The sequence below is a fragment of the Pezoporus wallicus genome, unplaced genomic scaffold (genome assembly GCF_028554395.1).
Source record: "Pezoporus wallicus isolate ANWC-B61680 ecotype Strahan unplaced genomic scaffold, APGP_CSIRO_Pwel_v1 contig_14248, whole genome shotgun sequence".
In the NCBI taxonomy this organism is placed as follows: domain Eukaryota; kingdom Metazoa; phylum Chordata; class Aves; order Psittaciformes; family Psittacidae; genus Pezoporus; species Pezoporus wallicus.
Genome location: NW_026635346.1, coordinates 70,002 through 134,767, shown reverse-complemented (window position 1 = coordinate 134,767; position 64,766 = coordinate 70,002). Strand labels below are relative to the sequence as shown.

The following is a 64,766-nucleotide window of genomic DNA, read 5'->3' as shown; positions in this document are numbered from 1 at the left end:
TGTCCTCATCGAACATCTTGCCCTGGTAGCGGTGCTCGTAGTAGTCGTGGATCTTCTGTCGGAAGTCGGCGGGGAGCTTGTGGAAGGACATGTACTGCTCCACCTGCTTGTACTGTAGGGAGAGGCGGCCTCAGCACCCAGCCAGGCTGGGGATCCCTCACCCATTTCCCCCTCCATAGGGCTGCTCTGTCTCCATCGCCCCATGGGATGCTATGGACACAGAGCCCTTGCCCTGTGGCTCCAGGAGGGGATGCGCTGGCCGGGCACAGGGCAGGAGCCGTGGTCCCCATCCAGCCCGGTCCTACCTTCTCCTGGTACTGGCGCCGGGAGGAGTCGAGGGACTGGATGAGGGCGGTGGCGTGGCCGATGAACATGGCGTAGCACGTGGCGCCCACGATCATGCTCAGCATCGTCAGCCAGATGTCCGTCATGCTCTCGGGGGCCTGCTTCCCGTAGCCGATGCACAGCATGTGGCTCATGGACTTGAAGAGGGCGAAGGAGTAGAGCTCGCTCCAGGAGTCGTTCTGCAGCGACAGGGGTGCCTCAGCTCCTCCTTGCGCCGTAGGCACAACCAGGGGCTGATCCAGATTGTGGACCTTCCATCTCCAGGGCTCAGCACCAGGATTTGTTTGCTTGTGACAGCCCCACCTCGCAGGTGAGATCCAAACAGCCCCAACGCCCGGCTCCCTTTACATCATTCTATGCTATGGATTTCTTCCTGAGCTGATGCACAAAAGCTCAGTGAAGCCCCTGTGTTATAAATGCTGTGATGGGAACAAGCTCCAGGTTTGTGGAAGCCCTGGAGTTACTGCAGCGATCAGGAGCTTGCCGGGGCCACCTGGGGCAGGAATTCCCCATCCCAGCCTCCCGCACAAAGCCCAGAGTTCCATAGAATCATGGAGTGGGTTGGAAGGGACCTTGAAGCTCCTCCAGTTCCAACCCCACAAGGGACAATTTCCCCCAGGAGCAAAGCAGCCGGGGAAGGAGAAGTGCGAGACGCTGGGGAGAGGAAGAGGAGGAAGCCCAAAAGGGGGAATGGAGCGGAGATGGAAACGCTGGCAGAGCAGGAAGAGAGGGATGGAGGGAGAAAAGCCCTTCGTAGCAGGGCTGAGAGGGAGCAATTAGAAACAGGGCCCGTTATTTATTCATAGCAGCTTTGTCACTAATGAGCAGCAGAAGGCAGCAGGGGATGGGGCAAAGATTCCCTGTCGGCATCTTCCACCCGCCCGCATCGATCTGCTTGCACCCGGTCAGTGGGGAGAGGCCAGAGGCCACGGGGATGGAGCCGGCACTCACCACCATGCCGTTGATGGAGACCCAGCAGTTCTGGGGGAAGTCCTGCAGCATGGGCACCAGGAACTGGAGGCAGCCATCCCAGTGGCACAGCAGAAGCATCATGCCGATGAGGTTGATGATCCGCATCACGGCGCTGGCCAGGTCGTACGTCATGTGGAAGATCTAGGGGTGGGGGGGACAGGATGAGCGCAGGGACCAGCTTGGGACACAGACCCACATGGTCTGAGCTGGAGCAAGGCGCTGGGAGTGGGTCCCTGAGCTCCCTATTTATATCCAGTGGCTGCCGCCGCCTGGAAGCGCTAATGGCTGTGAGCATGGATGCGGATAAGGCAGCACCAGGAGATGCTCAGGGAGAGCCAAGTGCTGGGAATGGATGGGGCAGCCCCGGGGTGGTTCTGGTAAAGAGGGCCCAGCCCTGGGCATGTCCCTTCCCCACTGTGGCTGATGGCAATGGGCCCCCCGTGGCAACGTGGGGTTGTGGTGGTTCCAAGGCGATCAGAACTTGGCTGGAGCAGCTCTGCTCTGGAGCCAGGCTGAGAGAGCTGGGCTGGAGAAGAGAAGGCTCCTGAAGGGGGGACCTTAGAGCAGCTCCAGTGCCTGAAGGGGCTGCAGGAAACCTGGAGAGGGGCTTGGGACAAGGGCCTGTAGGGACAGGCCAAGGGGAATGGCTTGAACCTGCCAGAGGGGAGACTGAGATGAGCTCTTAGGCAGAAGCTCTTCCCTGTGAGGGTGCTGAGGCGCTGGCACAGGGTGCCCAGAGAAGCTGTGGCTGCCCCATCCCTGGCAGTGTTCAAGGGCAGGTTGGACACAGGGGCTTGGAGCAAGCTGCTCCAGTGGAAGGGGTCCCTGTCCATGCCCTCGCTGCCTTCGTCCCTGGAGCTCTCCCTGCTAAATCCCATCTAAAAGTGGCAAGGGTGCAGAGCCAGGAGCCCGGCAGCGGATGCAGCCACATCCTACACAAAGGCAGGTCCCGTCGCAGCCCCAAACCCCATCCCACCCATTGGCACCATGGGCAGCCCGCAGACGCTCACAGCTCCCACTCTCTCCATGCAGTCCTGCCGCTGCCGGAGGAGGATGGACCCCTGCAGGGCTGCATCCCATGGGATCCTCACCTCCTCCCACTGGTGGATGTAGCGGATGAGGCGGGAGAGGCGCAGGAGCCGCAGGAGGCTGAGGATCTTGGTGAAGCGCACGATGCGGAGCGCACGGGCGGTCTTGTACACCTCCGAGTCAATGCCCTTCTCCACAATGAGGAAGACGTAATCCACGGGGATGGAGGAGACAAAGTCCACCACAAACCAGGTCTTGAGGTACTTCTTCTTGATCCTCTCGGGGTCCAGGATGATTTCCGTGTTGTCCTCAATGACAATCCCTGTCCGGAAGTTCAGCACCAGATCCATCAGGAAGAAGGTGTCAGAAACCACGTTGAACACGATCCAGGGCGCCGTGGTCTCCTCCTTGAAGAAGGTGATGCCCACGGGGATGATGATCAGGTTGCCCACCATGAAGAGCAGCATCGTGAAGTCCCAGTAAAACCTGGGTGGGGGGGAACAGGGAGGAGGGCGTCAGGGCAGCCCCATCCCGTACCAGCTGCCGGGTGCTGTCCCTATGATGCCACCTCTCCCAAGGGACCACATCCTGCTCTACCACTGCCCCGGGCCTGGTCCTGCCGCCGAGTACGGCTGCGGTACCATAGGGCAGTGGGTGCAGGATGATGCCGGGAGCTCTTCCTGCTGGAATGGTGTGGCCGGAGTCAGCCCTGAGCGCCCAAACCCAGGCAGGTCCTGGGACAAGGGGAGAACGATGCCACCAACACCAGTGGGGGACAGACCCTCCCTTGTGCCTCAAACACCGGCACCGCTCGAGGGGCTGGAGGCAGGAGGCGCCAGGAGCAGGGACCCGAGGATTGGGGACAGAGACCCCAGTGACAGCCGGGTTTCCCCCCCGAGCGCGGCTCCCCCATGGCGGGGGCTGCAGGTGGGACCCCGGCAGCGCGGCCGCAGCCGCCGCAGCTCCCGGTGCAGCGCATCACGTAGAGCTGCAGCTGAAGCGCCCGCGGCCCCGGGCAGCCGCTGCCTGCTCCTCGGCTCCTCTCCTGCCTCACCCCCGTCCTTCCTCCTCGGCCACCGATGCCCTTTCTGAGCATCTGCAAGGTCACGGCAGCCCCATCCCGGTGGGATCATGCGGAGGGGACCCCGGCCGCCGCCTCCGGCATCGGCCTAGGGGAGGGCAGAGAGGGGGGGATGCTCCTCAGCACCACGCACGCAGGACCCTTGCCCGTGTGTCTGTGCTGCCGCAGGCAGGAGCCCCGGGAGCTGCAGGGTAACGGGCAGGGGCTGCCCTGGCCGGGGAGGGGGGGGGGGACGATGGGGCCGCATCCCGCACACAGGAAGGGCGGATGGATCCCTCCCCCCGTGCAGACTAGCGCAGGACCAGAAGGAGCATCCCCGCTCCTGACCTTTCTCCAATGACACCTTCGCCATGTGAGCCGTTGCCGTGGCAACCGCGAGTGATGTCACCGCTGCACAACGATGACTTCACAGCCGGGGCCGTCTCCAGGGTACCCTCAAACCGCTGCCCCCCGTGACCCCCAGCATCACCCCCAGGCTTCCCCACAACCCCAGCGAGTGCCAGGGGCAAAGCTCAAACCACAGCAGCCCCGGCTCCAACCCCTTTGCAACCTGGCTCAGCCAGGGCAGGATTTGGGCCGCTCCTGATCCCCCCCCCACCCCGACACACGCAATGGACACTGCGCGGTCGCTTTAGGGACCTGGGTGCGATGCCAACGCTTTCCTCCTTGGAGGGCAGCGTGAGCACAGCAAAACGGATCCAATCCAGGCTACTAAAAATAGCTGCAAACAAATTAACGAGGATCCTCAGCACCCTCTCGCTTGCTTCTGACCCAGTTGAGTGACGGCGATGATGGCAGAAGATGCCCAAAGCCTCTGAGCACCGGGGCTGCTCCATCACTCCCCTTCCCAGTGATCCCATTGAGCTGCCCAAGAGCCTGCTCTGCAGGAGGTGCCCCCCAAGGGCTGAGCCCCTTGGGCTGCCCGGCGGGATAGGTGTGGGATCGGTGCGGGATCCGTGTGGGATCGGTGCAGGATCAGCACTTCACAAACTCACACTGAACGCTCAGATTCAGAAACGAGGTCGTTCTTAGAAGTGGGTTAAGAAGCCAACAAACAGCCAAAGTTTGCCGGAGCCAGGCGAGCATCCCAGTACAACCAACGGTGCTGAGCGACTGGTGCTGGAAAAGCCTTTTACCTTGTGGGGTCCCTTAGGAAGGGCAGGAAGGAAAAAGCCTTTGGGAACTGCTCAAGGGCCAGAACCTTCCCAATCCCAGTCACAGCCTTCCTCCCTGCTGAGCATCCCCTGGGTCTGACTGCCCCACACTGATGCCACAGAGGGGTAGAACGACCCCTCAGCACTTGCTAACACTGGGACCAGCAGCAGCCACAGGGAACCACAGCCCCCCGGTCCTGCTGCTCAGGAGCCCCAGCATGGCATCATCGGATCGGTGGCACCATCCTGGCAGTGGCAAAGCCCCAGAAACCAGTTTAACACCAGATGAGGGAGGCTCTGGCCAAGCAGCACCGGAGACACATGCTCCGGATGCTGCTTCACCCCCAATTCAAGTGTGGGACCCACTCTTGTGAGCATGGGAAGGGATTGACCATGGATGTGCCCCCCCCCAGCTCCCGATCCCACGCCAACAGAAGCGATGAAGAAGTCAGTGCTAAGCTGGGCATTGACAAAGACCAGAAGCAGCAAAGACAGAGATGATGACCCAAGAGGAAGCAGCACCATTTACCAAGGCTCTTTTATCAGATTTGTGCCTCAGGATCCCCACCAGCTGCCCCAAGCTGCTTCCCAATAATCCCAGATTCATGTAAATAGCAACTTGGGTTCCTGGAGCCAGCCTGCCCCTGAACTGTGCAGGAATGATGGCAGTGCCGTGTCCAGGAGGAGACAGGATCTCTAAATGAGACCGATTATGAAATGATGTCACATATGCAGATGGGCAATGATTTCCTCTTGATGGCAAAATGGATTTTGCCAGGCTGGGTTCCTGCTCCGTTATCGTTGGGAGATAAAGAGGGGATTATTTGTGTAAGGCAGGACAATGACGGACGCACGTCCCCAACGCAGCTTCCCCAGCACCAGGCATGAGCATGGAGCCGACCCTGTCCCTGTGCACGTTACTGGAGCCAGGCGATGCCGATGCCGGGGCTCTGCCCGCAGCTCCTCCCCGCTGGGCAGGGAACTCTCCTACGCCACTTGCAGCATCAAAACACGGGCAGCGGCTCTTCCCCAATGGGTTTCAAGTCTTGGCAGCGCCTCGGGGAGGGATGGAGGCAGCGCGGGGCAGGCGGACACGGTGACTCCCCAAGGTCACCCCGGCGGGGAGCGGAGCTGCGGGAGCCTCCGAGGCCTCGCTCCCACCACGGGCTCGCCGCAGGGAGGCCCCGCTCTCAGCAGCCCCACGGGCTCCGCCGCCGAAGCAGGGCAGGCTCTGGCCCCGGTGCTGTCACCGCGCTCCCGGCCTCCTGCCCAGAGGGGCAGCATCCCCCGGCTCAGCAGCCCCTGCCTGGCACCGCCACGTCTGCTCGGTCACCGCGGCACCGAGCTGCTCCTCAGCCCGGCTCTGCAGCAGAACCCGGTGCCCAGAGCCAAGGAGGAGGCTCCGAGGGGTACCCACAGCGGGTTCCCTATGGGGAGGCCTCCGGCTGCTCCTGTGGAGGATCAGCCCAGGAGCCGCACGTGAGGGTGGGAGCAGGAGGTGCTGGTCCTTGCTCTGAGCCTGCTTGGCCAATGGAGACCCCACCACCTGCACCGGGGACCCCTGCGCTGGTGGGGACCTGAACAGATCCCGGGGTCTGGCTCAGCAGCATCCCCACAGCGACACCCAGCAACCCCTCCTCGAGCCTCCCCAAGCTAGGCACCAAACCAGCAGCAGATCGACCCAGAGCGGAGCCCCTCATCCTCCCTCAGCCACTGCCTAAAGACCCTCCAGGCCCTTTGAGGTCACAGGGCCAGTGGCCCCCGGTAGCTGGTCACCAGCGATGCCAGCAGGGTCTTGGCCACCCATCCCGCAAGGTGCTGTGCCATAGGCCACAGCCGGCCGAGCCACTCATCCTTCCCAGCAGCTTTGGTGGGATTCGGGAAGCGTTTGCCCCTGCTGAGCTCCCCCAGGGCTCAGGGAAGGAGATGGAGCTGCAGAGTCCTCCTCCCCGGCTTTGCCATTCCTCAGCTGGAAACCTGGAGGACTCCGCTCGTCTTGGGAGCGAGCTCAATCCCTCCCGAACTCCCTGAATCCTAAGGACAGGATCAGGCCTCCCTGGTTTGGGGTGTGTGTGTGTGTGTGGGGAGCTTCCGCAAAGCCCTGCCTCGGCAGCAGGGACCGGGGCTGAGCCAAAGCCCGGTGGGGCTCTGCAGGGTCCGTGCTGGGCCCGGGGGACGCCGAGGGGGTGCGCGGGAGGCACCCCCTGATCCAAGGAGAGGGCTCCGGGTATCCCGGTCCCCCCGGGGAGGGGGTGCCCGGCCGCCAGCCCCTCCCCGCACGCACCAGCATCCAGCGCTGCCGCCCAGCACAGCTCAAGGTGCCCTCGCCCGGAGCCCCCCCCTCCCCTAACCCCGTTCCCGTCCCGGTCGCACCTGAAGTCGCTGTAGGGGTGGATGATCCAGGCCCCCGCGGACTTAACGCGCTCCTGCTCCCGCTCCACCGCCTTCTGCGAGCCGAACATCCGCAGCGAGAACTTGTTGACGCCGGGCTGGAGCATGGCCCCGAACTGCCGCTGCATGAAGCTGGCCTGGCTCCCGCGGGCCTCCTCGCCCGCATCCTCGCCCGCTCCCTCCTCGGCAGCCTTGGCCCCGCCGGGGGACCCGCTGCCGCCGCCGCCGCCGCAGGAGAAGGAGACCTTGGGCTCCCGAGGCGGCTCCGGGCCGGGGCTCCGCGGCGCTTCCCCTCGCCGGCACTCGCCGTTCGGGGACCCCTTCCCTCCGCGGCCCCGCGCCCGCCCTCCCGCCGCTCCCCCGCCGCGCTTGGCCGCATCGGCCGCATCCTCCTCGGCCGCCGCCGCCGCCTCCCCGCGGCCCGCCCGCATCCTTGCCGCTGCCGAGGCCACCGGCGGCCGAGTGGCGCCCGCCGCCGCGGCGGGGGCGGGCCGGGGCGGGCCGGAGGCGGGCGGCGGGGCCGGGCTGCGGAACGGGCGGCTCCGCAGCTCCCCCCGCCGGCGCGGTCCTCGCCGGTGGCACCGGCAGCCCCGCTGGAAGCCCACCCGTGTCCGTGCGCCGGCCCCGGGGGAGGGCTCAGAGCGGCCCGAGAGCACCCCTGGGCTGAGGACGGAAGCCCCAAGGACCCCATGGTTGCCCCCATCCCTCTCCCCTTGTCCTGAGCCTCCTGCACCGAGCCGGCCGCCGGGGTGGGCACAGGGGATGGAGGCTCCGGGCTGGCAGCGCAGCACAGGGCGGCTCTCACATACCCGGGTGCAGCAGCAGCGGGACGGACACCTCCGCCAGACACAGCGGGTGCGATGCTCGGTGTCAGCGGGACCAGCCCCACCTGGCTCCCGCCGAGGAACGAGCAATTCCCGCTACCGGCATCCCCGAGCACCGTCGAGCACACGGGGCCCCGCTCGGCTTCACGGTGCCTCACGGAGAACGCGGCCGGTGGCACCATCTGCTGCCCACGGCGCGGAAGCGCAACCGGACCTTGCGTGAGTCCCGCTCCCGCACCAGCCCCGCTCCGTGCTCGGGATAGGGGGAGCAGCTGCGGGCCCTCCACCGAGCCCCACGGGAGAAGACGCCCCAAAAGGGGTGCTCCAGGCTCGCTCCGCACTAAGTCACCCCCTGCAAGGGGAGAGCCCGTTCCTCCCAAGCCCACGGAGAAGCCCCCGATGACCCAGCACTGAACGGAGCCGGAGGCTGGAGCCCCCAGGAGCGAGGTGGCAGCTCAGGGCTCACCCCCAGGCATCAAGAGGCTGAGCAGGAGCCCCACATGCACTAGGGACACCCGCGCTCTCCCATTGATGGAGATCTTGTTCACCTCATCCCTGGCAGTGCCGCAGGAGAGCAGCACGATGCTGCTGCCCCATCCCTCCCCAGGCTGGCTGTCCCCCTCCTTGCCAACCAAGAGGCACAAGCAGTGCTTTGTGCTGCAGCAGAGCCAGGGCAGGCAGGACCCATCATCCTCATCAAGGAAATGAAGCCCTGCATTGATTTCTCACCAGGATGGCACCCGCCAGCACGGAAAGCTTTGCATAACCCACTTACACAGCACAGAGCCCGAGCTGCTGCAGCAGGAACAGGCAGGAGGGACCCAGCACCACGGCTGCTGCCACCTCACCACAGCCACGCTCCCAAATTACCCCTTCGCAGGCAGGGAGAGGCTTTAAGGCCATGGCCCAAGGGCATGCAGTGACTCCTCAGCAGCCCACAGCCATCCCTGCTCCACTCCAAGGGCTGGAGCTCTAATAGCAAAGGGACCCCCCCTTTGCACATCCTCCATTCGCTCCACAGGCACCACATTGTGCACAAAGGCCTCAAACCTTTCCCCCAGCAAAAAGAACTGCTTGGAGCACATCCTGCAAAGGCTCCATAACCCCATGGCCACACGATGCTGAATGACCATGCAGCAGGGCAAAGGGACTGCCCCCAGCACCCCTCCAGGTGCCGCAGAGCAGCGCACATCCCCTTGGCATTGGGCTGAAAGCCTCAAGCTGCACGTACAGGGTGATGAGAGCACAGCACACGAGAGCTGGCACCAAGCTGAGACACGGCCCCGTGCTCCACGGCCAGGAATGAGCCAGGGGATCAGGCTCCAACCCCCAGGGAAGAGAGCAGAGGCCAGGCAGGGATGGAAAAAAAACCCAGAGAGAGGAATCGTCTTTATTTGTGTGTTAACAGAGGGAACAGTTCGCTGCTACCCGGCACTACAGGCATTAAGACTGCACGAAGCACTCAGCTGCTCACTCTCCTACCTCCCAAACCCCAACAGCTCAAGCACAAGAACACACGCGGTTAAACTGCCCCCAGCCCCGCTGCAGCAAGGGGAGAAGAGATCCAAGCCCACTCCCTATGTTCACAGCCATGGTACCCATCCATATCCAGCTCTAACGCTGCTTCAGGGTTGTTGAAGAGCATTTCAGGAAGCTCTGGAGATGCTGCTTGGAATCAGCACTTCCACATGAGGGAAAGGGGCAGCCTTGCTGCTGGTGATGCTCAGGTCAGCACCAGAGCAGCACAAGAGGAGCTGCACCTTCAGGTCTTACCCCAGCTCCAAAGCACAACAGTGGGGCCAGGAGGGCGTCCCTGCTCTTCCAATAGGTGAGGAAATGATGCTCTCCCAACCCAACCCGTGGACCAATAGCAAGAAACCTAAACAGAGACAGGCAGAGACTACCAGAAACAAGGGATTTACATTTACAGGTAGAAAAACCCTCCCATAACTCTTTAAAAAAAAAAAAGAAAAAGTGTATTTTAGGTTCTACAACTGCAATCTCTTTAGGAAGTGAAGGATCTGCGCTGTGAGGATGCTCGGGGGTATCTCCTGCTGCTATTTTACCCCCCCTGCCCCGACAAGAGGATTAGAAGAAAACAAAAGTTATCCAGATGAGCTCTTCAGCTGCACATCACCTGCAGGGAGAGAAGGCAAAGCCAGTGAGAACACAGTGGGAGCAGTCAGGCTGTGCTAGGGGAGGGTGATGGAGCGGTGCAGGATGAAGGCTGTGGGCAGGAGTTATCCCACAGTCCTCACTTTCCCATCCTTTAGGAGCCCAACGCTGCCTTCTCCCTTTCCCCTTGGCACATGCAGATGGCTCCAGGGGTCCAGGTAGCTTACAGCCCAGCCCAGCCCCTCTCAGCTGCAATTCCCCCTGGGAATGGCACTCACCTGGCCCCTGCTCTCAGTTCGCGTTTCTCTGGCGGACGTTCTTGTCCTTGTGGTTTGTGGCATTGCTTTTCCTGGGAAGAGAAAAGGGGCAGTGAGGAGGAAGCCCCATTGATGGGCACAAGCTCCAGAGGAGCAGCAAAGAGCCAGCAGGACACTGTGGAGCATCCCCAGCAGAGACAGGGATGCCACTGTCCCAACTCAGGCAGCAAGCGGAGCACTGGGGTCGGGTTTGGGCTCCACTAACACAAAACAAGCTGTGGCCAGGCTGGAGGGGCTCCAGAAGGGCCACAAAGGTGACCCAAGGACTCAGCAGCATGTGAGGAAAGGCAGCTCAGGGGAGAGCTCATCCCCATGTTCCAGTGTTTGAAGATTCCCTTTTACAAGGAGTCAAATGGCAAGGACTCACGGATGTAATTCAGGTCCTAAAGATGGCCAAGAGGAGATGAGGGACCAGAAGAGAGCCAGTTTTGAGGCACGGGTGCCATCTCCAGTTCTGTGTGGTTTATACACAGACCCCATTCAATGAACCTAAGGGGGGGGGGGAAGCCTCCCAAGCCAGCAGAGTTATCCCCGTTATCCCCACACCAGCCAGAGCACATTCCCTGGATGAGATCTGCCAGGACAGATCTGGCTGAGCAGGAAAAGAGGTACTTACAGTGGTGCAGAGCCTCCATCATCATCTTCACGTTCCACACAGCATGGAAGGAAGAAAGAACAAACATCAGGGAAGATGCAATCTCTGCCACCTCTTAAGCCCCTGGGGGCTGCATTCCAGGGAGGTCATGGGATTCATCGGATGCCACTGCCCCAACAGGGCTGAACCCAAAGGGCAGCTCACCCCCAGGGCAGAGCAGGGGGCTACTGCCCCCCCCAAGCTGCTTCTTGTCTCGGCTTAGGCAAGGCACAGACTTAGACATAAGCTGCTGTTATGCAGTGGCTTCTCTTGGCACAGGGCTGAGGTTGGGCTCAGGGGATAATGAAGTCCCCATCACCCCCTGCTCCCGAGCACAGCTCAGGTTTGGTGCCTCATCAACCCCAAGGCATGAGGCAGACCTGGGAAGCATCCAGAGAGGCTCGATGGCATCCATTTGGCATTGCCAGCCTGTGCATCCCCAGGCAGCTCTTCCCATCCCCAGTCCTTACAAGTGGGAAAGGAACAGATGCACTGGGAGAGGCTGCCATGGAGCTACCCACTGCTGCCCCTCAGATGGCTCCCAAAGCTCAGGCTTCAACAGCCAGAGGGGATTCCACAGAGGGTGTTCCAGGAGTGAGGTTTTCAGCAGCGTTTGGGGGGGATCAGGAGGAACACACTCACACCACAGCCCTGCTACACTGAGAACCACAGCTAAGAGAACACCTCTACCACGTGCCGAGCCCTTCACCAGCTCCTTGCAATGTGCCACCCCCCAACAGAAGGTTCCCCATCATCTCCTGCCCAGTCCTCAAACAGCACTGAAGCATCAGGACCGCCTTGGGCACCACGACCTGCAGGCAGCTGGTGAGAGGATAGAGGCAGAAACAGGGCTGGAACTAGCTCCTTACCGTGCGAGGTGGCACCCAGCAGCAGAGAAGGGAAGAGTGGAAAGATAACACCAGCAAGGATATCATACCGTACCCCAAGGGCTTCTCCCTACCCCAGGTAACAGGGAGCAGGCAATTCACAACCACACCCCCCCAGGAACAGCCTTTGTCTGAGCTCTCCAGAGGGGCAAAGCTACAAAAGCCCTTTGAGGAAGAGCAGCACTTTACAGCAGGGAGGCGTGCTTGAGTGCTCTGCCCAAGGACACTTCAATATACACACCCCCTGTCTTTGTGTCCAAGCATCTGCTACAGTGGGTCAGCACTGGACATGGTGTGGACCAGGCTGATGCCATCAGAAGCCGGATCACTCACCACACACAGGCTATAGATGGGGAAGATGCAGCTACAACATCCTTAAGGCATCTGCTTCCCACCCAAGAGCTTCGGAGGGACAAAGCATCTGCTTGTAAAAACCACCTCGAGTGGAATTCCTCAACCCCTGTGGGCAGGGCAGGGCTATTTGGGAATTTCAGTCCCTCCCCTGCACCTCACAGCCCAGGTCTGTGTCCCCGCCCCCCCCGGCAGGCAGGAAGGATACCAACCCTTTACACCTCATTGTTAACTGGATCAGATAAGGCAGGAGCAGCTGGGCTCACACAATGCAGATCCTTACTGATAAGGAAAGGGAGGAGCCGGTATTTCCAGAACAGATTCAAGATAGCACCGGGCTCCTCCAGGCAGGATGTGTGGATCTAAAGGTCCAAACCCAGAGCCTTGAGCTCAGCCTTCACTCCCACAGTCCCTGACTTCTGCAGCACCAGGAAAACCTCTCCTCCTCCTTCAGAAACCAGCTCCTCCAGCACAGGAACAACCCAGTCCTGCTCCAGCGCCTGCAGAACGCAGGGGCACCGAGAGACACTGGGTCAGGCTGACCCCCATGCAGCCAGACCCAAAGCAGAGCTTGCTGCAGGCCTCTCCAACAGGGCCATTGGTTGCAACTTCACACCTCGAGTAGTCTGATGGAGACCACCCCGTGGCACATTTCACCTGCACCCTCCAAGTTCCTTCATCTCCCCATAAAGATTTAACCACCCCCCCACCTCTTACCATCAAGAACCTCATCCGGCTTCCTCCTCTTCTCATAGATGAAGATGATGGTAACGAGAACAAGGACTTCTGCCACGATGCCCAGGAAGGGCCAGAGCGCTGCGAGGCGGCTGCGGACGCGCAGGCTCACCGTGGCGCTGCCCTGCCCGTAGGCATTGGTTGCATTGCAGTGGTAATCACCCGAGTCCTCCTCAATGTTCAGCTTCAGGATGCGTAACTCCGTCTTGTTGCCACTGGACTTGATGATGTAGCGCCCAGACCCATTGATGATGGGCTGGAGGGGAGGAAGACACAGCTCTCATGGCGGTGCTGATGCACAAGGGGAGATGCTCGCTCCCTGTGCGTGGGTCCTACCGCTGCCACGGCACTGAGCAGCCTGCTCTGAAGGAGCTGCTGCTGATGGGAGCGAGGTCCTCTGCCCCTTTGCTGGGCAGGAGGAGAATGGGAGAAGGAGCATCAAAGCACAGCACTTACATCTTGGCCATGCTTGTACCAGACCCACGAGGTGACAGGAGGGAACGAGCTGCACTTGCAGACCAGCACTCCCGTGTCCCCCTCGTTGCCGTGCTCGGACTTCTTGTACGCCGTCACTTGGGGTGGAACTATGGCAAGAGAAAGGGAAATCAAGACACTTCCTTGAAGGAAACACCTGGGTTTGTATTCCCTGGGCACAAACAGGTCACCAGAAAGCTTAGGTTTGGTTAGGGGGTTTGGTCCCCTCACTTGCCCATAGAAACCCTGATAAAACCGAGCTGCTTCTGGTAGCATCCTTTATGAGGAAGGGCTAAAACAAGCTTTATAAAGCGTGGAGGAGGTCACAGCTTCCCCACTCGGGCCCGGAAGCAACTGGAATTACCTGAGATATTCAGATGTCCTTTTATCACTGGGTTTGTTTTGTAGATGCACTCATAGACACCAGAGTGCTCTTCCATCTTCCCCTCGATCCTACCAAAAACCAGGAGAGCGCATGAGCATCTGGCACAAGTGCCACGAAGAGACCCCAAAGCCCAGCCCCACGCATACAGACACCAAACAGCACCAGCACTCTGCTCCATAGGCGATTTGTCCCATTGAGACCTCGCCATGAACCTCCAGCCTCCTCTCTTCACCAAGTCCAACACGGGTCTGTTAAATCAGTGACCACCGAGACCTCGTGGGCTTGTGGCCTGGTTCCTGCAGAGCAGCAGCTTTCTCTCCCTACCCCAACGCCACAGGGCCTCTACTTCCATGCTCTTCCCTCTTCCATACAGACCCCAGGCTGAGCAAAGCCAATAGGATCTGAATGCAGCCCAAGGGCTCCCATTACGCTGCACACCTCGTGGCAGGCATCACCCCAGCCTCTAAAGGGCCAGGCAAGGAGCTTTGGACCACAGATCCCAAGGGAGGCTTTTCTTCCCATGGAGAAGGCCACTGAAACACATGGCAAAGTAGGGGCGGGGGGGGGAGGAAAAAGCCACCCAGGCTGGGTTATTCCAGCCAGATCCCAGCTCAGCACTAAATCTCCTGTTTTCCTTCTGTAAAGCTGCTGCAATGAGCTTGAGTGGATTACGCTGCACCGCAACAACCACCTCATTCCACAGCCTGGGACCGGGCGCTCCAGGGAAGGGGCAGCGAAGTCGGAGCCCCAAAGCTGGCCTGGGACAAGGGGCTCTTTGTTCCCTGGGCCGTGCGTGACGCTTCCCACTTCCCAAACCCACTGAGCTGAGGAATCGAGGTCACGCGAGGGAGGCTGGGTTATAAATACTTTAATCCTTGTTCAGCTCCCTGTTGCTATGGGGAGCCGGGCACGTCGGCACCGCCACACAAAGGGATGCGATGCCTCTCCAGCTGCTGGGTCAGAGCCAGCCAGGCCTCACTGTAATGGGAAGGGAAAGCTTGCTGCACTGCTACAATGAGTCTGGTATTCCCATTACATCCCCCCCAACCAAAGCAGCTCCTCGATGCTGACCCCAACTGCAGGCAGCATCTTGGCTTGTTCCCATTGGAATGGGCTTTGGGAAGGTGCAAACCACCCCCAGGGCAGGGACAATGGTCCAGCTCTGGCCCACTGGTGTCAGCCCCAGCCGTGCTGCACATAAAGCAGCAGAGCTTCTGGCTAAGAGATCTGGTGTATCATTTCCCCTTCATCCTCCTCCTTTTTGCCCCTCTTTTCCCCACGAAGGGGAAAACATTGGGGTTGCCCAACATTAAAGGTCCCTTCCAACCTCCGGAGTTGATCCTATGATTCCCAAATCTAGTTCTACTTTGACCTTACGTTTAAACCCTTCCATCTGCAGCAAGACTGCAAGCATTCAGTCAGTTGACAGGAACCATTAACTGTAAAGAAATCCCTGTGCCCACGTTCAGATCCTTATCTGACCTTGCTCCCGACACTCACGTGTAGCTGGTGAAAGCGCTGGCGTCTGCATCCGTTTGGAGGACCTTGTCCCCGTGCGTCCACTCGTGGCCCTGGATGGGAAGATACTGCCCAGTCATGTTGCAGGCCAGGACCAGCTTCCCAGAAACACCGGTGACTTGAGCTCTGATGTCCGGACCTGCATGCGGAGACAATTCCATTGGAGTCAGCACACGGCATTCCAGGGGTGATGCGCCAAGACCCTGGGATGCAAACTCCCCCCCAGCTCCTTCTCCTTGTCTCTATCCCAGCTTCCACTTACCTCTGTCAACAGTTTCCTACCAGAGCTGACAATACCAGCAGTGGAGACTCAATATCCAGGCACCGTGGGCCTGATGCACCTCGGGATAACCCATGGGAATCCCATAGCCTCTCCCACCCCGAGCAGGATCACTGCCTTGTGTCCTGGGGGATTCTGAGCCCCCACTGCCCCTACAACGGGTGCAGCTCCAGCAGAGCTCAATAAGCAATGGGAAAGGTGGTATTGGGAAGGGCAGGGTATGGCTCTGCTCTTCTGAGCCACCGCAGCACCCACCGCCCAGGACCTGAGCAGGTTTAGACCCCCTCCCTCCAGGTAACATAACCAAGGAGCCCGTATGCAAACACCACGAGCATCATCTGATGCAGCCCAAGAGGTCACAGTTAGGACACACAGAACCATGACTCCAAAAGGGCCCGGGCCTCCACGTGCCAAGCAGCAGTAAATGACACATGAGATGAGTCAGGCTTGGGGGTGGCAGTCCAAGAGCAGAGCTGCCACAGCAGCACCTCTCCCATAGCCCTGCTGCACTCCGGCTCCTGCTCTTCCTCCTCCCCAAACTCCCTCGCAGGAAGGTTCTGCTGGAGTTATGCATTGCCTGCCTGAACAGCCTGCTCTAACTCGAGCAGTCCCAATAGGACCTTAAAGGCACATCCAAATCATTCCCAGGTTCCTCTAGCTCCAAGCAGCCACCCATCCATCAGCTCGGAGCAGAAGGAACGCGGTCGCTCCCACAGGACAAGCAACTCCCCCCTCTCCCACCCACCCCAACCCCAGGCAGCGGCGCACACAGACACGGCCGTTCAAAAACGGTTGCACCTCAGGACACCCCAAAAAAGAAGGCAGGATTTGCTCCCCACTGCTTGTCTGGAGCAGCAAGGAAGCGAGCGGGAAGCACGGCGGGAGCAGCAGCTCTACGAGCCGGAGGGAAGGATTCTCAGTGGTGGTGGAAAAGGGCAGAGCCTCCCATAGAACGGAGACTCTCAACTCTACAACCAAGGCAGCACCAGCACTCGGAGGCACTCGGGAATAAGCGGTGGGGTTCCAGGTCTTTGGCTCCTCGGGATGGCCGCCGGGCGTTTTGGTTGGGAAGCCACAACCCTTTTTGAGCAGGGCCATTTCGGGTCACGTCACAGCGGTGAGGGAGACGACAGAGGGTGGGAGCCTCTCGGTTCTACAGCGGGAGGGTGAGAAGGGGAAGCTTTCGGGAGCCACAGGACACGGGTGCAGGGGTGAGCATGGCAGGAGACTCAAGACACCGGTGTCCCAACAAGTGCCAAGGCCTCGGGGGGGCCACTCACGTTCGATGACAAACACGTTCGCCTGCGAACGGATCCACTTGACTTTGGGGCTCTTGGACAAGTGGTTGCGGTCGGGGTCGTTGCTGGCCCGGCACTCGTACGTGCCCGAGTCGTCGCCGGTGAGGTTGGCGATGGAGATGGTGCTGGTGGAGTGCAGGTTGTAGGTGGCGTTGATCCTGACCCGGTCCTGCCGTGCTCCGTCCCAGAGCTGAGCATAGGTCTCATTGGGCTCGTTGCCCTCAAACCACCACTGGATCTCGGGGATGGGGGTGCCAATGGCCTCGCAGTACAGCTCCACGCTGTCCTGAGTCAGTCTCTTTTGAGACAGCGGTGACTTTATAAAGCCAGCTATGAGTTGAAGAGGTATTAGTGCAAAGTGTTAGTGCAAAAGCAAGAACCCACCCGCTACAAGCAACACGCATGGCTGCGACTCTTCCCTCCCTGCTGAGCTCTGCCCAGCTCAGATAGGGTTTAAGTGTTGCATCTCAGGCTGCAAACCCAGGGCGTACAAACCAGGACGTGGAATTTGCCACCATCCAGATGAGGACATCCCCCCCCCAGTCACACAAGGGGTCACACTGCAGTGTATGGGGAAGGGTGAAACATTCCCCGTCATACAAACAGTGAAGCCATAGAATGGGTTGGGACCTTAAAGCTCATCCAGTTCCAACCCCTGCCACTGGAGCAGCTTGCTCCAAGCTCCATCCAACCTTGAACACTGCCAGGGATGGGGCAGCCACAGCTTCTCTGGGCACCCTGTGCCAGTGCCTCAGCACCCTCACAGGGAAGAACCTGTGCCTCACAGCACATCTAATCCCACCTTTTATCCCAGGCAAGGCAGCTCTGGGGAGCGGGATCAGCAATAATGAGATCAGAGGCGTGAGGAGCATCCGCAGGCTTCAGGACTGCAGCACTTTGCTCCCGCAGCCAAGAGGCCCGGGGGGGGGGGCGGAGGATCCAAAGGTAGGTGTGGGCCTGCACAAGGCCAAGCTGCTGAGTTCTTTGGGCTCCCAGCGCTGTGGTCACCAGGAGCAACCTGCTCCAACCGTGACACGGGGCTGGGAGAAGGGCAGGACCCAGGGGAGCCGGTCCCAGGCAGGCGGAAGGGAGGCTCAGGCACCAGCACTGCAGGAAAGAACAGCATCCGTGGGTCAAGGCCACGGACGTGAGGAGCTCAGGGGTAAGAGGAACTCGGTGAGGTTGTGACATGGGCGCTGCCTACGCTTCAGATGTGCCCACACGGGTTTATGGGGCATCCCACACACGAACATCGCTTCCTGGGGATACCCAGCCCTGTGGTGTCCAGGCACAAAGGAGCTGGGTTTGGGAGTGAACTGGGGGCGTTGCGAATGCCTGAAGAGGTTTCCATGAGAAATCGGGATTTCGACCCCAAGTTTGCTCAAACTCCAGGAAAATACAGGTTAGTCTGCAAGGCACATTCCAGAGCCCTCAGCAACTCAGTGCCGCAGCTCTCAGGGGAACAAATTAGCTTTACATAGCAAAGAACTGGAAGAATAAGCACACCTGGATGAGGAAGGAGAGACCTAACCCCATCTGCCACCGAGGCACTGAGAGGGATCTCAAAGGGGAGGTGATGGAGCTCCAGAAGTCCTATGGGGGTATCAGCGTTTCTCATCTCCAAGCTGCAAATCCAGAAGCAGGGCCCTGTGCCCAGGCAGGCTGTTTTACAGCCCAGGTCTGTGATTAAACCCCCTCATTTTGAGTACTCAAAGAACCTTGTAATGCCCCGTCCTGGTTACAAACAGGCTCTGGTAAAGATCAAGGCTTCGGGGTGGTTCTGTGCAGCTACAAGGTGATTATTGTTTGCTGACAAAATGAGCCGCTGCAAGGTTATTTGCTCCCAGTTAGAGGGCACTTAGTGCAGTTCAGACAAGCTCAAAAGCCTGGGCAAGCAGGAACAACAGCAAGTCCCGTTTGCATTCCCTTGGGATTAACATCCCCTTTGCTCCCAGCACAAAGCCGAGCGGGAACGGCAGGCTGGGAAAGGCAACCGCCTCCGGGCGCAGCCCACTATCGACCTGCTGGAATCGATCAGAGCTGCTCCATCCTTTCCCAAAGGGGGACGGGGATGGAATCAGCTCCCAAACCCCGGGCGTTCCACAAGGAGCCCCCTTGCTGCTGGGCGCTGCGCGGTGTCGGAGGAGCCGGACGGGACACAGGAGCAGATAACGCTGTCCCCAGTCACCTTCAGCCTAAAAACAACCTCTCCCCCCCCGGAGCAGAGGGAGGAGCCCCGCTGGTGTTCAGTGTCTCTGAGCCCTGCCCCAGGGTTCACTCTCTTGCCGGGCCTGACCTTTGCTTCTTGGCCTCAGAAGGGGACATTTGAGGCCCCGAAGCTTTTTCCCATTGCCGCTAATAGCTGTAAACCCCACTCTGGCACCAGCGGCGGTCCCAGCCCCAGCACAGGTCAGAGGCGAGCGCTTGCAGCCAGGGTTCCTCCTTCTGAGGGCAGGGAGTTCAATCCCAGCCTGGGTTGGGTAGGAAAGGACCTTATCCAGCTCCAATCCCTGCCACGGGCAGGGACACCTTCCATTAGACCAGGTTGCTCCAAGCCCCTGTATCCAACCTGGCCTTGAGCACTTCCTTATATCCAACCTAAATCTCCCCTTCCCCACACTTCCCTGCATGATGAGCTACCAACAGAGCAGCAATGCTGCATTTCAAAAGGACCCCGTGGAATCCGCTCCGTAAATCCAAACCGAAATCCCTCACTTCCCAGCCCCGCACACCGCTTTACTTGTGCCATCAGCATCATCGCACCCAAAAGCCCCGCAGCCAGGGCAGGACCCACGTTACACAACCAACGGGGCTGCAGGGCAGCAATTCCTTCCGAGGCTTTGCGAAGCAAGGATAGAAACACCTTTCCCATGGCAGCCCATTGGAGAAGGGGATGCTCCGGGCGGGGAGCAGCCGGAATGCACCGTTTTCGGTTGGTTTACCCCCAAAACGCGATGTTTAGGAGGAGGCAGCCCCCACCCTCCCGTTCTGCATCAACTTTGCCGCAAGGAAACCTTGGGGACGGGTACTTCTGTAGCTCGGGATCTTTCACCTCCAGCCTTTTTGAGGCTTGGCACCGAGACCACAAACAGGCTGCGCATTCCTTAGCGAGCAGGAAAGGAGCCACACGGAGCAGGCAGGACCAGCCCACAACGCGCAGTAAAAACCACCTCCGCACCGGCCCCTCCTGCACCGAGCCTGAATCAGCGGCCGCGGAGCCCTCGGGGCTCTGCGTGCCCAGGCGGCCGCTGGCCCTCGGCTCCTTTGAGGCGAGCGGCGGGGAAGCCAAGCGCCAGGGCAGCGCACGGAGCATCCCGGCTCGCGTTGGGATCAGAGGGACCCAACGAGGAGCTCCCCGCACCGCACAGCGGGCCCCGCGGGGATTAGCGACTTACGGACCACGGGGCCAGCGTTAGGGCTTTAGGGCCCGGAAAGCCGCTACCGCTCCGTAAGCCCCGGAAACGGGAGAAACGGCTGCGAGGAGGAAATCCCCCCCCTTTTCCCTCCGGGAAAGCACCGGGGCTGCCTCCATCGCCCTTCCGCTCAGGGGACCCAACCCTTGCGCATTGCGCGACTCGGGCCGCCCGCACGGAACCGGCCCCACCGGAGTCTGGAGACCTCCGATAGCGGAGGCAAAGAGGACACCGAGCCCGGGGGGGTGCCGGTGCCGCCGCCGCAGCCCCGCCCGCCGTGCGACGTGCCGGCCCGCAGGGCTCCTCCGCCGCCGCTCCGCCCCCCCCCCGCCGCAACACCACCACCCCCCCGGTCCCGGCCCGTACTTGTCCCCGCGACGCCGGTGGCCAGCGCGGCCAGGAGGAAGAGGAGGAGCAGAGCCCGGAGGCCGCATGGTCCCGCTGCCGCCGCCGCCATCACTGCCCGCCCGCTTCGCGCCGCCCGCCGCCCGCTATAAGCCCCGCGCCGGGTCACGGAGGAAGGGGCGGGCCTTTGGGCGGGCCCGGCAGCCAATCGAAAGTCAACTCGGCCAGCAGCCCCGCCCACCCGGCGCGGAGAGGCCAATCAGAGGAAAGATCTGGTAAAAGCGCTCTCCTCCTCAAGCCAGTCCGCGCGTGGCCACGCCCACCAGGGGGGAGCGTAGCCAATGGGGAGGCGCGGCGGGGGGGACGGACGGTGGGCGGTGGGGGCCAAGCGGCGGCAGCGTGCGAGGAACCGGAATGGCGGGGGGGGGGGCGCTCCGGTAAACGGAGCGGGGCAGCGCCTCCGGCCCCGGTTGTTCCCAGGAGCCGGCGCTGGGAGCCCGCGGGGAGCTCGCAGCCAAGGCAGGAAAGCCCCAAACAATGGGGCCGGCCTCGGCGCCAGCCCCCGCCGCGCTCCCCGCGGGGACCTCCCGGCTCTTGTGAGCTCCGGAACTCCCCTGGAGCGCTCCCTCCCACCGGGGGCCATGTCCGGCCTTGCCCCCCTCCTTCCATCGCCCTGCGGCACAAGTGCGAGGGGCAGGGGCTCCATGGACACAGCGCCCATGGAGGAGGAGGAGGCGGCTTTGGCCGCTGCTCCGTGCCAGCCCCGCTGACCTTGGAAGCCCGCACTCGAAGGCCAATAATCCCCTTCACCTTCCAGCCCCGTTCCCTAAGGCAACAAAGCACATGCATGGGCCACGTGCGGTTCCCAGCTCCCATTGACACGGCTCCAGGAAGGGGCGAGTTTCCATCATTACCCCATCCAAGGAGCCTCAAAGAGCCCCAGGAGGGGAGGTTTCCCGGTGTCCATCCCTATGGAACGCCCTTAGGTGCCCCGCGGCTGGAAGGTGGTGGCTGGAGCTCACCCATCCCAACTCTGGCTTGGGCACCCATCAGTGCAGGAGGGAAAACACCTTCCCTATGGAGTGCTCAGGGTTGGGGGCGGCTCAGCAGAGCCCACAGCCCCAGGGCAGAGGCACAACACTGCTAAGAAGGGCAAGAGATGCTTCCCCAGGCAGCCCTGTGGGGTTGGGGAGGCAGGGAAGGGACCCCAGTCCCTAGGAATACTTTATTAAATAGTCTCCAAAAAAAAAACAGAAGCAGAAAGAGCCAGAACTGCCCCATCCCTCCCAGCAGGTTAAAAACCACTCACACCCTGCAGTGCTCCGTGTCCCGGCCATTCCTGAGCTTCCCGTCATTCCCACTGCACTCTGGCACCACTGGAAGTGGCACCAGGAGGGTCCCTCCGGGATCCAACCATGCTCCAACCCCTCAAAGGCTGCACAAAGCCACCACTCACCGGCCCCACAGCACCCCCCCCCCCCCCAACCCTTCCTCCTACGTGGGGCTGAAGAGCCCAATGTGCCCCAAACAGCAGGCAGGCAACAGCAGGTTTTGCCATCACGCCTCAAACCAGTCCTGTGGCTTCAGGAAGGCCCCAAAGCCGCTTCCCCCTTCCCCATCCACCCCCTAACCAAGCACATTTATAAAATAGGGTTTGTTCCTTGCTTTTTCTACCAAGCCAGCACTGGGAGCTCCTTGGCCGCAGCAGAACAGTCTCCCTGTGAGGTAGAGAGTCAATTCCAGGGCTGACAGAGCCTAAATTCAAACCCGTTTGTCCTAAGTTGAGGTAAAACGCAGTAGTTTATAGGAAGGGTTGCAATGCCAGAGGGCCCATCAAGATTCCTCATTGCCAGAGTCATCCTCATCCCCGTAACAGCTCTCTGCCTCTTCCTCCATCTCATCATCCTCGTAATAGTCATCATAGAAGAGGTCAGAGCCCTCATCAGGCGCTGGAGTCTTGGTCTTCACGCAGTACTCAGCCAGCGTGGTGGGGACCTTCACACCATCCCGCTCAGCATCCACCTTTGTGCCCAAGACTTGCTTCCTGGAGGTGAGAAGCAGGAGGTAAGGACGGAGCCCTGCGTGTGGCACCATGTCAAGGCTGCCCAGCCTGCAGCACCTTGTGTGCCAGGCCCATGCTGCCAAAGCCACGCTGGCACCGTGGCTGCTTTGAGCCCAGATCCTCAGCTCTGGAGCCAAAAAGGAGCAGGACTTAGCCCGAGAGCAAAGCTGAGCACAGAACCTAACAAGCTCCTCTTTAAAAGCCCCGCTCTGAGCCAGAATCCTTCCCTCCTACCAGCACGCAGACAGGACTCAAGAGGGGAGGTCAGAATTGTAGCACCAAAGGATGGTCTGGGTTGGAAGAGACCTTAAAGCTCCTCCAGCTCCAACCCCTGCCACGGGCAGGGACCCCTTCCACTGGAGCAGCTTGCTCCAAGCCCCTGTGTCCAACCTGGCCTTGAGCACTGCCAGGGATGGGGCAGCCACAGCTTCTCTGGGCACCTTGGGACAGTGCCTCAGCACCCTCACAGGGAAGAGCTTCTGCCTAAGAGCTCATCTCAGTCTCCCCTTGGGCGGGTTCAAGCCATCCCCCTTGGCCTGTCCCTACAGGCCCTTGTCCCAAACCCCTCTCCAGGTTTTCTGTGGCCCCTTCAGGCACTGGAGCTGCTCTAAATTCTCCCCAGAGCCTTCTCCAGGCTGTTCCCTTAGGATCCTGTGTCCTGCTCAAGCGTTTCCTGGTGCCACAGCACTGCCAGGCCTCGCTCAGCCCATCACTCACCTGATGATGTCCGTGTACTCCCGGTCCTTCCCTTTGCTCTCCTTCCACTTGCGGTACATCACGGAGGCGTCCACGTTGGCTGGAGAGAACGTGTTGGGTTCATTCAGCAGCGAGATCACGCTCAGCAGAATGGTCCTGGCCATCGATAAGAGCAGGTAAGAGCCAAGGCAGTCATTCCAGCAGCCTCCAAGCCCCATGGAGCAGGGCAGAGCATCCCAGAGAAGCCAAGCCCAGGCTGCCAGGCTCAAGCTCTCACTGTTCTTCAGTGCATCACACATCCCAAGTGCCTTTCAATGACCCCAACGCACCTCCTGCAGGCTCTGGGAGCAGAAGTAGCCCCCATGGCCCCACATTCCCAACCCTGGGATGAGGCTCAGCCTTTACCTCACGTTCTGTGTGGGGTTCCACCGCTCCGACGGCAGCTCCCCGCTCTGTGGGTCGTCCACCGGTGGGTGCAGGATGGAGATACAGACGTCACCGGTCTGAAAGCACAATGGAACAGGACCAGAGAATGGGTTGGGTTGGAAGGGACCTTAAAGCTCCTCCAGCTCCAACCCCTGCCATTGGGACCCCTTCCACTAGAGCAGCTTGCTCCAAGCCCCTGTGTCCAACCTGGCCTTGAGCACTGCCAGGGATGGGGCAGCACAAGAGGTGGTCCCACTACCTCAGGCTTTGGCTAAGCCCCCCACAGTCCCAGTGAGGCCCCAGGGCCACGTACTCAGTGTCCTCACAGCCTTCAAGCCTGGCTGACCTGGAAGCAGGACAGGAGAGCGGCTGGCGTCAGCTCATTAACTGCCTTTCCAGTGCCAAAGGCACCGAGTTCCAATGCCAAAGGCTGGTGTTGTCATCCACAATACCATGGGCATGTGCCCCCCCCCCCCCCCCGCCTTACACCCATCTAACAGGCTCTGCACTGTCCCAGGGACCTACCTCATAGATATTGGGGTGCCACATTTTGGTTAAGAACCTAAAGGCAGGAGGAGAATAGGGGTAGTCGATGGGAAACCGGAGGCGAGCCTGCAAGGAAACAATAAGGAGAAGTGAGGAGGGAGGGAAGGAAACCACAGAGAAAGGAACCTTTGCCAAGTCCTGCTGTGCTCCTGCAGGATGAGGGATCCCCATCCTGCTGTCAGGGAATGGGTTGGTTGAGAAGGGACCTTAAAGCTCCTCCAGTCCCAACCCCTTCCACTGGAGCAGCTTGCTCCAAGCCCCTGTGTCCAACCTGGCCTTGAACACTGCCAGGGATGGGGCAGCCACAGCTTCCCTGCGCTGTTTCCCCCACTATGGAGCTCCCAGGGAAGGAAGCATCAGGTGCTCAGCACTCTGCCAGCACCCCGAGGCTCTAAAAATAGCCTGAAAGAAGAGAGAGGCCGAGTGCAGACCGGGCACAGCACGTAACTCAGGTGCTAAAAATAACAGCACATGAGGATCATGCTGCAGAGCAGGGCTCCAGCACCCAGAGAGACAACCTGAGGTGGTCCAGAGACACAGAGCAACAGCCCCCATGGACCAAGAGCAACCGCTCCCCATGTCCTGCACAAGCCACAGGGGGCTCTTTCGGGTGCTTTTGGAAGGCAACGTTGAGATTCAGGAGCCAGGGGCAAACAGGGAGCACCAAAGAACTCCTTGAGCATCTCCTTGTGTATAGGAGGATCCACACATTGGAGCGGGGAAGCAACAGTTGGAAGCAGCCCTGCTCTGCGCAGCAGCGAGTGATGGTGACCCGGGATTGTTCGTTACCTGTTTGGGATAGGAACTGCAAAAGAGGCTTTGGATGCTTCTGGAATCATGGCCTCAACAATAGGCGATGCTGCCAAAGCTGGGTGCCAGCCAACAGCCATGAAAAGATCAGTGTAGAGGACAGAGAATCCACCCTCCTCCTCCTTGCTGCCCTGACCGAGGAGTCCATCCCGGATCCCGCTTCCAGCCCTGGCACAAGCTGATCACATCCAGAGCCCAAAAAGGCCCTGATGGCAGCTCTGTCCCTGCTCTGTGGCACAGGCCAAGGGGTGCAAGGGAGGAGAACCACAGCACTGGATGTGTTGTGTGTGTGCGTGTGGAGCTCGGGGCAGAGCACCCACAGCACCACTGAACTCCATAGCATCATCCCCCCCTTTTTTGTGTTAGAGGGAGCAGAACAAAACCAGCCTGAGGTAAAGCAACCCCACAGGGGCTTGGAAAGACCCCCCTGAGTTGCTATACACAAACAGGGTGATGTTCCCAGCGGCTGGAAGAGGACTCAGCCCCTTTGCTCTCCTCTGAAGCAGGAAGCTCCATCCAGTGCCACCCAAGAGTGCCAGGTCGGGAAGCTCTGGGGCACTGGAAGGGCAAGAGCTCAAAGGGCCGAGTGCCAAAAGAGGAGTGGGAAACGGCTCCGTTCCATCAGGAAAGGGCTAAAACCTGGTTCTGAAGGCAAAAACAAAGCAGGCGGCTCCCGAGGCAGAGCTGACCCCGTCCGGGGCTGACTCAGCCCTGCCAGCAACAGGATGGAGCCACAGGAGCTGGTAGCGGAGGAGGGAGGATGAGAAAGAGGAAGAAAACAGCTACGCAGGTTGCACAACCCCTGAGATGAGCACATCCACATCCTGCTCCCCCCCCTTTGAACCCCAAACTGAGCCACAGCACCCGCTCCCCACCCAGCGCCAGCTGCTGCTCACCACATCTGGGCCATCCCATCCGGGCCTGTTCGGGACACACACACACACACACACACATGCACGCACCTTTCCCTTTGGCTGCTCCCTTTGGTTTGGTGGGGATGCCCCGATCCGCCTCCCATGGCCCAGAGCTCAACACCAAGGCAAGGAGGGGACAGGAAGCCCTCAGGGGCAGAGCCCCCGGGGGGAACCCCACCTCACAGTGGGGGTATCCCTGCCTACTTGGGGCCCCCTCCTTCACCCCAGCTCCTAAAGCCCCACTGACCCCAAGGTGCGCAGCTACAGACCCCCATTGCCTGCGCCCTCATCACCCCTTTAAGCCCAGGAGGGCCCTGTCACCCCCCCGAAGTCTCTTTCACCCCACAGCCCCCACTCTCCCGTGGTCTCTCTGCCTCCCAAACCCCTTCCTAACCTGTGCTTCCCCCCCGAGCATCTCCCGCTACCCCAGCTCTGCTTCTGCCCCTCTAAACCCCATCTCCCACCGCACAACTCGGCCTCACAGGCTCCACCCCCCTCACCACGACACCAAAGCTTCACCTCCTTGAGACCCCGGTTCCCCCCCCCCCCCGGAGCCCCTCACCTTGAAGTACCCGCCCTCATAGTAGGTGTTTGGGGGGCCGAAGATGGCCACCTCCCAGTTGTAGAGATCCCCCTCGTCAACCAGGTTGACCCGGAACCCTTCCACGGGCTCCTCCTGCAGCCCTTTCAGCTCCAGCAGCAGCGCCTTCTGAGAGCTGGGCACGAGAGGCCGAGCCATGCCGAGAAGCCGGGGTAGGCCGCGAGCGAAGCCGGGAGCTGCCGTAGGCGCAACGGCCGCTGCGAGGACGCGGAGAGGCGGCGGCGGATCCGGCTGCGCCGCGGCCGCTCCGAGCGCGGGGCACGGCGGGAGCTGTAGTCCTCCCGCAAGGGGCGGGGCTGCCTCTAGCCAATCACAGCGCGTTGGAGGACAGAGGGGCGTGGCATGGATCGATGTGAGCCAATCAGAGCGCGCTGCTGGGCAGAGGGGCGGGGCTAGGACCCTGGCGGCGTGGCCGGTCCCGGTCTCCGACAGCCGGGGCGGCGGCGGCTCCGTCGGTGCTTGCGGCCCTCCCGCAGCAGCAGAACCGGCGTTCCCCGCCCTCCCATGGACCCCCCCCCCCCCGGTACCCCCAGCACCGCCGGTTCCCCCTCTCCCCTCGTGTTCCATCCTGGCACCTGCAGCCTCACCCGGACCTGCTCCATCGAGTGCCTGTGGGGATGGAAACACCCGCTCGGCACAACGGGCACCCCCAAAGCTCCTCGGGGGTATTCCCGTAGTAGCTACAAGGGCTTTTTGCTCCCACGCCATCAGCCGGGCGGGCTGTGACTGAGGTTGCAGCATCAATCCCCGGAAACAGGGCCTTCCACTGGGATGTGAGGCTGCTCCCGCTCATCCTGGTGCTCGGTGCAGAGAAACTGGCCATTTAACCCCCACCACCACCAATTGAAAGCTTTAATGTCTTAGAGTAAACCAAGAATTGCACGGTATAAATAACACAGACAAGTTCAAATAAATAACCCGTGGTTCAACACGCACCTCTGATCAAAAGCAATCCGTGACCTGAGGGCAGGGGGTGGTCTTGGCCTGACCCACGTCCCACATCAGCAGCATCACCGTCACAGCACTCAAGAATGAGCTTTGACCTTCGCAACCCAGCTCCAACACTGGGCTCTCTCATTGCCTCACTGTCAGCTAAGCTCCCTCCAGCTCAGGGCTGAGCTTCGTCCCTCCCCTGCTGTGCATTTAAACCTCTTTCCTTACTAAAATAATGCCTGATCTCACACTTTGTGTCCCGTGAACCCTCTGAGGGGTCTGTGAGGTCGAGAAGTGTCACCCCCTTCACTGCTGGGTGTGAAACAAACCCCAAAGGTCCCCACTGAAGCTGCAAAGGGGTGAGGACGAGCCCATGGCGTGTGCCAAGGTGCAGCCCCAATTCTGGCTACTGTGTCCTGCGGCTCACAGGCTTCTCGTGAGCCCCCACTTAACACCTAAGAAGATCTACAAATGAAGCTGGATTGGAAATGCCATCGACCAAGAGAGGCACAGCGGATCGGGATGCATCCGGCACTGGAGGGGGCCAGGCGCCCATTGCACTTAGAACAAGGATGGGAGCATGGAAAGTGGGAACTTCCCGTCCATGCTCACTGTCCAGCCCAGCACCGGGGTCCGGAGCACTCAGCGGCTGTTACTCAACGGGCTTCACTTTAGCAACGAACAAGGCGGTGGCTTTCTTCAGGAACTCCTCCCTGCTCATGGAGCCGCTGAGCTTCCTCTCCTGCAGCGCCCGGTCCATGGCCAGGGCCAGCCCGTCCGGTCCCAACCGGGAACCAGCCTCTAGGTACCGCCTGGGCTGCGTGAAGTGCTCGGAACCCAGCGCCCGAGGCGCCATTGGGAGAGGCGGCTGGGCGCCATCTTGTGTGTGGGCAAAGAAGCCACTCCCCCGGCAGCCATGGCTCCTCCCGCCCTTAGCAACCCGGCGCGCTGCGGACGCCGGTTCCGGGTGCACACAACCCTTTATTACAGCACCCCCCAGCGGGACTGCTCCTGACCCTCCTGTCGCGATAGGCGATCTCTGTCGCCCTCCTCCCACTCTCGTGTGTGCCCCCAGGAGCTGAACCCACCCCCAGAGTGATGCAGCCCCGGAGCATCCCCGTCCTCCATCACTGCGGACATCTCCATCCTTCCTCTCCTTCCGTGGTGCCGTCGGGGGTCTCCTCTCCCGCAGGACTCGGGCCGAGCTCCCCCGAGCGGAGCTTCCCGGCAGCGGCGGTCAGGGATGGAGCCTTCGGGAGCAGCTCGGAGGGTCCCGGCAACAGCATCCCGCATCCCACCAGCTCCGCGGCCACCGCTGCGAGCGGCGCAGCCGGGTGACAGCAGGGATGGGTCCGGCTGCGGGTGCCTGCAGGGCTCCTGCTCCTAAGGCAGCTCGTACTGAGAGTGGAATCGCTTCCACAGGCGATGAGCCCCAGCACCGGCTACGATCAGTCCCAACAGCGACACCGTTGTCCCCGCAGCGACGGCAGGGGCCGTGCTGGACGCGTCTGTGAAGACACCAAAAGGGGCTCTAGGTGCCAACAGACCCGAACGCGGCACTTAACACAAGGCGCTGCAGCCCAGACGCGCTCGATGGGGCGCGCAGGAGGTGCCTGCAGAGCACCACGTACCGTCCAGCACCGCGAGGTGCAGACTGGCCGCATGGGAGCGGTGTCCGAGCAGGACGCACTGGTAGTGGCCCTGGTGCCGGGGCTCTGCGCGGTCCAGCCGCAGTATGGAGCTGCTGCCCTCCGCCTCCTGCCGGTACTGCGAGAGAGCCACCGGGGTCCGCAGCCAGCGCACGGTGGCGTTACCGGGACACCGAGCCCGGCACTCGATGCGCAGCTCCCTGCCCCTCGTCCCGTTGGGAGGCAGGGACCAGAGCCGCAGGCTGCAGGCGGGCACCGTGCCCGTGGCTGGATCCAGCCGCTGCACCTCGGTGGTGCCGGGGCCGGGCAGCGGGACTGGGGTGACCGGATGCTCCCTGCCTGTGGTGGTGGCTCCGGGAGGAGGATGCTCGGTGGCAGCATCGGGCTCCTGCGATGCGGTGGGACCGCTGCTCGGCTCTGCGGGCAGCGCTGTGGTGGCCGCGGCTGCGCTGGGGCTCCGTGTCAGAGCTGGTGCTGGCCAGGGGGTCCCCGTGGCCACCAGCGTGGCTGTGAACAGAGCGGGACACGGGCCTCGCTGCAGCTCCGAGCTGGGACACATCATCCCCACCACCCACCAGCTCCATCCTCCTCCACCCCATAGATACAGCCCTGGGCTGGGAGAGAATGGGATATCTGCGGAGCGGGGCAGGAACAGGGACTGCTCCTGTTCCAGCCAAGCAGCGCAGGGTGATGGGAGTGACGGGGCAGCCCCTGGACCCAGGTCCCCATCACTTACCGCCGGCGCTCACCATCACCGATGCCACCGTGCTGAAGGTCTCCTGCCCGACTCTCAGCATCACCTCGCACCTGAACTCCGTCCCTTCCTCCACCTCCTTCCCATCCACCGCCAGCGTGGCCACGATGTCAAACAGCTCCTCCTCGGTCTCGGTGACATCGAGATCTGCCGCCGGCAGCGCCTGGTACCCTCGGTACCAGGTGAGGAGCAGCCCCTTGTGCGGGTACACGCCATGGGCTGAGCAGCGCAGGCTGAGCGGCTGCCCCGGCACCGGGGCTCGGGGGGCGGCCTCCAGCTGCAGCCCCTCCGGCAGTGCTGGGAATGGAATTCCAGGGTCAAGTCATGACCTGTGGCACCGCAGGCTCCGGGATGTGGGTGATGGATGTGCCGGGGAACGCTCACCATAGACCCTCAGGTTGACGGTGCGCTGGTAGTACTGCCCGTGGCAAACCCCCTGGCAGATCTTGGTGCCCCCCATGGCAACCACGGCGCTGCTGACGTGCAGGATGCTGTGAGTGGAAAAGGAGGTGACGCTCCCCAGGTTGGTGTCCAGCCCCTTCCACTGCACCGTGCCCTCGGCGCAGGCATGCAGGGAGCAGTTCAGCCGCACCGAGCCCCCGTACAGCACCACCGGCTCCTGTGGTGTCACCACCAGCCTGCCCATGGCTTGTCCTGGGCCAGGGAAGAGGGAAAACACTGGATTAGGGATGGGGATGATGTGACAAGGCCAGCGGGATCCTGGTTCCTTGGCTTGCTGAGATGTGGATGGTCACACTCAGGTGCAGCATAAGCTTTGTCCCCATCGCTATAGGGATCAGTGCTGAGGTGAAAGCGCTGCCGTCCTTGATCCCCCTGCCTTCACCATCGGTATTTACCTATCCCAAACACTCCTTTCCCTGAGCTCTCATCCCTCACCAGCTCTGCTGCTGCTCTGGCACCTCAGTGATGGGGAGACACCATCACGGGACCATGTGGCAGAGCAGAGAGCTGCAGGGAAGGGGGGGGTTAAGGGATCAGGATGCTCCTGGTCCCCCAGCACTCACCTCTGCAGCCCCACAGCAAGCCGAGGAGGAGGAGGAGGAGCGGAGCCGGCTCCATCACCCGCATCAAGGGCTGCTTTTCCTTCCTTCCTTCCCTCCTTCCAGTGAGTGAATGCTCCTGGTCGGGGCTGTCTCCTTCTGGCTGCCAGCTCCGTCCTCAGCCCTTCTTAAGCCTTAGGAACCGCCTCCCCCGCCCCGGGGACCTCCACAGCTTTCCAGCCCAAGGGGTATTTCCAGAGGGAGGGATGTGATTTCCTTCCAAGTCCAGCTCTTGCTCAACACAAGGGCTGCGGCAGGGGGGACATCGCTCTATGAGCGGGGCCCAGGGCCCGTGTTCAGCATCACCAAGTGGGGCTGTCCCAGAGCACATCCCACTGGGACCCCCATGGGAACCACGGCCTTGGGATGGGGCAGCCTGAGGGATAAACCCAATGAGCCCCAAGATGTGGGGTTTGGAAAGGAGGTGACCAGCCCCAGGCTCGGGGGCTGCAAGCAGCGTGTGCTGCCAGGCCAGGGTGTTTGCAGGGTGGTTTTATGGGATAGATGGAGAACATGCCCCCACATGATGATGTTGATCACCCCATGTTATGTAGCCCCAAGGCCCTGCCTCATCCTCTCCTCGCTCCTACCCAGCAAATGAGAAGAGATGGACCTGGTTCTGCCCCATCCCATCCTGCCGGGAAGGTGCTGAAGGAGAAGACATTGACATTCCCAGCCCTGCGCCTCCTGGCGCAGAAGGTGGGAATTGGGCACAGGAGGACCCGTCCCTTTCCCATGCGGGAACTCTGGAGAGGCAGATCCGGGCACTGGGTGCGTCGTGCATCCTTTTGGGAAGCCTGGGAGCAAGGGAAGTGCTCTGTAAGCAGCTGCCATCGGACCTGCACGCTCAGCTGAAGCCGGTGATTGATGGCTCTGGGGGGGGGGTTTGGTCCTGCCACCCTGTGTTACCAGAGCCGCTTCCCAGCGTTCCCAAGGCTGCTCCTGTCCCCGTGTCACCTCCTCCTCTGCTCCCGTTGCCACCGGTGGGCGATGGGACAAGCACCAAGCACCGAGTTCCTTCCCAAAGGAAAAGCTTAAAGAGGGGAACCACCACCCTCAAGGACCACGCTCGCTGCTGCAGGAGCACCCCAAGCCTCTGGGTACCGCCCGCTATGGCCCTGCAGCATCCCAGTCGGAGCAGCCTTGAAGCTTTCCTGGACCAGTCCCCAGGACATCAATAACCACCAGAGAGCCCAGCACCTCCTGATGCCCTTCCTGTGGCTCGGGGCTTGCAGAGCACTTGAGGATGTGTGTGCCTGGAGCTGATCCCAGCACAGAGGGACCATCAGGCTGCAGCGCCAGGGTGGAAAGAGCATCCTCAGGCACCGGGATGCTTTTCCACCCAACAGGAAACCTTTGAGGTCAGAGCAAAGGGGATGCTGGCTTTCAAGAAGCAGAAAGGGGAAGGTTTTTCCTGGAAGCCGATGGTGCTTCCTCCTGAGGGCAGGAGCGGGGCAGAGCTCGCTCCAGAGGCGCTCCTCAGGAAGGAGAACAGCTCAACGGGGAGAGATGGGACAAGCACAGGATGCCCCAGCCAAGCCCCTCAGGCTGGGGTGGAGCCCTGGGCTGTCATCACCAGCACTGCTAATGCCCCCACACCAGAAATGACAGGGCTGGAGCCATCTGGAAGGAGGTGAAGTTTTTTCCACATGGTGCAAAACTCGGGAATCTTCCCCTGGGAAGGCTGGTCCCAAAGCCAGGCTCTGCAGCATCCCCATCTGCTGCTGCAATCCCTTCTCTTTTCCCTCCAGTGATGTGAAGTGGGATTAAGCTGAGGAATCTTTCTCAAGTCAAGATGAAATAAATACAATAATGAGCTCAAATCCGGAGGAAATCAAGACAAAAGGCTCTATCTTGTGGGATGGCGTTTGTGTTTCCAGCTCCTTACGGGATATGGGCTGTCAGACACAGCTCCCATCCAAGAGTAGATGTGGATGTGTTGACACTTGTGATTGTATTGCTCACTCAGTACCACCCTCAACCACCACAAGAAGTGTTTAAGTGGCTAAGATAAGATCTAAATGAAGCCTGACTTGAAATGAAGAGGCACAAATCCAGCCCCGGGGAGGTGGGAGCCAGGGACCTAACTTGGGCTCTTGTAATGCTCCAGTGGAAGCCTGGAAAGCTATGGTAGGATCAAGGGGGAATGTGAATTGGCTCCAAGGTCCTTTTAGCTCTGTTTGAAGGAATAGGTGGAAAGAACTCACTCTGTACCCGTAAGAGGCAGATGGAGGAGGCCTGAAGCACCAACTCTGAAGGCATCTTGGGACCCGAGGGAGAAGGACGAGGACAGAAGAGCTTCAACACAACAGGAAAGCAGCAGTTTAATAAATAATCCACTGGAGGAGGGAGAGATTAGCCAGCTCTAAACCCAACCTGAACAGAAAGAAACACAGCTCCCTGTTAGCTTCACAAGAGAGACCCAGAAACGCTCGCAAGGGGCAGCTCGGAGCACGGGCTCCCCCCATGCCCAACGCTCTTTCAAGGTGCTAAAGGTGGCAGCAGCCATTCCAGTACAGAGAAAAGAACCCAAACTGGGGAAGGGAGAAGGGACTGGTTTGCTAAATCAATGGTAAAAGAGAAAGCAAAGGTTTGAAGGGGGGGGGGTTAGTGCACTAAGATCAGTTCGGACTCACTGAAGGGCAAATGAAGCCAATCCTTGCCTTACTTTCGGGGTGGTGTTGGCCCCGACCTCAACATGAAGTCGCTGCAGACAGCTCCTGGGAATGCTGCTGTGGAGCAGCCAGGCTCAGGCACTTCCCAGCACATGGAAAGGAGGGGGGGGGGGGGGGGGGAAGAAAAGGCTCTTTTAAAAAAGTTGGGTTTGGGTTTGGTTTTTTTTTTTCCATAGAAAGTAACAAAAAACTTGGCAAAACTAGCTGAATGCTCCCTGGATCTTCCCAGCTTTCCAGTGGGACGCTGCAGAATTCCCGGCCCTTCGGAATGAGACATTCGTCATTCAGGTCCCGGAATCTCAGCTCCATCACCTCTTGGCCCGAGGCCTCCCGTGTCCCTTGAAGGCAGAACAGTGGCTGGGTCCGTGTGGAACCAGGGGAAAGGAACTCCAAATCCATGGGAAGGGATCCCTGCCTGCTCCCAGCGCCAAGAACAAGGGCCACAGGGAGCCCTGGCTCTGCAGGCACCGGGCTTGGGGCCCTCTCATGTCCCCTGTGCCATCAGAGCCAAGGTCCAAACCACCCTGATGGTGCTCACAGCGCCCTTATGTACCTGCTCCACCACGGTGGGACCTTCCATGCAGCCCCCACTGCATCAGCGACCTGCGGCATCTCCAGGCCCCGAGCTCGAGGTGATGAAGTGACCAAAGCTCCCCAGATCCACTGTGCAGGAGCTGGGGGATGTTGGCATCGCTGGGAAGTCGGATGTGGCAGTGGGATGGATGGGGATGGAGCAGGGAAGCTCACCCGGCTGGTCCTGTTGGCTGGAGGGGAGGAGAGGCCGGAGGCAGCAGCGGTGCTGGGAGGGAACAGGATTTGTTTCAATAAACTACACAAGAAAGGACTTTTAAAAATATATCTCTCTATACTTTAGATCATATAAATTATGTTCTTGCCATAATTTTCCATTATATCCTATGGTTCCATCCTACCCCTGGAGCTCCCGGTGCCTCGGAGTGCACGAGGAGGTAACGGTTCCTTGGTTCAACTTCATTTGGGTGTGAGGGGAAAAAACCAACTTCATTTGAGAAGAGTGGGAATCAACAGCGGATGTGCTTGGGGAAGCTCTGCTCTGAGAAGGGAACGTGGAGTTGAATGGGTCAGGGACTCATTTCCTTCAGGAAAGCAGCTCGCTGTGCGCACGCAGCACGGACATCACCACCAGGAGCTTGGGGAAATCCGAATCACTGCAGGTCACTGAGGCTTTCTGCTGCCTCCCCTCTCCGTCCCTGCTCTGCTGCCCCCTGCTCCCAGGGCCTGGCTCTGACTGCAGGGCGCGGGCAGGGTTAATGCAAAAGCAGCTGATGATTCCTCCACTTCACTGTCCACTTCCAATGAAGAACTGGTCCAGAAAATCAGGAAACGGGGAGTGGAGCATGAGCCCAGCCCAGTGCAGGCAGCGGCTCCAAGCTGTTCCTATCTGACAGGGATTCAATTCCATCTACATGGAAATGCAGCTCTTGATCTACCCAACGCCAGCACCACCAAGCGTGCAGGAGAGGTGGGATCCCAGATGCACCCTGGAGCAAGGGACAGGCAGTGCTCTCCCAGGCTTGTACCAGCAGGACCTGGTTCTCCATGGTCATTCCATTGGGTCTTCCATGAAACCCACTGCTGCAGAGGCCCGGCACAGTCATTGTCACCCGTCTGCAAAGAGCCAGGACATGGAGCCAATGCTCCCTCCCTCCTGGCCTTCTTCCCCTGGGAGACCTGTCCCAGCCCCACGGAGGGATCCCAGCCAGACAACAGCTCTCACACAGCTCCTGCTCCGAGACAGGGCTGCTCCAACCCCAGGACCTGCTGTTCTTCCGAAGCAGAGGTTCCAATTCCATTTGTCAACCAACCAAACACCTTCATGGCAGGCTCAAAAACACTCCATGGAATCCCAGCCTCCAAGTTCAAATCAACTGCAAACCATCACCATCAGGAGCTTCTGGACTGAGAAAGAACAAGAGCTGCAGTTGGTATTTGGGTTTAATATTGGATGGCAAGAGCCTGAGGGGAAAACCCCACGTGAACAGCTCCTTTGGCCTTTCCCTCAAAGCTTTAGCAAGTGCTTCATGGGGTTGAGTTGCTTCTCCAGCCCCTCAGAGAGGCTATTTTCTGATCACCCCTTAAGAGTGCCTGAGAAACCAGCTCTGAAGAATCCTCCTACCAAGACAGGGTAACAGGAAAAAGCCAAAGAGGAACACAACCATCATGGACCTCCTCAGCACCCAGCACTCACAGGGTTGTCCTTCCCTCTCCCATTCACCTCTGTGCAACTTCTCTTCATCAGAACATTAAGTCAGTAGATTTGGGGGGGGGGAATCTAAGTTTCACCCGGGCCAACAAGGGTGAATTCACAGGCTCCAAGCAGCGAGGGGCAGCTCAGGCCTGACCACACCATCTGCTCTTCACCCTGGTGCATGGCCCTGGTTGCTGCTGCCCCCAGGTGAGCTGTGATGGGACTGGTTCCACCAGGGGATGGGGCATGGAGCTGATGCCTTGGTTTATACCAGCTGCTTCTGTTCACACCAGAACAAAGCCAATGCTTGCTCCTTCAGTTTTCCTTGGCAAGTTGAGGATTTGGCAGGGCACACCTTGAAGTTCAATGCCCAAGTACATGCTTTGCCTTCAGGAACTATCCCTTCCCATGGAGCAGTTCAGTATCTCCCCTTCCTATCAGCACCAGATGATACAACTCCGGTTCTGCACCAGCTGAGGGTGTATTTGGCTGGAAAGGAAAACCTCATCCCTTCCCATTAGCTGTTAGTGGCACAGTCTCACCTCGCTTCTTCTCTCCCCCCCCACCCTGTCTTTCTCTCCCTGAACTCCCACTGGCTGAGTCCATCCTTGGCCTGGGGTCCAGATGTGAGCCAGGTCCTTCTCTCCTGGCCTCATACGCTGCTGTCCTCGAGCAGGGGCTCTTTGCCATCCGACCCACCAGCCTGAGGGCTGTGGGTGTGGGACTGAGCTCCGTTACTGTGCTTCTTGTGGCTGCCTGATCTCAGTGCAAGGTTGTGTTCTGGAATGAACAAGGCCACCAGGAGCGACAGCAGGACAGAACAAGCCCCAAACAGGAAGGGAGGCCCTGGGATGATGCTGCTCTGTAGGAAGAAACAGAGGAAGGGTTAATGCTCAAGCGCAAGGGAAAAGCAGCCGAAAAGGAAAGACAAAGCTGAACAGTTACCTCATCCGTAGGGTTGGCCATGTTGGGTTTGGAGGCCTTACCCAGAGTTTCCACCTCAGCCATTTCATTCAGCTCCACGTGGAAGAGATAGAAGACGAAGCCATAGAGCGCCGGCCCCAGGCCATTACACAGACCCCGAATCCCAGTGATCATCCCCTGCACCACACCTGGGGACAGAGCAGGGAGAGGAAGATCTTCCTGCAGCTGCTTGTGCTACTCGAGGATGCTTCCGTATCTAAAGACAAGGCTCAAACATCCAGCTCTGGATGGACACGGACCCCACAGAGGAAGCGGTGAGCGGGTGATGAGCTTTGCTCATCCAGTGTTTGGCTGGAGAATAAAACATGCTTGGGCTCATCAAGCACTGGAATTGAAAGCAGCCAAGCCTGAGGCCTCAGGGCTGAACCATGAAGCTTAAGCAGCAGGCTCCTTGTCTACCTCAAAGAACATTCCCTCCCAAAGCATCAACACAACTCAGAACAAGGCACTCCACAGCTAATACAGGCTCCTGTCCATCCCTCCACCAACTCCACCACAGTCGGTGCAGGCTCCTGCTGGGATGAACTCACCTTGTTGGTCAGGGTCTGCGTTCCGAGACACCATGGCGCTGATGGCTGGGAAGGTGATGCTGGACATGGCAGCCACGGCTCCTGCAGCCCACATCATCCTGGGGGACAGAGGCAGTGGTGAGGAGGCAGGATGTGAGACAGCAGCATGGCATCACCCTCCAGACAGGGCACAGGGAGCTGCCACAGAGCCACGAGACAAACAGGAGCCAATTCTTACCAAGGCTGCGATCCGAAGCCGTACCAGGCAAGCTGGAGGATCTGGAAGCCTAGTCCCAACAGGATGGTGTTCTTATTTCCTATGGAACGCATGAGAATTCCCAACACCACTGTCTGGAAAGGAAAACAGGTGCTTTAACAGGAAGTGCAAAGAAGGATGCGAGCACTGGAAGGCAAGAGGATGGGAATCTGAGGGAACACGTGCTGCTGTGACACCGACTCCTCCACTCCAGTAACACCATGTCAGAGCCCAGCACATCCCATGGCACAGCCCAGCCAAAGGGACTTCCACTTGTCAGCAATTTTGGACATTCCTATAACCAGACTGCAAGAGCCAAGAGAGAAACTGGTGCTCACCTGAGCCAGGATGGAGAGAATTCCAACAACCCCAATGAAGGCTGCCACTGTCTCTGAGGAAAACCCAATGACCTGTGAGAACATCACAGAGGGACTGTTTAGGCAAGAGATCTGGGCTCTATGGGAAAAGCCAGCCCACCAGTGTCACCAGTGTTTGCTGACGCTGCTTAGCAGGTACCTGAGCATCAATGAACCATCCCTTCCTCCACCCTCTTGCTGCCACAGGAATCACCTGGAAGATTTTCCCCTGCATGGCACTGAGGGCCTCGTCTCCACGCTGTGTGAACACTTGCAGGGACGGTGCCTGCAGCCCTGCCCTGAGCAGCCTGTTCCAATGCCTGAGCACCCTCTGGGGCAGGAATTGTTCCTCAGCTCCATCTAAACCTGCCCTGGTGCAGCTTGAGGCCGTTTCCTCTTGTCCCATCCCTTGTTCCTTGGGAGCAGAGCCCAGCCCCTCCTGGCTTCAGCCTCCTCTCAGGCACTTGTAGGGAGCCATCAGGTCCCCCCTGAGCCTTCTCTTCTCCATCTGAACCCCCCAGGTCCCTCAGCCCTTCCCCATCACACTTGGGCTCCAGGCCCTGCACCAGCTCTGGTGCCCTTCTCAGGCCTTGCTCCAGCACCTCAATGTCTCTCTTGGAGTGAAGGGCCCAGAGCTGAGCACAGGATTCAAGATGCAGCCTCACCAGTGCCCAGCACAGGGGCACAATCCCTGCCTTGGCTCTGCTGCCGCACTGGTGCTGATCCAGGCTAGGATGCTGGGGGCTTCCTGGCTGCCTGGGCACATGTTGGGATCTCCTGCATTCAGAGCCTCACATCATGGCAAGAGACTGACCTGTCGCAGGTAGAGGAAAAAGCTGGAATACTGGCCGGCTTCGGGAAGGTAGGAGAGAAAGACAGTGATACAGATGAGCAGCACTGTAGAATCCTGACCCACTTTCCGCAAGGACTGTAGGGAAGAGGAGTGGGAAATGACATCAATTAAAAGGAAAAAGAGAGTAAACATCATGAACTATTCTCCAGGTCCAGAGACAGCGAAACCAAGTGCTTGAGTCACCAGCTTACGGCCGAGAAGTGAAACCAAAGCAGCATCCTGGAGGCAGATGCCAACACTGCCACAACACGTCAGCCTGATGGACTGATGTACAACGGCACCAGCTCACACCCTACACTGAGGACCTTGACCTTTGAGTTTCCTAGATTTAGCCAAGTGCTTTGGATCAGAACTGCCTTTTCCTCAGCCAGCAAAGGTGCACTGCAAAGCTCCTCATCCTTAGCAAAGCTCCTGAGAAGATAGAACACAAAGGACTTCTGATGCAGTACTAGTGCTGGATAATGGAACTCATATTCAGACAACTGAGGTACGTTTCCACCGAGAGATGCTCTTGCTTTGGGACATCTGGAGCTGCTTTTGCATGGCTTGTAGCTCCAGGAAAAGGGTTGGAAGGTGCTGGACAGCTTTACGGATGTGCAACCTGGAGACGGTACCTTCAACAAGGTTAATCTGAGCTTCACATCCTCCCCCTTTTGTGGAATGCCTCTTCCTTTTGGGAGAGATTAGCAGAACTAAAGCAAAGAGAAGGACTAATGTGGAAAAGCAGCAGCAAGATGACTTACAGCGAAGGGGTCTGCTTGTTCCCAAGAGATTGGAGCTCCCCAGGAGACCGGGCGCATCTCCTCCGGCAGCGACTCCGGCACTGCCAGCAGGATGAAGGCGATATCCAGCAATGCCACACCTGAAGCCAGCACGACCACCAACGTGTCACCATAGGCCTGGGAGAGGTACGCCCCGATGGCTGGGCTCGTGACCAGACTGGCAGCAAACGTGGCTGACACCTGGAAGCAGAGAACAGGAATCCAGCTTCTCCTTCCCAGAGCCTGTTTGCCCCTCTTGTGTAAGCCCAGGGCAGGAGTTTTGCCACCTTTGATGGAGAGAATCCATGTAAAAGACAGAAAGGTGACGTGTTCTCTGGGTGCAATCTAACAAAGGGAAATGAAAGCTGTCCTAATAATTCAGGAACCCTATAGAAGGGGCACAATCCCAGCCTGGCTTGGAGAAGCTCCTGACCAAGCTGGTTTAAAGGCTCAGCAACAATACAGAATACAGCCAGTATTCACACCACAGAGAGACAAGCAAACAAGTGTTCACAATCCATATAGATGGGGCCCTCAGTGCCACGGGTTAGTGGTGGCCTTGGCAGTGCTGGGGAATGGTTGGACTTGAGCTTAAAGGTCTTTGCCAACCAAGCTGATTCTGTGATTTTAAGCCCTCTCCCTCAGTGCTAAATCACACACAGAGCAATAGGGAGACTGTGTTATAGTGAAGCACGTATCATCTGCTTACTGATACTGTCCTCAGGCTTGCCAATCAATCTCCCACCCTCGTTTTGTATCTCTCCTACCTGCAAAGGCCCAAGTATTGCTTCCAAGAGACAAGGCAGTTGTGCAGCTCCTTACCAAGCCATACGCCGTGCTGCGTTCATGCTCCTGGGTGATATCAGCAACGTAGGCAAAAATCACAGAGAAGGTGACAGCAAAGACTCCAGACATGGAAATGACAGCAAAATACCACCTGAAAGAGGCCGTGCCACAAGAGTTAGGGAGCAACCTCACCCCGGTGCACAGCTCCTGCAGGCCCTCCTATTTCACTGCACCAGAAACACTGAGCTGCAGTCTGGTGGCCCAAGAGTAGTGACAATGGACCCGTCAGGAGAATGAGCATCAGGAAAGGCTCCTTCTTCCTAACACTGAATCCTCTGGTAGAACCAGGCAAGTGAATGAGTCTCTAGGCTGAGCATCATTCCCCACTGGATGGACAATTCCATCACCTTCAAATGCTACACCCACAAATCCCCCATTGTTCTGTCTCGTGCTTGTTCCTCTCCTCAGAACCCCTTGGTCACAACAGGAATACACTCACCACGGACTGATCTTCATAAGGGGAATTGGAGCACAGGTGAAGAAGACAGTGAGGAGGAGGAAGGATTTCCTGCCCCAGACATCAGAGAGAGCACCAATCAGTGGGGCACTTAGAAAAGAAAGCAGACCCTAAGACAGACAGGGTGACAGAGAGAAATCCCTCAGTCAAATTCTGAGTGTCCACAGCAAGAGCTTCTGACACCGCTAAGCTAACAGGGTGAGGAGACAATCCAGCCCTATTCCCTACAAGCAGGCGATCACAGAACCCTTTGTTAAACTGCTCACATCCTTTTAGGGATCAAAACCTACCCTCAAGCAGCTCAGTGCTGCTAAACCCTCCCATTCTGTGCTGCTGCTCTGCCTGCGGCTGTGGTCACCCCCAGGCACGAGGAGCTGCTCACCAGTACCTAAAAGGATGTTGGCACAGCTCCATGCCATGAACATCTGCTGCAGTTCCAGGGAAAGCTTTCTCTTTTAGATGGAGACATGACAGACCTGACGAGGTGCCAAGGCCATTAAGCACAAAGAGAACTGTTCCATGCCTTTCCAACTGGAGACAGGCAGGGAAGAGCCTTCGTGTGTGTGTGGAAGTGCTGAGACCTCATGGAAGCAAACCTCCCCGAGATCCTCTTGCCAGAGCCAGGGTCTAAGAGGCTGGTTTGCCACATTCCCAGCTGCTTGGTCATTAGAGTTGCCTCCAATTCTGCTCTGGGAATGCTGGTCTAGTCCAAACCCATGCCATGGCACACTCCCCACCTTCTGTCAGGGTGAGCCCACTGACGCAGCTAAGTTCCAACTCCTACTTCTGCTAAGTCCAGGTGTCATTGGTTTTTCATGTTGTTACACTCCAGAACATGGATCCAGGGCTGATCTCATGCTGACTGCAGTATCTGCAGCTGAGACACACAGCTCTCATAGCCCCAAACCCAGGCTGGCAAGCAGCAGGTTCTTAATGCTGCTCAGTAAAATCAATTGCACCAAATACCCAAGGACCACACTTCATTGACCCTTCATTTTGCTTTTGATTTGCCATTAGCACCCCAAACTGGCAGGGGGCTGGAATTAGATGATCTTAAGGTCCTTTCCAACCTAAATTATGATTCTATGAGCATGCATTTAGTCTAGGTCATGCTTTGCCTAGAAAGGTTGAGCCAGATGATCCGTGAGGTCCCTTCCAACCAGGTGTTCTGTGCTTCTATCATCTGTCAAACACTGGCTGACATCAGCAAGGCCACATGGACTATCACAGCTTGCTACTTCTTGCCCTGATCACAGGTTCAGAAGGAAGCCTGGAAGGCATATTCCTTACCTTGACTCCATGAATCAGGCCGTTCATCAAGAATGTATGCTGAGGGAAAGTCTGGTGTAACACCTAGAGAAAACAAAACCAAAGCCACAGAGCTAGCAGCTTGTGCAAAGCAGGGAGAAGCCTGGAATAGCTCTTCCCTGTGAGGGTGGTGGGACACTGGTATAGGGTGCCCAGAGAAGCTGTGGCTGCCCCATCCCTGGCAGTGCTCAAGGCCAGGCTGGACACAGGGGCTTGGAGCAAGCTGCTCCAGTGGAAGGGGTCCCAATGGCAGGGGCTGGAGCTGGAAGAGCTTTAACGGCCCTTCCACCCCAAAGCATTCCGTGATAACCAAAGACTCCCTTTGCATATTTACCTAGAAATCAGAGATCAGGTAAAAAATACACCTGGCAACTACACTTCAAGGTGTGCTGGCAACTGACCATCAGAAACTGAAGTGAAAAAGCTGAGAGATGCCCCACCAGGAGTTCCCAGCTCCTTAACTAAAGGCTTAAACATCCAAGCTATTTTCAGTTGCTTTATTAAAGCTCTCTCTCTACACTTCACTTTATTGCTGCCTGTATTAATCACCCCTCAGTCGATCCCAGACGAGTCACTGGCTCTCCAGCAGGAGCATGACTTGGCATCATAAAGAACGGCCAGGAAATTGTCTCTGTGCTTTGATGCCCCAGAGAACGACAGTGGCAGTTCAACAAAAACCTCTTTTATCCCTAAATAAGCCTTCAAACCTCTAACTCCTGCTTTGCTCCAAGTATAGCTACAATAATCCTGAAAAGCATTGCCCAACTCCATAAAACAATCACTGTTGCTCCAGCTTTTCCAGGTACAAACCAGTACCTCTTGGTTTCTACCCCCCAGGCTCCAAAGGCTCCGTGTTGAGATCTCTACCCAGGGTGGTTTCTTGTCCCCAGGAAGCAGGATTATCCCCAAGGAGACTCACTCACCGTTAGCATTGGCGTGGTCAGCAGCCCCCAGGCAAAGAACTCCAGGAAAATCACCACCACGGCGTGGTACACGCTGGGCTCTCCGATGCCCTGTCGCTGCAAAACAGAGCTCCATGAGTAACGCAAGCAGACGTATCCCAATCCAGGATAGATCTGGACACTGAAGCATCATTAAAATCATGGAATGGTTTGGGTTGGAAGGCAGCTTAAAGCTCACCCAGTTCCAACCCCTGCCACAAGCAGGGACCCCTTCCACTAGAGCAGCTTGCTCCAAGCCCCTGTATCCAACCTGGCCAGTGTTTTTCTCTCAGGCTAAGAGTTGGGTATCAACCTCCTCACAGCTGCCTGGCATTTCTACCCCATGCTCTTGATATACAAGTTATTTCAGGCACCAGAGAGGCGTCTGGGTCTGTGTCCTGCTGCACAGCATTCACCGTGATGCGTTCCCAGCCAGAGAGTCAATCTCTTCCCCAGCTCCATCCTCCCAACCAGAACAGGTTTGTTTTGCAGCTCACACTGCATTTCAGATGACCACCACAGCCGTGAGGCCCCGAAACATGAGGGGAGGCAGCAAGAGACGTTCTTGTGCTCAAATGTTAATAAAAGACTATTAAAGCTGCTTCAACCCCACATCAACAGCATCAAGGCAAGAGGAGGGGATGCAGTTTTATTGCATATAAAGGAGAGACTGTTTTGCAGCAGAGGGAGAAGGTGGCAGGAGGCTGTAATGAGTACAGCTACCGCTACCCACCTTCCTCCAGAGAGCATCCCTCTCCTCCTCCTTTCCTTGTCCCTCTTCATCCACAGTTAAACATTTCTCCCATGACTGCACTAAAATGAACTTGATGGAGTTTAGTCCAGCTCGGACGCACTCGCAGCTTAATATCGCTCCTTCCACTTATCAACCACCTCACTGGGTTAGTCCTTCACCCATTCAGCACATCTCCTCTCACCACTAGAGCTGCTCCATAAAATACCAGTAAAAAGACCCAAAGAGACAGCAGGGCAGGCCAAAGGCTCCTTCTCAAGAGCACAACAAGGGGGAAATGCTTGTAGACACCTTAAGCTCAGGTGCACGCACTCCAAAGCTGTCTCTGTACAGGCACAAGATGCTCGTCCCTGTAGCACTGCTCATGCAATGGTTTGGGACCTTAAAGCTCCTCCAGCTCCAACCCCTGCCACGGGCAGGGACCCCTTCCATAGAGCAGCTTGCTCCAAGCCCCTGTGTCCAACCTGCCCTTGAACACTGCCAGGGATGGGGCAGCCACAGCTTCTCTGGGCACCCTGTGCCAGCGCCTCAGCACCCTCACGGTAACCGCTGCTCCTCTCCCGCAGCACCGGCCTCCCCTCGATGGAGGTGACTGCTCCCCAGGGGCCCTCACCCCCGCGGCCTGGCACCTCCAAAGCACACGGTACACGCCAGAGACGGCGACGGGACCAGCGAGCACCCGCGCCCGGTGAAACGGCAGCGAGCCAGAGGCCTGCCCGGAGCAAAACAACCCCGGGCCCGAGCGCGGCCCGAGCCGCGCACACCTCCGAGGCTCCCGGGGCAGGCCCGAGGGGGGCCCACGCACCTCCGCCCAGCACCCCCCCCACCCCACCCCGCGCCCCGGCTCCGCTCCCCCGCCGCGCTCACGCCGGCCCCGTCGCGGATGACGATCTTCTTGGCCAGCAGCACGCTGCGGTTGAGCCGCTTCTTCTTCTTCTTCTCGCCGGTCATGGCGCCGCCGGGCCGCTGCCGTTCGCCGGCCTCCGCGGCTGCCCCATCGTCCCTGCGGCGGGCAGCGCCGCGCCGAGCACCGGGCCCGGGCACAGACCCGCACCGGGCGGGGGAGCGCCGGGCCCGGGGAGAGAAGGAGGAGGGAGGAGGAGGAGGGCGGCGGCGGCGGCGGCGGCGGCGCTGACGGGCGGGGGAGCGCCGGGCCCGGGGAGAGAAGGAGGAGGGAACCGGGGGAGCGGAGAGGCGGCTCCTTGCCCCGAGTTACCGATCGCACTCGGGGCACCCACCGGCCGCTGCCCCGGGAGGCACCGAGGCGACGCCGAGACAAAGGCGGCCCCTTGGGAGGCTCCGGTGATGCCGGTGCCAGCTGAGGGGCGGGGAAGGCTCCGGCCGGCCTCGTCCCCGAGCTGTCCCTGAGCACCGGGACCGCGCCTGCCCTTCCCGGGCCTCCGCAGCCCCCTCTGGGTGCCTTGGGGGGAGCAGCGGGGCCGGGGCCGCCGGAGGGAGCCGGGGTGGGGCGGCGGGGGCCGGGAGGGCGCAGGATGGAGGATGCTGGGGCGGCCGGGGGGGGGCCGGGGCGGCGGCGGAGCCCTCGCACCATGACATCAGCGCGGCGCGGCCCCGGGGGAGCGGGCGGGGGGCGGGAGCCGGCGCGGCGGCGGCGGCGGAACGGCAGCGGCGGAGCGGAGCGGCCCCGGGCATGCTCCCGGAGCCCAAGTATGACCGCTTCCGCGACGAGCCGCTGACCGCCCCTATGCCGTCGCCGGTCCCCGGGCCGAGCCCCGCGGCGGGCGAGGAGCCCGAGCCCGGTACCACCTTCTGCGCGCTGCTGCCGCGGATGCCGCAGTGGAAGTTCCCCGGTCCCGGCGGCTTTCTCGGTCGCAGCCCCTCCGCCGGTACCGGTGGCGGCCGGGACCTGTCAGCGCCGGCCCGGGCGGGCCCCCCCTCGGCTCTGGCCGCCGTGTTGGCCGCCTGCGAGCCGCTGTGCCCCGCCGCGCCGTGCGCGCTACCGGCGGGCGGGCGGGCACGGGGGGCGGCGGGGCGGGCGGCGGCGGCGGCGGGGACCCGGCCGGGCGCGGAGGAGTGGAGCCGCAAGGGCAGCTTCATCCGCAAACCGGCGCAGGGCTGGCTGCACCCCGACGAGCGGGTGCTGGGGCCCGGCGTCTCCTACATCGTCCGGGTAAGTCCCACCGGAGCCCGAGCCCGGTGCCGTGACCGCGGCCAAGGGGATGCGGAGGGGTCCCCGGGCATCCATCCCCGGTTTATGTCCCCGCTGCCTGCTCAGTGGTGTCTGGATCATCCTGGCGGGGACGGCCTCCCCGCACCGGGTGCGGGTGGGATGGGACCAGGGGGGTTCAGAGCCACGAGGTAGCCTCGGACCCAGCAGGATTCAACCCCTCCAAGGGCATCATGAGCCGTAGCGCCGAGATGAGTTTGTCGGGTCTCAGTGTGGATTCTGGGCGTGCAATGGGATCGTTTGGGGTGGCGGACAAAAGGGTGCTGGGTGATCCCTGGAGCTGGCTTGGAGAGGGGCCCTTCCCGCTGACACTCAGCTCTTCCTCTCCCTTCCTCTTCCTCACCTGCCCTGTGCTGGCGGCGGTGGCTGGAGGAGGCCGCTCTGACCGTGTCCCCCCACCCCGTAGTACATGGGGTGCATCGAGGTGCTGCGCTCCATGAGGTCCCTCGACTTCAACACCCGCACGCAGGTCACCAGGTACGGCCCCGAGCTCATCCTGCACCCCAAAACCACCACCACTCCCCCCCACCCCACCCAGGGGGCCCTGTGACACGGCAAGGGAGACACACAGGGCCGAGGGTCCGGATGGGGAGCCCTGCCCCATGGATCCACCCTGCACACAGGGTGATGACGAAGGGCACTGCTGCGGATCAATGGGTGGAAAGAGGAGAAGGGAGGTGGCCCTGGCCGGGATTACGTACCGCGGCCGTGACGTGGGGCAGCGCTGCGGGGAGGTTGCGGTGCCCGGGGCTGTGGGGCTGATGCCATGGGGCAGCCAGGAAGGGGCTGGGGGGGGGGGGGGGGTGGTGGTGTTCTGGATTAATAACTGGGCCCGGGGCTATGGCTTACAGGGAAGCCATCAATAGACTGTATGAAGCAGTGCCCGGCGTGAAGGGCATCTGGAAGAAGAAGGTGAGTTTCCACCCGGTCTGTCCGTCCCTGTGCTCCTTCCTGGGGCAGGGTGCTGGAGGTGGCTGCCTGGTTCATGGGGCAGAGCCTGGGGTCTCTTGGGGCACCCCCTTTGCCTCCTGCAGCCCAGGAAGCCTGGACCCAATGGGCTGCATCACCCCCCCCATGGTCCTCTCCCCCTGTCAGGCTCCCAACAAAGCCCTTGTCTCCATCCTGGGCAAGAGCAACCTGCGCTTTGCTGGCATGAGCATCGCTGTCAACATCTCTGTTGATGGGCTGAACCTCATGATCCCCACCACACGCCAGGTCAGAGCCGGCCCCAGGGCTGTGGCACTGCCACCTCCCAGCCCTCTGCCTCCTGCTGCAGACCGGAGAGCTGGTGGCCCCCATTCTAACCCCAGCCACGGGCCATGTTCTCCCCATAGATCATCGCCAACCACCACATGCAATCCATCTCCTTCGCCTCCGGTGGGGACACGGTGAGACCCTGTACTGTGGTCCTGAAAGGGGCTCCCAGTCTTGTGGCAGGACATGGGGCTGGGGCCCTTCCCCTTGCACCAGAGCCCCCAGCCCTGCTCCAGCTCCCCTGAGCTCCCCTTGTGCCCTCAGGACACCACGGACTATGTCGCCTACGTCGCCAAGGACCCCATCAATCAGAGAGGTGACGCTGGTCTGGGGACTCTATGGATGAGGAGGGGATGAAGGCTGGAGGATGGGGGGGGATTCCGTGTGTGGGGCACAAGGGGCATCTCCCAGAGGGGTGATGGGAGCAGGGGGACACATCTGAGCCATCTGTCCACAGCCTGCCACATCCTGGAGTGCTGCGAGGGGCTGGCGCAGAGCGTCATCAGCACGGTGGGGCAGGCCTTCGAGCTGCGCTTCAAGCAGTACCTGCACAGCCCCCCCAAGGTGGTGGTGCCCCCGGACAGGTAAGGAGTTGGGGGGGCGGGGGGGGGGTGTAGCCCTGCTGCTGAGCCCCTCAGGGTGTCCCCGGCTCACCCATCCCTGCTGCAGGGCGCTGGGTGCCGAGGATTCGGTCTGGGGGGAGGATGAAGATGCGGCCGAACACGATTATTACAACAGCATCCCCGGCAAGGAGCCGCCCCCGGGCGGGCTGATCGACTCCCGGCTCCGGCACGGCCCCAGCTTGGGCCACATCCGCGCTCAACCCTCCGGCTCCATCCTCTCCAGCCAGGTGAGCCTCCCCCCCCCCCCCCCCCCCCCCCCGGGGGTCGCTGCTATGGGGGTCCCCAGCACAGGTCCCCCCCATAGCATCCTCACTGCCTCCTCTCCCCAGGCCGGGTTTGCAGCCAGGAGAGACCAGAGCAGCCAGCCAGGGCCACCATGGGAGCTGGAGAGCCAAGGTGGGTACCGCTGGGGGGGGACGACACGGACGGATGGACACCTGCTCAGTGGGGGGGTCCCTATGGCTCTGCCCTGCCTAGGCTGGTGGTGATGCCCCCTCCTCACAGGCCAGCCCGGGGATGGGTACCTGCAGGCTGATGGCCACCCCTTGGGACCACGGGACTACGAGGAGCACATGTACGTGAACACACAGAGCCTGGATGCCTGGGAGCCAGAGGCAGCGGTGGCTCGGGGGGTGCCGGAGGAGAGCCCCAAGAAGGACCTCTTTGATATGAGTAAGCCACCACGCCGGGGGGGGAGTGCCCATTGCATGGCCCCAGGTTCCTGCCCTGAGGGGTGACATCCCCTCACCTCGGTCCTACAGGGCCATTCGAGGATGCCCTCAAGCTCCACGAGTGCATTGTGGGGGGCAGCAGCAGCCCCCCCATCGAGGACCAGTGGCCGAGCCCCCCGACGCGGAAGGCTCCCATTGCCCCCACTGAGGAGCAGCTCAGGCGGGAGCCGTGGTACCACGGGAAGATGAGCCGGAGGGATGCGGAGAGGCTCCTGCAGATGGACGGGGACTTCCTGGTGCGGGACAGCCTCACCAACCCGGGGCAGTATGTGCTGACCGGCATGCACAGCGGGCAGCCCAAGCATCTGCTGCTGGTGGATCCCGAGGGAGTGGTAAGGGCAGGGGGCAGGATGGGTGATGGGGATAAAGGCAGGGTGGGAAGGATGCTGGAGGCTGCAGGGTGGGTGATGGGGATAAAGGCAGGGTGGGTGATGGGGGTGCAGGGTGATGGGAAGGATGCTGGAAGGCTGCAGGCAGGGGGGTGGGGGTTAAGGATGCTGGAGGCTGGAGGCTGCAGGGTGCAGGGTGGGTGATGGGGATAAAGGCAGGGGTGGGAAGGATGCTGGAGGCCACAGGGTGCAGGGTGGGTGATGGGGATAAAGGCAGGGTGGGAAGGATGCTGGAGGCTGGAGGCTGCAGGGTGCAGGGTGGGTGATGGGGTTAAAGGCAGGGGTGGAAGGATGCTGGAGGCCACAGGGTGCAGGATGGGTGATGGGGATAAAGGCAGGGTGGGAAGGATGCTGGAGGCTGCAGGGTGGGTGATGGGTGATGGGGATAAAGGCAGGGGTGGAAGGATGCTGGAGGCTGCAGGGTGCAGGGTGGGTGATGGGGATAAAGGCAGGGTGGGAAGGATGCTGGAGGCTGCAGGGTGCAGGGTGGGTGATGGGGATAAAGGCAGGGTGAGAAGGATGCTGGAGGCCACAGGGTGCAGGGTGCAGGATGGGTGATGGGGATAAGGGCAGGGTGGGAAGGATGCTGGAGGCCGCAGGGTGCAGGGTGGGTGATGGGGATAAAGGCAGGGGTGGAAGGATGCTGGAGGCCGCAGGGTGCAGGATGGGTGATGGGGATAAAGGCAGGGGTGGAAGGATGCTGGAGGCTGCAGGGTGCAGGATGGGTGATGGGTGATGGGGATAAAGGCAGGGTTGGAAGGATGCTGGAGGCCACAGGCTGCAAGCGGTGGGCAGGTCGCATGGGGCCCCTGCTTGCCGGGGTTCAGGAGCACCGCGGCCCCCCAAACCCGCAGGTGAGGACCAAGGACGTGCTGTTTGAGAGCATCAGCCACCTCATCAGCCACCACCGGCAGAACGAGCAGCCCATCGTGGCCGCCGAGAGCGAGCTGCACCTCCGCCAGGTCGTGCAGAGGAAGCAGTGACCCCGGGGGTACGTGAGCTCCCGACCCGCGGCCCTGGCACCGGACTCACCCCAGCCCTGGGGTAAAGGCAGGGCCCACCCCTGTGCTCCCCTCCTCTGGTTGTGCCCGGGCCCGCACCCTGGGGTCAGGGTCCCCGTTCCCCTCTCCGTGGTCCGCATGGGGCATTGTTCCCAGCTGGGAGCCGCTGCGGCACCGCCAGCCCCGGCGCCGGCTCCATCCCGACACAAGGAATTGGTCTCTGGACTGTCATGGGGCAAACGGGGTTGGGGATGGTGCCAGGAGCCTCATCCCCAGGGTGGGATGGGGTGAGCAGGATTAGCGTGTGTGTGTGTGTGTGTGTGTGTGTGTATCCATGTGTGTGCGTGTGTGTGTGTGTGTGTGTGTGTGTGTGTGTGTGTGTGTGTGGATGGGTGGGTGGGTGTGTGTGTGTGTGTGTGTGTGTGTGTGTGTGTGTGTGTGTGTGTGTGTGTGTGTATCCATGTGTGTGTGTGTGTGTATCCATGTGTGTGTGTGTGTGTGTGTGTGTGTGTATCCATGTGTGTGCGTGTGTGTGTGTGTATCCGTGTGTGTGCGTGTGTGTGTGTGTGTGTGTGTGTGTGTGTGTGTGTGTGTGTATCCATGTGTGTGCGTGTGTGTGTGTGTATTAATGTGTGTGTATCCGCGTGTGTGTGTATGCATGTGTGTGTATGCATGTGTGTGTGTGTATCCGTGTGTGTGTATCTGTGTGTGTGTATCCATGTGTGTGTGTATCCATGTGTGTGTGTATCTGTGTGTGTGTATCCATGTGTGTGTATCTGTGTGTATGTATCCGTGTGTGTGCGTATCCATGTGTGTGTATCCGTGTGTGTGCGTATCCATGTGTGTGTATCTGTGTGTGTACCCATGTGTGTGTACCCGTGTGTGTATCCACGTGTGTGTACTCATGTGTGTGTATCCATGTGCATGTATCCGTGTGTGTGTATCCATGTGTGTGTGTATCCATGTGTGTGTGTACCCATGTGTGTGTATCCATGTGCGTGTATCCATGTGCGTGTTTATCTGTGTGCGTGTGTATCTGTGTGCGTGTATCCATGTGTGTGTATCCATGTGTGTGTATCCATGTGTGTGTATCCGTGTGTGTGTGTATCCATGTGTGTGTGTGTACCCGTGTGTGTGTGTACCCATGTGTGTGTACCCATGTGTGTGTATCATGTGTGTGTATCATGTGTGTGTATCCGTGTATGTGTGTATCCATGTGTGCGTGTGTACCCGTGTGTGTGTATCCATGTGTGTGTATCCATGTGTGTGTATCCACATGTGTGTACCCATGTGTGTGTATCCATGTGTGTGTACCCATGTGTGTGTATCCACATGTGTGTACCCATGTGTGTGTATCCATGTGTGTGTACCCATGTGTGTGTATCCACATGTGTGTACCCATGTGTGTGTATCCACATGTGTGTATCCATGTGTGTGTACCCATGTGTGTGTATCCACATGTGTGTACCCATGTGTGTGTATCCACATGTGTGTATCCATGTGTGTGTACCCATGTGTGTGTATCCACATGTGTGTACCCACGTGTGTGTATCCATGTGCGTGCACAGGTATGTGAGGAGCACCCTTGCCCACCAAGCCGTGCCTCTCGCCCAGCGCTGATGCTCAGGACCCAGCTCCCTGCCTCGGTTCCCCCTCTCTGCCAGGACATTGGGGGGTGCCCCTATCCCCCATCAGTGCCGGCTGCAGCCCCTGCCCTGTCCCTGCTCATGGGGCTGGGTATCCCTCTTGGTCCCACATTTCCAGCTGGATTCTCCCCAGGAGCAGCTGCCATGAGGGTTCCTGGTGGCTCCGAGCTCCCGCATCCCTCCTTTGGCTGGGGCTGGGATGAAGCTGCTGTGGGGAAGGTGCAGGGCTTCGGCTCTGGCTCTCCAAGGCTGGAGACGTGTCCCAAGGCCCCTGGGACATCCCTGCTTCTCCTGGCGCTTGGGCAGGTTTTTATGGCATTCGCAGCCCTTGCCCCGCGTTGTCTGGGGCTCGCGCTTTGGAATACGTTTCTAATTAAACCTGGAAATGAGGAAGGTGCCTGGGTTCTTCCTGCTGGGATGGAGCTCCTGCGTCCAGGGGCTCAAAGGGGCTGGGACGCTGTCTCCATCCCCACCGGCTCCTGGTTAATCCCACATCGGTGCTGGCAGCCTGCTCATCCTGGCCGCTCACACTTGTCTCTGCCTCTCTGCATCACTGTCACCCTTCAGCACATGGATCACACCCCCCACCTCGGCTCCCAGGGGTGCTGGTCCTGCACAGCATCTCCTGCCCGTACCCAACATCTCCCTGCTCCTGCTGCCTCCAGCCTCCATGGCTCCTGCCATGACCAGGCTGGCATTGAGCAGCCCGAGATGCGTTGTCACTAGTCAGGACCATGGTGACCAGTGCAGGGAGAGCCAGCACATAGGGACGGTGCTTGCTTGGCACCAGTGGAGGCAGGAGAAGGCTGCCCCGGAGCTGCTCGGACGTGTCCCAAGCTATCTCCATGGCTGGGCACCCATGGGTGCTGGTGGGCAGGAGGCTCCCAGTGTGTCCATTCCCACCCACCTCAGACCAGTGGGTTCCCTCTTTCCCGTCGTTGGGATGGTGTTTTCCAGGATGCTGGACCGGTGCTGGCTGAGTCAATGAGGAAAATAAGCCCCTCAATAAAGGCCAGTAATGAATGTGTAATTTTCCATTGATAGTTGAATACCTCCAGGGATGAGGCACTGCCATCTCAGCTGCTATTTTTTGTCATGTAGTAATGCGTCTGCAAGGATAATTGCGCCGTTCCCTCAATAGCAGAGGCAGGAAAAGGCAGCGAGAGCCTGGACTTTTCTTCTTTCGCTGCCTCAGAACAAGCCCACGTCTTTGCTGGCTGCTGCTGGCTCTGGCCCAGTCCCTCAGCCCTAGGGATGCTGCTGAGACCTGTTCCTTCCTGGCATCCTCCAATCCCGAATCCGTGGAGAGCCCTGGGTGAAGGGGAAGATGAGCAAGGAGAGGAGCCCCTCCTGGCTCCATGTTGCTGGGTGCAAGCAAGGGCCCGGAGCCCGTTTTGGAGACCTTGGAAACCTGCTGGCCCTGCTTCTGTTTCAGCCCAGCAGCTCCCGTCGGGAAGGGATGCTCCCAGCACTGCCCATCCCCATGGATGCAAGCACCCGTGTGAGCTCCCGCTGCGAGTGTGGGGCCTCTCTTCCTTCCCTCCACTGCGAACTGGGGCAGTTGGGACCTCTCCTGCCTCCAACCTGGAAGCGCTGCCGGGAGCCGGGCCCAGGCCTGCTCAATGCTGAGAGCACCCCGGTGCCCTCGGCAGCACTGGCCCAGCTCCAGCTCTTTGTTATCTCGGGGGAACTCAAGCATTTCTGCACCGTGTTTGCTCACCGTTGTGCAGGGCGGAGGAAAGGCAAACACCGGCCTTTTGTTCCCCTTCCCGACGGCCTCGGCCTCCTCTCCCAGGGTCCGTCTGCCTCTTCCTCCCCCATGGGACTCAGGACTCAGCTCCCCACAGTGCAGATCGTAGCGTCCAGCCAGGATGCTGCCATTCCCTTTCCCCATCACTGACTCAAGACATCCCTGCCCAGACCCCTCCAGGTCCTGACTGGTTCCGAGTCATAGAATCGTTAGGGTTGGAAAGGACATTCAGATCCTCTGGCTCCCAGCCGCAGCACCGGCCTCCTTTTGTCAGCTCAGAGTCAGGATGCAGACAGCTGAAACCTCCCACCTCTTGCAGTCACTGCCCAGTAGCTGCAGCAGCCCCCGCAGAAGATGCTCGGCATTCCAGGCTCTCCTTCCCTGCCACCATCCCCAGCCTTGGGGTGACGGTGCCGTCCCCGCAAGCCTGACAGCATCCATAGGGCAGGGGCCAGGAAGGTGCAGCCGCAGGCCCCTGCCTGTGCCACCATCCCGCTCGGTGCATCCCTGTCCCCAAGGCCATAAATCATGCAGTGCCTGGGCTGGCGCCTTTCACCCTCAGCACCAGGGCCTGCGGTGATGCCCCTGTGACCCTCCTGACATGGTGCCCCCGTGTCCTGCCCCAGCGCTGCCCCATCGGGTCCTTGTGGCACGGGTGACCCCCAGCTCCTCCAGCCACCACATTAAACCACTTGATGCTCTCGGCGAGTCCTCCAGCTCCGAGCGCTTCCATGTACTCAAAGCCCGGCGGGGGCAGCGGGATGCATCCGGCGCGGGGTGGGGGCATGGACACGGCTCCATCGCTCTAACCCCGCTCCGCTCTGGGGGGACACGGGGCCGCTGCCGTCCCGCTCCCTCCCGCACCCCGGCTCGGGGCCGGTCCCATCCCACCCCCAATGCTCCCGTGGGCGGGGGAAGGGGGAGGGGGGGGGGGAGCCGGGTGTCCCCGCACCCCCAAGCGTCAGCGGCCCGGGCGGGGTCGGGGTCCCGGTCCGGCGGGGCTCGGTGCGGGGAATTGCGGCGGCGCCGCGCTCGGAGGATTACGGCGGCGGCGCGGGGAAGGAGCGGAGCCGCCGCTGCCGCCGTATAAAAGCGCGTTCGCGTCCGCCCCGCCCGGGCTGCGGCGGCGGCTCCGCTCCAGGTGCGGCGGCTCCGGCAACTTCGCTCGCTCGCTCCCTCGGTTCGCTCCGCTCCGCTCCCCGCGCCCTGTCCCGCAGCGGTTCCCCCGTGAGCCGCGGCCGCTCCGTCCCATCGCGTGCCTCGGGCCGGCGGGTCCCGGTGCCCATCGGCGCCACCGGCTCCTTCCCGGTCTCTTCCCGTCCCCTTCCCGTCGGCGGCGCCGGTTCCCCCCCATCTTGTCCCCCGGTGCCCGCTGGTCGCTCTTCGGGCCGCCGGTCCCCGGTGACGCCGTTGCCCCTTCGGTCTCTTCCAGCCCCGCAGCCGGCAGCAACATGTGGCTCCTGGAGCGGCTGCGCGGCGTGGCCGAGAACGGGTCCCGTGGCGCGGGGCCGGAGGATTCCCCCCGCGGCTCCCGCTACAGCAACGTCCTCACCCCCGACAAGATCCCCGACTTCTTCATCCCCCCCAAGCTGAGCGCGGCGCCCGCCGAGGCCGAGGGCTCCGAGCCCCCCGCGACGCCCACCCTGGGTCCCTCGGCCTCGGAGCAGGACCTGGCCGGGCGCAAGCCCCCGCGCAGCCCCCGGGCCTCCAGCCGTCCCCGTGCTCGCCACATCATCCAGATCGAGAGCGCCGAGGACTGGACGGCCGAGGGGGGCTTCGGCACCAACGTGGACCCGCAAGCGCAGACGGCCATGTCGCTGCCTTATGTACCCAAGGCTCAGACCTCCTACGGCTTCGCCACGCTGGTGGAGAGCCCCCACACGCGGCGCAAGGAGTCCCTGTTCCACAGCGAGCACAGCAGCCTCTGCCCCTCGCCGGCCACCTCGCCCAGCGCCCAGCGCAGAGCCAAGCTCAACGGGGAGAGCGGTCCCCGGACCCCCGCAGACCTGGGCGCAGCCCTCATGCACCCCGGGCGCTACTTCAGCGGCGGCGAGAGCGACACCGGCTCCTCGGCCGAGTCCTCGCCCTTCGGCTCCCCGCTGCTGTCCCGCTCCGTGTCCCTGCTGAAGATCTTCAGCCAGGAGAGCCAGTCCAAGATGATCAAGCTGAAGCACTCGGTGGCCCGCAACAGCTCCTTGTCCACCGACGACAGCTCGGCCGACACCAGCCCCAGCGCCCAGCGCCGCTCCCGCAGCGCCCCGGCCGGGACGCAGCCTCCGACCGCGCTGCTGCCGCTGGATGCTCCGCGGGGCCGGGATCGGGAGCAGAGCCTGAGGCTGAGCCGCGGTGGGAGCCTGCGCTTGGCCGCTGAGTACGACCCCTCCAACGCCCGCCTGCGTGTGCGGCTCGTCTCCGCCGAGGACCTCTACGATGCCCTGGTCGACGTGCGGAGCATCAACTGCTGCGTCTCGCTGTGCCTCAACCCCGGGAAGCTGCAGAAGCAGCGCAGCACCATCGTCAAGAACAGCCGCAACCCCGTCTTCAACGAGGACTTCTTCTTCGACGGGCTGGGCCTCGGCCACGCCAGGAAGATGTCCCTGAAGCTCAAGGTGGTCAACAAGGGCAGCAGCCTTAAGCGGGACACGCTGCTGGGGGAGAAGGAGCTGCCGCTCACCACCCTCCTGGCCTTGTAGGTGCTTGCTGCAGCCCCGGAGGGAGCCCTGACTCCCTGCCCTGCTGGAGGTGTGTGGGTCCCCATGGGGATGGTGGCACTGCCAGCTGCATCCCTCCTTCAGCAGGGCAGGCAGAGCCCCTGCTTCCGACCCCCTGCTCCCTCCTGGAGTCCCGCTATAAGCAGGGAGCCACCATCCTGTCTCCAGCAGGAAGGATGGAGGTCACCTCCCGGGCTCTGCCCTCCCTGGTGCCCGCGCTCTGCAGCTGGCCAGCACGATGCTTGGAGGTGGGTAGGTCTCTGGAGCGTACAACCGCCCCTGGCAAAGCCCCCAGCTCCTGCAGTCAGGCGATCACATCGATCCCAGCTTTAATTTAAGACAAGTTTCCAGTCTTGGGAAGCGCGGAGGTGACCCAGGAGCAGGCTGAGGGAGGGCTGAGCCCGGCTTGGGGCTTCTGAGCCTCTCCTGGGCTCTTTCCCAGCCCTGCGAGCCTGCAGATGTGTGAGTTGCCTTGGTCTGAGACCTGCAGCCTCCCGGGGCACCCTCCCTGTGTCCCGTGTGTGTGTGTGTCCCCCCCCCCGCCAGCAGCATCCCTGCTGCTGATCCCTGCAGGAAACTGCTCACGGGTCTGCCCAAACCCAGGAGTGGCCGGACCCTGCTCGTGCCCATCCCTACCTGCAGGAGGGTGATACCAGGAGGGTACCACTGGGGCTGGATGATGCTTCCTCTCCCTCTGCCCTCCATCCCCTGTGGGGCTCAGGGGTGTCAGCACCCACCGGGCAGGAGGGATTTGTCCCATGAGGCCACAAAGCCGCTGTGTGCAGCGGGACTTGCAGGGCTCTGCAGTATCCCTTTGGTCCTCCTCAAACGCTCCCATCCTTTCCCATCCCGGCCGGAGGCACCGGGAGCTTTGTTGTTGCTTGGTGTGGTGCTCCCTGGCCTCGGGCTCTGCATGTCCCAATGGAAGGGAGCAGGATTCGCAGCGCTCCCATCCCTGCCTGTTGCAGCACGCGTGGACACCCGCACACACGTGTCCCTCGGTGTTAACCTCTGTCGCTGGCAGTCGATGTTCCTTCCTTGTCCTTTGCAGCAGATGGCACGTTTCAGTGTTGGCTATTTATATCCCAGGCTGATCTTTCCCTGCCTGTAAATACGTTCCAGGTACGCGAGGCATGGTTCTGGTAGCACCGTGTTTGCATGTCGGGGTGTATGTGTGTGTATGTGTGTGTGTGTGTGTGTGTGTGTGTATTTGGGGTGATCGTGGCTGTTTGTTGAGCTTGCGGCTGAAAACAACCCGTGCAGGATGGAAGGAGCAGACACCTTCCTCTTCCATGGGGAAGCTCCCACCTGAGGCTTCCCACCATAGCCCAGGAGCCACCATGGGGATAGCCCTGACCCATGAGTGCCATGGGGGGCCCTGGGGGCAAGAAGGGGACCCTGCTGCTGCCCATGGCCCTGTGCATGTCCCATTGGGATGCTGTGGTCCCCAGGGGCTCTGCACCCCCGAGAGGCTGATGGGACCCAGGGGAAGGGGAACAGGAGCTGGGCAAAGACTTTGGTGCTCTATGAGAGGGTTTGGGGGTGATGCACCCCCATGGCAGAGCCTTTGGCTTTGGGGAAGGGGGATGCTGAGAGCAGGGTCCTGGGGTACTCTAGGTTGGGGCTGGCCCTGGGGGAGACCCAAGGGCCTGGGGGCTTGTGCTGTTGTCCCCATGTTGTGTCCCCCCTGGACTCGAGGGATCATCACGGAGCCCTGGGCTGTGCTGCTGCAATGTGGGAGCTGGGGCTGTGGCCTGGCTGGGTATTTCCTCCCTTGTAGCTCTTTTCTACTGTTCCTGCTTTGATATTTCTGTGGCTGGATTTAATGATGCATTTTTGGAGTGGAAAACAACAATACATCTATATTGATATACCTGGCTGGAATGGTTCTTTACAGATGACTCCCTCTTTTTAGTGCAATAAAGTCATTTCTAACACAGATGCTGGTGCTGCTCAGGCTCCTGGTTTCCTCCCAAAGATGTTCCCTTCCCTTTTCACTGCCATGGCTGCGGTGTCCCCCCCATCCCTGTTAAACCCCTCCCCATCTCCTTGTGCTGGGGGAGCAGAGCTGCACCTCTGGGGCTGCCCAGCCATGGGGCGGTGACCGTGCTTCCGCATGTTGCTGCCCTTTCCCGACAGGCTCCATGTGCTTCCAAAGCTCTTTCCCGATCAGCCGTGGGGTGAGGTGGAAGCAGCTCTCCCTGGGGCAGGTGGTGGGAATGTGGGGAAAGAGGCTGTTGTGGCCATTGCCCGTGTGGGGATACGGAGAGCCCCTTCCCATGAGCATCCTTCCTCCTCCTCGGCTGTGCTGGTGATGAAGGATGTGATGCTGGGTTTGGGCTGTGGCGCTGCTCTTGGGGGTGCTCTTTGGGGGGCAGCTGAGCTCTGACCCCATGGCAGAGCAGGGCTGGAAGCGATCCCTGCTGCTTCCCATCTCCACAGCCCATTGCCCCTCCAAACCCAGGCTTGGTGTGAAAACCAACCCGATGCTATGGAGCTCCCTGATGCACAAGGACTGTGGGTGTCAAATGAGCTGCTCCCGGGGCATCCCGTGGCCCATCTCCCTCCCCTGCCCTGGCTGTCAGCATTCCCATTGCCCTGGGACTCTTCATCGCCACTTCCCTGTGCTTTTAACCCCCTGAAGAAGAGAGGAAGGCTCCTCTGTTCACTAAATGCCATTCTTCTGCTTTCCTCTCCTCTAATAACTTGTCATTGTGGGGATGAATCAAAGGCCGGGAGCACTAAAACAGCTCCTCCTGCCCCCACAGGGTTAGGGGAGGCAGCGCTTGGCAGGTACCAGGCTTCTCAGCCCTGCTTTTTCTCGAGGTGTAAAGCAGCAGCAGCCCCTCAATGAGCCGAGGCTGATGAAGCTGGTGCTGAACCCGAGAGGATGGGGTCAGCCTCAACGCACGCAAAGTGCCTGGGAAGTGTTCAATAGGGAAAGTGCTTGGAAGCAGCCGGAGAGGGGTGGGGGGAAAGGGGCATCTTGTGGGGGAAGATTTAACTCTGAATTTGTAATGGATTCATTGTGGGATGGAAACGCAGCTGCTTGTCAGGCTGGGGTCAGGCTGGGCTGAGCCTCTCCCCTAGGAGCTGGCTGGGAGGGAGGGAGCAGGGGGATACAGCCCCACTGAGGGATGCTCCAGCCCTGGGAGCCTGCCCGTGGTCGGGGTTTGTCTCCATGGACAGGGACCTGCAGGAAACTGAGGCAGAGGGAGGCTGGATGCGGAGGAGCCGGTGGCAGCCGCGCATTCACCTGGGTTGATGCACACACGGAGCTGGGCTATTTTTAGTCCCTGTTTTTCCACAACGGGAAGGACTCAACTTGCGAGAACATTGCCTGGAGCTCGCTCAGCAGCGGTGGGAGGCACAGGAGGGGCTCAGGGTTCAGCCACAGCCCGGCTGTGCAGCAGGGATGGGGCTCCCCAGAAGGACCCCGATCCCCGGTGGGTCCCCACAGTGGCTCCATCCCCACTTCAGGGTTTGGGTGCTGTTGAGGTTGAGGGAGCCCCAATTCTCGGCTTCCCCCCCATCCCCCATCCCGGTATTCCCAGCCTGCCCTTATCCATGTGTCTCCCCCCCCCCCCCCTCCTCATCCCCCCGCGACCCAGCTGCCGATTTACCGGTTTGGTCAGAAAAAGCATCTTCCCGTTGCCTGGCAACGCTCGGCCGCCTGGTCCAGCGCCGGGGGCGGGCTCCGTGGTGGTGGTGGTGGGTTTATGGGGGGGCCCCTCCTCACCTGCAGCCCTCACCGGGGCTGTTCGGGGCCACGGTGCATGTGAAGCAGCAGCAGGGTTTGCGTTGCTAATGGGGGGGGGGGGGGGGGGTTTGATGGCACTTGGGGGGTGCAATCACCCCTCGTTGCGCTCCCAAGGCAGCAAACCCAGCAGCAACCTGTTGCCTTCCTGCTTCCTTCAGGACCCGATACAGGCTGGTAAATGGGTGTTTGTTGCCATCAGATGGAACAGGGTGACAGAGACCTGGGGTCCTCCTGGAGTGAGACCCCTGCATCCATTCCCCCCCCCCCCCAACCTCCTCCCAGGGCAGTAATGGGGGACCGGTGACTGTGGTGTGGTGGCCATCGCCACCAGCAGTCGTGCTGTTCCATGGGGGTCCTGTGCTGGAGCTCTGGGATGTGGCTCTGGACAGCCAGGGGTGGCCATTGGGATGTGCTGGGAAGCAATGAGTGTGGCTTGGCTGCAGGAGAGCATCGGCCTCCCCTGGTCTCCTCCTTGGCTTTATTGTGAGCATTTGTCTTCCATGGCAGCGTGTCTGGTTTAAAGCGGAGAGAAGAGACTCCCACTGCTCCGGGGAGGAAAACAGAGCTTAATTGAATCCCACAATCCCTCATAGTCACATCAGGCATGAGAGGAAGCCGGAGGAGAGCGATTCCCATTCCCCCTTGCGCTCCCAACCCCATCCAGGGGACATGGAACCCACCCCACCCTCCGGGCCGGTAGCAGGGACAACCTTCGGCTCCTCCTTGGTGTGTCTGTAGAAGCCATGGGGTGGAAGCTGAAGCTCCGGGGTGTCCCCAGGGCTCTGCCTGTCACCACCAGCCCCGGGGCACACGTTTCGCTTTGCTCTCCTGCTTTGAGGCTGCCAAGCCAACAAGAACCTGGGGCTAGATCCTGCCTCCGCAGCCAGGGAACAGCGGTGAGAGGATGGGAAGTCAAAGACATTAACGCAAACCCCTGGAGCTGCGTGGCTCCGAGGATGGATGAGTGAGTGCGAGGGCAGAAGCTGCTCTGCTGGGTGAGGGATGTCTCCCTGCCTCTGCTCGCTGGCTCCGGTGCCCTGCTCCTCGCTGGCTGCCTGCTGGAGCTCCAAACGCTGCCTTTCAAAAACGTTCGCAAAATGCCCCAAAGCATCAACCAGGCCCAGGTGGGAGGCAAAGAGAAACGGCACAAACAAAGCAGACGGGAGGATGCGTTAAACGCCAGCAACCGCAGGCAAACACGCGAGTACAGCGTTCGGGGCCACGGGCTGGCTCCTGTACAGGGTTAGGGGGGGGGCTCGGGCTGGGCTATGGGGAGCCCCCGCAGCACTGCGGTGGGAAGGGCTGGGAGATGCTCTGGATGCAGGAGCGGGGTGCGAGGCCGGGCTGGGCCCGCCTCTGCCATCGCAGCCCGGTGATGCTGGACACAGCACAAGGGAGCTCGCCTGGCATTGCCATGGAAATGGAGATAATGGAGCGGGGAGGGCCGGGAGCTCCGGCAGCCGCAGCTTGACAGGGAGATGCCTCCGGCCACCATCATCTGCTGGAGCAGCGCCGAGAGTTCCAGCTCAGTGCCCATCACAACACATCCCCTGCCTGGATGGCAGCAAACACGTCCCTGAGCGGCTGAAGCCCTCAGCCCCCCTCTCTTGTACCCACGACAACGGCAGAGCTTGCACCGGGCAGCCCATAAAAACGCCTATTGAAACCCCCCAACGTCCCCGCTGCCAGGTTGGGATGAATTCCCATCCGCAGCTCCCGATCCAATGCAATTGCCAGCTGAGATTGCTGTAATCACTAATCTTATCGAGCACATCAGTGTGGAGTGAGAGCACTGCAATTAGCACGGGCAGGAGCCGCAGGTGAGCTGCTGCTCGGGGAGTATTTATGTCACTTGTGCCAGGGGAGGATGTGCTTGATTGGTGCTTGCTGGGGCTGAGCTTTACCCACCCCGGGCAGAATGGGATGAGGCAATGGCAGAGCCATGGAGCTCTGCAGGAAGCCGGCTTCTGCTGGGGAAGGATTTGCCTTTCCTGTCCCCCCATCACCAAGGAGCCAAACCCCCCGAAGATGAGGGTGAAGAGTCCTTGAGCAGTGCTGCTGTGCCTTGGCTTGGCACAGGAGATGAATGCCAGCCTTAATCCTGGCTTTCCTGGCTCCATCCCAGCCCTGCTTGGGTCCCCCTCACTGAGCTGATGGAGATCTGGGTGCTGGTGGCCTGATCCCCCAGCAAAGCATCTCCCTCTGCAAGGCCATGGGGGAGGCAGCTCCTGCTCCCCATCCTCCTACAGGCAGTACAAGGGGGGACAACCTGTGCACCCCCCATTGTGAGCACCCACATTACAGGGCCCCAGAGGAGCTGTGCTGGGGGCACTGTGTCCCCCAAACCCAGCAGATGGGTATGAACCTGCTCGTGGTGGACAATCTCTTCCCTTCCCACCAGCACTGCCTGCCTGCCCGCAGCACCTCCAGGCACAGCCATTGGGTGCTGGGAGCTGCTTTGGCCACTGGGACCATTCATGGGTGCCACGGAAAGCTCCATGCCCATCCCTGCTGCCACTGGCATCCCTGCCCGTGCTGGCAAAGCCCAGAGAGCAGGACCAGGATCGGGCTGGATGTGGCTCACAGGGCTCTGCTCATTTGGGGGGGGGGGGGGGGGGCGCAGCCGATGCCAAAGAGGGGTGCAGGGAGGTGGGGGGTGCTCGGGCATCCCCAGGAGCATCACTGATCCCTGCGCATGCGGGTCCCCCCCCCGATGGCACGCGTTTTGGGGGTGTCGGGGTCCCGTCCCCCCCCGCTCGCCGCAGCTGCAGCGGCCGTAGGGTGGTGTTGCACGGGCACCTACCAAAAAGCTTCTCACTTCGCCACCCCCAGCCGTCTGTCGCTGCTGACACTCCCTGACAGGAATAAACTCCAGCACCCACCATATGTTTGCTGCTTCTGCTGCCTGCGCTCACTTGTTACTATATATTTCCAAAGCCTCTGTTGGTCCCCAGTGGTGATGGGGCTGTGATGCTGGGCTGTGGGGCCAGCGGAGCTTCTGGCATCCTTGTGGCAGATGGGGCCGGGTAGGAGCTGATGTGCTCTGTAGGGAGCTGGAGGTTTCCATATGGATCCGGTGGCTCTGGGGCTGGGCAGAGCTCAGCACACCCGAGCTGGAGGTGGTACCCGGAGCTGATGGCGTGAGCTGTACCATGAGACCTTCACTGGGATGGGGACATGAGCCTGGGTGATGGCTCTGGGTTGTGCTGGTGGGAGTTGTGTCCGCAGGATGGTCCCAAAGGAAAACAGCATTCCAGTGTCTGAAGGGGGCCATGAGGATGCTGGAGAGGGACTCTTCATCAGGGACTGCAGTGATAGGACAAGGGGTGATGGGTTCAAACTAAACAGGGGAAGTTCAGGTTGGGGATAAGGCAGAAGCTCTTCCCTGTGAGGGTGCTGAGGCGCTGGCACAGGGTGCCCAGAGAAGCTGTGGCTGCCCCATCCCTGGCATCCCACATCCCGCATCCCATGCGGAGCTTTAATTGCACCATGCAGCCTTGACTCCTGGTTTGAAATGCAGCCTAAGGAGGCTGGGGCAGCAGGAGAGGAAAACACGGAGCTGCAGGGAAACACATGGGTAAAGAAAAGAACATTGACTGGTGACTGGTGTGTCCGTGGCTCCGTGTCTGTATGTGCCACAGCACCAGGAGAGGGGAGCTCTTCCCCACACTTGGCAAGCGGAGCCATGCAGAGCAGGGTGAGGGGAGCGGATCCTTCCTGGGCCCACGCTGCTTCCATGTTATTATTAACCCCTGGTGCACAAAAGCTGCTCCTTTCCCCCCATTCCAGAGGGGATTTTGCTTGTTTGCACAGGCAGGGTCATAGAATCCCAGCCTGGTTTGGGTTGAAGGGACCTTAAAGCTCCTCCAGCTCCAACCCCTGCCACGGGCAGGGACCCCTTCCACTGGAGCAGCTTGCTCCAAGCCCCTGTGTCCAACCTGCCCTTGAACACTGCCAGGGATGGGGCAGCCACAGCTTCTCTGGGCACCCTGTGCCAGCGCCTCAGCACCCTCACAGGGAAGAGCTTCTGCCTAAGAGCTCATCTCAGTCTCCCCTCGGGCAGGTTCAAGCCATTCCCCTTGGCCTGTCCCTACAGGCCCTTGTCCAAAGCCCCTCTCCAGCTTTCCTGCAGCCCCTTCAGGCACTGGAGCTGCTCTCAGGTCTCCCCTTCAGGAGCCTTCTCTTCTCCAGGCTGCCCCAGCCCAGCTCTCCCAGCCTGGCTCCAGAGCAGAGCTGCTCCAGCCCTCGCAGCATCAGCATGGATGGGGCAGGGGGGGGGGCAAAAGGATGCGGATGTGGGGTTGGGGACAGGGATACCCCAGCACAGCTCAGCACCATCCTGCTCTCTGCCATGGGGGTGTCCCTGTGGTCAATCAGGCAGCTCGGATGTGCTGCCCGGGCTTGTCCTCCCCACAGCACAGGCTGGGATCTCCCTCCTGAACTCATTGACTTTGAGCATCTTGGAAACCGGCGCTTGCAAACAAGCCAGGAGGAACAGCAGCAAACAAGCCCGGCCGTAGGAACACGGCCTCATCCCACACTTTGGATCCCCCCCTTCTCCCCCTTTCCCTCCTTTGCCAAAGGGATTGAAGCTGCTGTAATAAAACCAGGGAAGAAAGCAAGCTGTAGCCCCCACCTTGACGCAGGCACCATGGCAACTGGATCAAGGGGACACCTGTACATTTCCATTCCAGGCTCCCACTATCTCAATAGACAGAGCAGCGCTAATTAAAATCCCAGCACCAGCAGCAGGAAAGGAGGGAAGGAGCCCGGGAGCAGGGCACTGGGG

The 64,766-nt window shown here is 60.4% G+C and overlaps 7 protein-coding genes across 8 annotated transcripts in view; 2 read left to right on the top strand and 5 right to left on the bottom strand.

Annotated features, from left to right (window-relative positions):
* HCN2 (hyperpolarization activated cyclic nucleotide gated potassium and sodium channel 2) overlaps nt 1-7,418 on the bottom strand; it is a 9,366-nt gene extending 1,948 nt beyond the window's left edge. Inside the window, exons 1-5 of the mRNA XM_057419901.1 lie at nt 6,955-7,418; nt 2,409-2,832; nt 1,297-1,458; nt 306-524; nt 1-112 (exon numbers count right to left, since the gene is read on the bottom strand). The exon at nt 1-112 is cut by the window's left edge and continues 35 nt beyond it. Of these exons, the coding sequence (XP_057275884.1) occupies nt 1-112; nt 306-524; nt 1,297-1,458; nt 2,409-2,832; nt 6,955-7,403 (1,366 nt within the window). The 5' untranslated portion in view covers nt 7,404-7,418. The remainder of the gene's footprint in view (nt 113-305; nt 525-1,296; nt 1,459-2,408; nt 2,833-6,954) is intronic.
* A 2,331-nt stretch (nt 7,419-9,749) lies between these two features.
* Nucleotides 9,750-20,665, bottom strand: BSG (basigin (Ok blood group)). Of its 2 annotated transcripts, XM_057420071.1 has the most exons (9): nt 20,570-20,665; nt 16,773-17,120; nt 15,195-15,351; nt 13,674-13,762; nt 13,292-13,419; nt 12,818-13,091; nt 10,845-10,869; nt 10,190-10,260; nt 9,750-9,933 (listed from the first exon to the last, which is right to left on the bottom strand). In XM_057420071.1, exons 1-8 carry the CDS (start codon nt 20,658-20,660, stop codon nt 10,203-10,205), a joined length of 1,170 nt encoding a protein of 389 aa, XP_057276054.1. In that variant the 5' UTR covers nt 20,661-20,665; the 3' UTR covers nt 9,750-9,933; nt 10,190-10,202. The 2 variants fall into 2 exon arrangements, with proteins under 2 accessions (XP_057276054.1, XP_057276046.1); XM_057420063.1 differs by lacking the exon at nt 16,773-17,120.
* Nucleotides 20,666-22,329: 1,664 nt separating this feature from the next.
* On the bottom strand, nt 22,330-26,906 carry CDC34 (cell division cycle 34, ubiqiutin conjugating enzyme). The gene is made up of 5 exons (XM_057420086.1): nt 26,565-26,906; nt 24,258-24,344; nt 23,712-23,809; nt 23,328-23,462; nt 22,330-22,592 (listed from the first exon to the last, which is right to left on the bottom strand). Exons 1-5 carry the CDS (start codon nt 26,739-26,741, stop codon nt 22,382-22,384), a joined length of 708 nt encoding a protein of 235 aa, XP_057276069.1. The 5' UTR covers nt 26,742-26,906; the 3' UTR covers nt 22,330-22,381.
* A 1,918-nt stretch (nt 26,907-28,824) lies between these two features.
* Nucleotides 28,825-31,170, bottom strand: MADCAM1 (mucosal vascular addressin cell adhesion molecule 1). Its single transcript, XM_057419824.1, has 5 exons — nt 30,965-31,170; nt 30,324-30,593; nt 29,922-30,236; nt 29,168-29,692; nt 28,825-29,044 (listed from the first exon to the last, which is right to left on the bottom strand). Exons 1-5 carry the CDS (start codon nt 31,026-31,028, stop codon nt 28,920-28,922), a joined length of 1,299 nt encoding a protein of 432 aa, XP_057275807.1. The 5' UTR covers nt 31,029-31,170; the 3' UTR covers nt 28,825-28,919.
* A 5,096-nt stretch (nt 31,171-36,266) lies between these two features.
* Nucleotides 36,267-45,013, bottom strand: LOC130604991 (hippocampus abundant transcript 1 protein-like). The gene is made up of 12 exons (XM_057420023.1): nt 44,792-45,013; nt 43,156-43,251; nt 42,215-42,277; nt 40,907-41,034; nt 40,444-40,558; nt 39,604-39,822; nt 38,822-38,935; nt 37,990-38,061; nt 37,634-37,746; nt 37,417-37,514; nt 36,848-37,014; nt 36,267-36,764 (listed from the first exon to the last, which is right to left on the bottom strand). Exons 1-12 carry the CDS (start codon nt 44,873-44,875, stop codon nt 36,555-36,557), a joined length of 1,479 nt encoding a protein of 492 aa, XP_057276006.1. The 5' UTR covers nt 44,876-45,013; the 3' UTR covers nt 36,267-36,554.
* A 484-nt stretch (nt 45,014-45,497) lies between these two features.
* Nucleotides 45,498-50,210, top strand: SHC2 (SHC adaptor protein 2). The gene is made up of 12 exons (XM_057420013.1): nt 45,498-46,055; nt 46,519-46,589; nt 46,964-47,024; nt 47,208-47,327; nt 47,447-47,500; nt 47,631-47,682; nt 47,824-47,950; nt 48,036-48,216; nt 48,319-48,385; nt 48,494-48,661; nt 48,751-49,052; nt 49,964-50,210. The coding sequence occupies exons 1-12, from the start codon at nt 45,576-45,578 to the stop codon at nt 50,090-50,092; spliced, it is 1,812 nt and encodes a 603-aa protein (XP_057275996.1). The 5' UTR covers nt 45,498-45,575; the 3' UTR covers nt 50,093-50,210.
* A 4,401-nt stretch (nt 50,211-54,611) lies between these two features.
* Nucleotides 54,612-56,221, top strand: C2CD4C (C2 calcium dependent domain containing 4C). The gene is made up of 2 exons (XM_057420036.1): nt 54,612-54,647; nt 54,939-56,221. The coding sequence occupies exon 2, from the start codon at nt 54,958-54,960 to the stop codon at nt 56,197-56,199; it is 1,242 nt and encodes a 413-aa protein (XP_057276019.1). The 5' UTR covers nt 54,612-54,647; nt 54,939-54,957; the 3' UTR covers nt 56,200-56,221.
* The last annotated feature ends 8,545 nt before the right edge of the window (nt 56,222-64,766 follow it).

What these genes read in the sequence shown, in the direction of transcription:
- SHC2 (XM_057420013.1), top strand. Translation starts at nt 45,576, where the DNA reads ATGCTCCCGGAGCCCAAGTATGACCGCTTCCGCGACGAGCCGCTGACC. An exon ending in TCGCCTCCGGTGGGGACACG is followed by an intron (nt 47,501 to 47,630) that starts GTGAGACCCTGT and finishes TTGTGCCCTCAG; the next exon opens with GACACCACGGACTATGTCGC. An exon ending in ATGGGAGCTGGAGAGCCAAG is followed by an intron (nt 48,386 to 48,493) that starts GTGGGTACCGCT and finishes CCCTCCTCACAG; the next exon opens with GCCAGCCCGGGGATGGGTAC.
- C2CD4C (XM_057420036.1), top strand. Translation starts at nt 54,958, where the DNA reads ATGTGGCTCCTGGAGCGGCTGCGCGGCGTGGCCGAGAACGGGTCCCGT.
- BSG (XM_057420071.1), bottom strand. Translation starts at nt 20,660, where the DNA reads ATGGCGGCGGCGGCAGCGGGACCATGCGGCCTCCGGGCTCTGCTCCTC. An exon ending in AGCGCTTTCACCAGCTACAC is followed by an intron (nt 13,763 to 15,194) that starts GTGAGTGTCGGG and finishes GGTTTTTGGTAG; the next exon opens with GATCGAGGGGAAGATGGAAG. An exon ending in GCCGGATGAGGTTCTTGATG is followed by an intron (nt 10,870 to 12,817) that starts GTAAGAGGTGGG and finishes TGGAACGTGAAG; the next exon opens with ATGATGATGGAGGCTCTGCA.
- CDC34 (XM_057420086.1), bottom strand. Translation starts at nt 26,741, where the DNA reads ATGGCTCGGCCTCTCGTGCCCAGCTCTCAGAAGGCGCTGCTGCTGGAG. An exon ending in GGCACCCCAATATCTATGAG is followed by an intron (nt 23,810 to 24,257) that starts GTAGGTCCCTGG and finishes TTGTGCTTTCAG; the next exon opens with ACCGGTGACGTCTGTATCTC. An exon ending in AACCCCACACAGAACGTGAG is followed by an intron (nt 23,463 to 23,711) that starts GTAAAGGCTGAG and finishes ATCGATGGCCAG; the next exon opens with GACCATTCTGCTGAGCGTGA.
- LOC130604991 (XM_057420023.1), bottom strand. Translation starts at nt 44,875, where the DNA reads ATGACCGGCGAGAAGAAGAAGAAGAAGCGGCTCAACCGCAGCGTGCTG. An exon ending in GCCTGATTCATGGAGTCAAG is followed by an intron (nt 41,035 to 42,214) that starts GTAAGGAATATG and finishes TGTCTGTCTTAG; the next exon opens with GGTCTGCTTTCTTTTCTAAG. An exon ending in TGGCCAACCCTACGGATGAG is followed by an intron (nt 36,765 to 36,847) that starts GTAACTGTTCAG and finishes TTCTTCCTACAG; the next exon opens with AGCAGCATCATCCCAGGGCC.
- MADCAM1 (XM_057419824.1), bottom strand. Translation starts at nt 31,028, where the DNA reads ATGCGGGTGATGGAGCCGGCTCCGCTCCTCCTCCTCCTCCTCGGCTTG. An exon ending in CTTGCTGTGGGGCTGCAGAG is followed by an intron (nt 30,594 to 30,964) that starts GTGAGTGCTGGG and finishes TCCCTGGCCCAG; the next exon opens with GACAAGCCATGGGCAGGCTG. An exon ending in GGTGATGGTGAGCGCCGGCG is followed by an intron (nt 29,693 to 29,921) that starts GTAAGTGATGGG and finishes CTCTGTTCACAG; the next exon opens with CCACGCTGGTGGCCACGGGG.